The sequence below is a fragment of the Dipteris shenzhenensis genome, chromosome 17 (genome assembly GCF_047967505.1).
Source record: "Dipteris shenzhenensis isolate YYH24624 ecotype China chromosome 17, Dip_SZ_1.0, whole genome shotgun sequence".
Taxonomy (NCBI): domain Eukaryota; kingdom Viridiplantae; phylum Streptophyta; class Polypodiopsida; order Gleicheniales; family Dipteridaceae; genus Dipteris; species Dipteris shenzhenensis.
In genome coordinates this window covers 9,776,742-9,848,830 of record NC_141612.1, presented here as the reverse complement: position 1 = coordinate 9,848,830, position 72,089 = coordinate 9,776,742, and the positions used below count along the sequence as shown (strand labels likewise).

The window sequence follows — 72,089 nt, the reverse complement described above, 5'->3', positions numbered from 1 at the left end:
GGGATGTAAATGTAGAATTTGAGGCACAGATTGTTGATGATGATGAATGGTCATTTTTGTCTCGAAAGATGTTTTTTTTGTGGGAGGGGAATCACTGTACTGTTGCATGAATGTCTCTAATTGAAGAGAAATTCAAGACATCAAAGGCATGGCATATTCAAGCTTTAGCAAGTTTTATTACTCCAGAGAAAGAAACAAAAATGAAGCTAATAGCTGCTCTTCAAAGGTTCAATCTATAAGTGCGAGTTCTTGCTTATATGTGTTACCTTTTTTCGAGCTTTTAAGGGTTTTGTGAACAATTCTTAATATGTTTGAAGCTATATATTTTTTATTTTTTAGCCTTAATGAAACAACAATTATTAAAACAAATCTCAAGGATTATTTGTACAACACGAAGACAATGTGTTCGTGTGATGAAAATGAGTACTTATCACTATTTTTTGAGGAAGAAAAAAAGACACTTGAAAAGAATAGGGCAAATGAAAGCAATAAAGGATCAAGTACTTGGTATCCTTTGACATCTCTGATGCTAGGGAGAATGGTATTTGGAGTAAGTTTCATACCATTTGTCATGGATGTCTTTTGAATTATAACTAACTAATTCATTGTACTCATTCATTTCTTTGGAATATATTTTAGCCACTATACAAGCAAGATTATGAGGCAAAGCTAAAGGAACTTCAGCTAAATTTGAGTGTTGCTGATGTGGAGAAAGCACTTAAAAGTATTCGAAAGGATGTGAATCTCAAGTATGGTCGAAAAATGATCAAGGTATGGTTAATTTAATGATTCTTAACATAAAGTTGACTTTTTAAAGTGTTCAAGTGTTTTTTGAGATTGATCATATGATGTTTATAAAATGATTAAGGTATGGGATATGCATGTATTGTATGATTAAAAAATACAGTTGAGTGTGACGATTGCATGTATTGTTTATATGTAGATTCTATCTATTGTCAAACCAACAAATGGTGAAGATTGGTTTAATATCTTGTGGAGCCTCCCATTTGACGATAAATCATCCATTGTCACATTGGAAAAGTTGTATAACATCTCCATTGCAAAAGTCTCAAAGGAGACACAACTAGCAACCCTCAAAATCTTAGGGTTAGATTCAAATTTGAGAACAAGTTATGGGATGCCAAAAGCTGATAGAGAATTCATAAAGTGGATGGCGAAAGAGGAATGGATGGATCAGTTGCTTTGTGAATCTGAGAGGTTACTCTCTCAGGTCTTGGTTGCTAGTCAACAAGCTAGCTTTGTGCTTCCTCAAGATCCTATGTTGAGAGAGTATTTTGGGGAAATACAAGCAATGAACAGACTTGAAATTTATGAAGATTTAAAGGATTCAATGACTGTTGCTATAGCTGCAACATGACAAATGGAGATGACGAGGGCATCTCGACGATTGGTATTTAGGTAAGCAATACATGTTTTTTCCTTTTCAATTAAAAATCCATCCTTAAGTATTTTGCTTTTGTACTAAGACTCTTATTGTATGCAGATTCTTGCAATCCTTAAAAGCTATTGGTAAGATTGGAAAATTGTTGCCCATATGTCGACTATGGACAAAAATTCAGGACTTAAAATTCTGTATGTACTCTCCAAACATGATAGAAAAAGAAGGGAAGCAAGTGCTCTCTGAGTGGGAGAGAAAGAACTGCCCGTGGTGGCTCGATATGAAAAAAGGATGTTGCATTGAGGAGGAGGTAGAGCTGTACACACAGCATAAAAAGGGAGAGATGGGTTCATCAAGCTCAAATTCAGTCTACGAGGATGATGCAGCCATTGAGGTTCAAAAAACACTTGAGAAGATGACTAAAAAGGACAAAGATTCAAGTATGGAACTAAAGAAGGGTGGTAGGGCACCAAAAAATCCTGGTACTAATAATGGCAAGTTCTCTTGATCTTTTTTCAAGCTGTTATTTGTTTGTGTAACATATGTTGTTATCACTTTCTGTCTTTACATATGTGGTGTGGGTATAGATGTGCAGGTACTACAGTCTACACCCATTTTGAAAGGATGTAAATGGAAAGATATGTTTGTCTGCTTTTTGTACATTCCATTGACCTCTCTAACTTTGAATTAGAGTGGCACATGTGATGCTTCACATTGCAAGGTTTGGTGCTATGATTATGTTGAGTTTGGGAAGCAATTGTCTATCTCAAACTTCAAACAAGCCTATATAGACATGAAGGAATACTTTGTGGATCTTGGAGGTGAAAGAAAAACAAGAAATGGTAAGAGTGTTGCTTGGGCTACAGATTTTGTCATTATTGATCTGCCTACACAGCTAGAAGCTCTTGGAGTAGAGGATTCCACATCTCCATCTTGGAATTTATTAACAGAGGACCATGTATGCTACTCCTTGTTAGTAGCGGCCACAATTGTTTCAGATTCTGGCTGGATCCTAGTTATGTGTGCTCCTCATGTTCTTCATTTGGTTGAGTGTTATGCTAGGATTAGTATATTGGAGTTTGCATGTCGAATGTACATGCAATGCTTGGATGCATATTGTACAATCAAAGTTGGTGGTATTGATCATAAGGTGAGACAATTGTCATACAATGACCTGTTGAAAGAATTTATGCTCTTGTATAATGAAATGGCTTGTACTAAGTATACGTTTAATTCTTTTCTTGTCTTTAGGTGGATGTTGTGGTTTTATGCCTTCTTCATCGGGCTGGTATGTCTTGTGTTTGTAATCTTGGAAATGTTTCTGTGGTTGGCACCAAATTGGGCATTGCTTTTGGAAGTAGTTTGTTTCATCATTATTTACTAACAAGTGAGCAGACTATAAAACATGGAGAGAGTATTCCATGGAGAGGTGCATTGGAGAAGGCTCCATGCATGATGTTGTACTTCTTGGAGTTCTTGTGTCCAATTTCTAGACATGTGGTGGACTTAGGTACTGGGATTGGTTCTATGCAAAAAGCATGCGTGCATTCTGGGAGAGCATGCTTATCTATTGAGAATGATTCTGACATTTGCAATTCTATATTGCAACCATTTTTGGATGGACAGAAAGGAAAGGGAAATGTGTTAAGCAACTATGGGACTCTAAATGATTCTGAAGATGTGAAAATGGTTGTTAATCTTCCAGATGACTAGTAAGTATGTTACTCTCGTGTTTTATCTTTTTAAACCTATTTGTTGGAGAATATTATTATCAATGAGGCATTGATATTGATTGATCTATTTTAGCTTTTTGCCTTCTTATGCAGGTGCTATGGCTGAGATGATGTGTAATGACATTGCATTCAATGCCCCCATCAAAGAGAGAAGGCATCATCAGTAAAGAAGATTGAGTCTAGTGATTTGACATGAGTTTTTCCCTTCAAGCAATTCATTTTTCTTGTGATGCCCTAGTATTGAACATGCATAACTTTTGTGGTGTCTTGCACCTATTTCATTTGCTAGAGATGTAGTAATCATATTGAAGAACTATTAGTACATCATGTGAGTACCCACCATGAATATTAATCTCAATATCGCATATTCAATTTTGAGCAAGTTGTTTTCATAAAAATTTTTCTATCTGCTAGAGATGTGACAGTCATGTCATATCTTAGTTAAGGTTTGCATGTCAAAACTATGAGTTGTGTACAAATGATCATCATGGTGAATTGAATCTTAAAGTATCTCCTTGATGCAACTAATAAATGTTTCAGCATAGATGCATGCAAATTTGCACCCTAAATCCTTCACCATGTGACTTGCAATCATTTCATCGATAAATCACTATCTATCATGATAGTATAAATGATGGATGATATAGGTGGAGGGTGTTGAAATGAAGTAGACATGAAAAGTAATTTTGTGAATAAAGGGATCTTATAAGCCCTAAATACTATTGGAAAGAAATGTAATTAAATGTATATAACATCTTTGTGGGGTAGTTTTATGACTAAAGGGTGTGTGATGTTAGCGGCATCTTTGTGGGGTAGAAATGTATATAGTATCTTCTTGGGGTAGTTTTATGACTAAATGGTGTGTGATGTTATGATAAAATTGTCTACGAAATCACAATATAGGCCATGCTCAAAAAATGTTCTCAGACCAAGACGCTCAGAGAAAAGACATACCCTCTTTAGGCAAAGGCACCAATTCCCATGTAGCATTTTCTACCAAGGCATCCATTTTTTCATCCATGGCTTTCTCCCATTTTTCTTCTCCCATGGCTTGCTCAAAAGAAGTGGGTTTTGGCTCATGTATCACTTTGACCGTATAGGCATAGTGAATGGCTATAAATCCATCATATTTCAGCCTATCCACAGGATACCTAGCTTTGGTAGACCTGTGCAAAATAGGCTCACTACTAGGTGCTCTCAAAACATTCCTTGTCTTCCTTACTCCAGGTGTAACAACAAAAGGAATACCCAACTCATCATCAAGGCTCTGTTCTAAGCCACTGGATTCACCATCCACATAAGAGTGACCTGCATTCACATCAACCATGGGCTGATCTACTTTCTCTATTCCTTTTCGTGATACTTGCATACTTGCATACTTGCATACCACTATGTGCATTGCTTTGAGGAGATCCTCCTGATCTCAATCTGCCTATCCATGGCAAAGTATGTGAACCACTACTAGAGGACACTATAGGTCCACTAATATTTTGTGATTGCTGCTGTGAATTCTGTGTAGCATTACCATTTTGTGCATCTACATCATCAATCACATTTACTGGTTTATACCACCTGCTCATCTCATAAAAAACAACATCTCTCCTCATTGTAAACTTACGAGTAGAAGGGTTATAGCATCTATACCCTTTCTGCTATAGAGAATAACCAATAAAGATGCACTTCTCAGCCTTTGGATCCAACTTGGATCTCAACTTATCATGTGCTAATGCGACCAAAAACTTTCAAATGAGAAATATCTGGTTTCCTACCAGTATACCTCTCCTCTGGCATCATGCCATGTATTGCTATAGTGGGAGTCCTATTCATTATGTAGACTGCTATAGCAACTGCTTTAGCCCAATAATAATATGGCAGGTCTTTTTCATTGAGCATGGTATGAGATACCTCTCCAATATGCCTGCTTTTCCTTTCTGCAAGTCCATTTTGCTACAGGGTATGACTGCATGAATATTGCTACTTTATGCCATGCTCCTGCAAGAACCTTGCAAACTCATTTGAGAGGTACTCTCCCCCTCCATCTGACCTTAGGCATTTTATTTGTAGGCCTGTTTCTTTTTCAACCATAGCTTTAAAAGCTTTGAAATGCCCAAACTCTTCACTTTTCTTTTTCATAAAATACACCCAAACTTTTTTGCTATAGTCATCAATAAAAGTGACAAAATAATGACAGCCTCCAATAGATGCAGCTTTAGTAGTCCACACATCAGAGTGGATTAATTTGAATGGCCTCTTACTCTCTTGAACATGTCTAGGAAATGGTTTCCTTGCCTGTTTTCCAAATTGACAGGCTTCACATAGCTTATGCATTTCTGCAACCTTGAACTTAGGCAATCCTGCAACAATATTTTGGGCCTGCATTAATTTAAGTCGCTGTACATTAACATGACCAATGCGTTTATGCCAGATGTCAATATTTGCAACTACACCGATCACATGTGCAAACATTGCTGCACTCAAATCAGGCATGTCTGCATCCAACGTAAACATCCTACCCTTCTTCTTCCCTTTTGCTATCAAGCGACCTTTATTTTTCATATCCTCAACAAAGCATCCATGAGGATTAAATCTAACTTGCAAGCCTTGCTCAACCATTTGACCAATAGAAACCAGGTTCTTGGTGATATTCAGGACATGAAATACATCAAATAGGTATTTCTTTTTCCCATCCTACATAGACAAAGGAATTTTACCAATCTGCACAAGAGGATGTGCAGTATCATCACCAGTCTCCACAAATCCTGGTCTTTCCATTTTCCTTGCATCCTGCATCCATTCTGCATGACCTGTCATGTGGTTTGATGCACCTGAGTCAACATACCACACATCATTGCTTTCTTCTGCACTTGTCACAAAATTGGTCATGTGTTGCACCATAAACAAATGCTCATTTCTGTCATCACCCTGTCTACTAGAGGATGCATAATTGCCTTGCTGCAATTTTCCAGTCATGATGTCATTTTTCTTTTTAAAGGCACTTCTATTCTAGTGTTATCAGGTGCAAATACTTGCTAGCACACTTTCTTGGAGGATTTTTCATTTTGTATGGCTACCTGTTGAGCATGCCATGAGTCTTGGAACAACTTTTGATGCTTGCCATGAGAGAGAGAGAGAGAGAGAGAGAGAGAGAGAGAGAGAGATTTGCAAGTGAGGAAGAACAAGAACTACTAATAGGCGGATAATATCTAGATAGTATTTTAGAAGTATTTATGCATACTTAAGTGCTTTATAGAATGCAAAGGGTCACCACATGTTGGGTGCACCTCTTCAATCTCGTGCTTGGAAATGTATGAGAGCTGGAATGTGATGTTCTGGAATTATTTGTATGAGAGATTTTGCTCTAGTAGGAAGCACTTTACATTTCTAAATGACTATTCCTTTTTTATATCTATTGATCTTCTCTTTGCAATTCAAATAGTGTTGTGATTTTTTGAATTATATTGCATTGATGTTTCTCTACACAATCCGTAATGTTATGCCTACATTTCACACATGGTGTAGCATTACACTCTGAGTTTTTGTTTAGTCTGGGATATTTTTGCACGTTCTAGATGAACCCCAAAACATTGATGATATTGCTGTTCATGTACCTTGCCAACTCCGAGAACGAGGCTGCCAAAGAAATGAATGTTCTGAGTGGAAGATGAAGGATAACAAGTGCAGTTCTATGGAGGAATAATTTCGATTACGAGATTGATGAAGATTTGACACTATGTAAAGGAGAAGCATCCGTGAAGAGAATTTGATAATACGGGTGGGATGGAAAGTAGTCGGTGACAGTCTGCATGTCAGATTCCATGGATCAATCTCGAGACCCATCATTTTGAGTATGCGATTGCAATGTCAGCATAACAAGACAATCATTCATAAAAACCTAAAAGGAAATGAATTACCAAACCTAGTCAATGGCAAGAAGATCAAGGTTCCTTGGCCCAAAGAATAATGAGTGGAAGAGGGACCCATGGTAATAAATCAAGCGAGAAAACTTGGAAATTGGCCACAAATCAATAAAAATAGCACTTTGGGACATCCATAAGTTTAAGTGGAGTGAGTTTTGTGAGAGGAACAATCATTCATGGAGGTGTAATCTAAACTCACCACATCCTTTTTAACAATAAAAGAGAAGCTTTGTCTTGCAGAGTCAATGCTCCCTTTTCACAACCTAGCAAACTATTACCTATCTATTTTGTGTTATGACCTACTCAAGCTCTCTTAGCATCACAAAAGCTAACCTTGCATGGAGTAGAAGAAGAAAACTCTAGAATCATGGCAAATACCCCATCCAAAGGAAAGATACCTGAGCAAAGAGAAGGAGAAATCAACAACTTTGCAAAGACTATAGAGAAATAAATGTGAACTGATATTCAAACCCTCTAGGCTGAAGCTCCCCCTAGGTCCTCTATTCCCATTATTTCTCTCATTTCTTTCTCTCAAAACTCTTGCTATTTGTCTTTGAGAGTCTCTCCAACTCTTTATCTATCCTTTTTTTTACAAGGTCTTTCCAAAGTTCAAAGATCATACAAGGCTCCATAGAGCATGAACCATAAATATGGGTATGACTTCTTCTAAATCACTCTAAAGAGAAATTCCCAACTAGTTTTTAGAGAGAACCTCTACATTATCATCATAAAATCTCTAGAAATGGAAAAGTGCATGATGGATGGAGTGCAAACACAAGCTCTATTGGAAAGGATAAGTATATACACACACAAGGATAAGTATATATACACACAATGGAATGTACTTTGCTCACCTCTCAATTAAACTCACATTTCCTTCTCAAAATCTTAAATCCTTAACAAGATAAGGATAAGAGACTGTGGGAGGTAACTCTATAACTCTTAGAGAGGCCTAGCCATAGCTCTAATACCATGTTAAATTGGAAGGAGCAATGGAAGAGTGAGGGAGAGACTACACCATGGAAGCCTATAATGTACAACCCTATTGGCGAATGAAAAAAAATGATGTTATATACATCTCATTCCTTAGGACAATATCCCCTCCAATTCAACAATGGATGGTGTCTTTCCCACTTTTTTTGCCTTAGGATCCATTTTCAACTAGTTTGGATAAAATGGGTGGGAAAGTCCTTTGACTTGTCATTACGAAAAGTATCTTTAAGAATTCGAACCTTTTGCTCCTCTAATTAAACCATGGATGGTCTTTTCTCACACATTATATGCCTTTGGAGCCCTTTTTTATTGTTTTGGCTAAAATGGGTGGGTAAAGGTTTTCGACTCAAACAATATGAGGCCCTTATGCTTGAAGATATTGAGCTTGTGGTGATGCTATTTAAGAATTAAAATCCCTTTTCCTCTTTGGTTCAACAATGGATTTCCTTATGCACACTTTTTATGCCTTTAGAGCTATTTTTCACTAGTTTTGGTATAGGTAAAGGCCCATGAGTCAAGCAACAAATGTGAAAGGCTTGTACAATTGATAGAATTAATCTTGTCTCAAGGCCACATAGCAATTGGAATCCTCCATTGGTTTAGCTAGACGGGGTATATAAATGTAGCCAAGTGGGGCAAAAAGTGTGCAAGGTCATGGGGTTTGATGAGATGGAGCTATTGGAAAGCACATTGAAGCATTGTAATCTATTTGAACCTCTTAAAAAATAATTAAAACGTATGGTTTTAACTTGATATTGAAAAGTAATGATGGATTAGCAAATTCTTGATGCTTATGCTACTAGTGCAAGTATATTCGAAAGTTGTATCACTTTATTTTATTATCTTTACTTCATTTCACTTCATGTATTGTCAAACCTACACCTTCCAAAACCTCTCCTACAATCTTCTCAGTTGATAGCACAAGGATAATATTTCCATCTAGGTGCCCTTATAGGCCTCGAGAGAGTTTTTTAAGAAGAAGTTAAGCCCCAATCCATGTCTAGGTTGAGAATTTCCTTCACTATCCATGTGCTTGAAAGTTTGTATGCTAACAATTCAATGTCAAAAACCCCCAACCCCCCTTCCTCCCTTGGTGTTGTGAAGAAGGGCTGGCTAACTTTGGATTTTTTTTTTTGTTACTACCCTCATCCCAAAATTAGGATCTACAATCTCTAGTAAACTTCTCTAAGCAAAATTTTAGAGGGAGACCAGGTGGAGAGATAGAAAATGGCCACCAAGTAGATGTACTGGTTTAGATCTGTCCTTCTCCTTGCCAGATTTTCTTGGAATATTCTCCACTTTTCAATCTTTATCTTGAACCTCCAGTCCCATCTAAGCTTTATAGAAAACTCAAAACCCATTGGAATACCCAACCAAAATGTAAAGACATTAGCCTTTGGGATCCTATGACACCCCATTTGTCTCAAGACTTCTTGGCCATCCTCCATGAGAGTGGCATAATATGTTTTTTATTGATTTATAGTAGCCTCAAAAGCCTTAGAAAAAATGCTCAAACAATCTACGATACCCTTAACATCATGTGTAGTGTTTCTTGGAGTTAAGTTGGTATCATCAACAAACTATTATTTTACAATCCGCTTCCTTAAGAGTAGCTCAATCCCCTCTACATTTCCCTTCTCAACTTGCTCTTAAAGAAGCCATCCAAGAGCTATGGCAAAAATGAGAGGAGCTAGAGGGAATCCTTGTCTGATGGATCTCTTAGGGCTAAAAGGTTGGATCATCTCACCATTATCAACACCTTTGTTGAGGCATTAGTAAGCAATAGCTTAACATAAGATACATATGGTTGTCTTGTTTGATGTCCTAAAGAGATTGTATTAAAAAATTCCACTCCAACCTATCATGTGCTTTATCAAAGTAGACTTGGAGTAAACATATGTCTGTTGTCTTTTGCATATTCATACCCCTCCTAGACGTTGACTATGGCTTCCAACAATTGTCTACCATTTATTAAACCTTTCTTTTCTTGCAAAATCCATTTGTCCATTATCCTTTGTATACATAAAGTTGAGGCTCTGATAAAAATCTTATAACTATAGTTCAACATGGTGAATGGCCTTTTAAGGGAACTATTGTGCCTACAGGCACAAAAATAGAATTGATCTTCGATTTATTTCCATAGGCACAAAAATAGATTTATCAAGACAAATTCAAAAGAAGATGGAAGAACATGATAAAGCGTCCATGAAATGCTACACTATCAATAAAGAGTTGTAGTTTAATATACCAATAGGTTGCTTTAAAGTAAAGGAGGAGGAGCATTGACTCCATCAAAGTCTATGTTTTTTAACACTAGCGGTTGTCTCAAAAAAGTTACATCTATGATGGTTTTGCATGCCCTCATGAAAGGAGAAAGATTTATTGGACAAAATTGTAATACCTTTTGTTATTAATATTATAGTAATCAGTACATCATGAATAGAGGAGGGGGGAAATGATAATGATTAATAGGAAACTATAGCCTCAATAATCATGGAGAGATAGTTTGAGTGAGGCACTTGGAGTAGAGATGTAGTCAAATGGAATGGGTTATCGCGTTTTATTAGTTTATGCCCCTAATGTCTCAAGAAATCAAGCTAGATTATGGACTCAATTGAGGGATGCAATGCATGGAGAAAGGTAGTTTCTTGCAAGAGATTGGATCATGATGTGGTTGCCAAAGGATAGATGTGATCCCAAAAGAGAAAAATGTGCTATTGAGATTAATGGCTAGGTTGAGTTGCTAGCTCACTTTGAGCTAGTGGATTGCATTGAGCTCAATACGGTTGAGATACGTTCTTGGAATATATGTGACTGCTACAATATATATCACATCCCAAAAGAGAAAAATGTGCTATTGAGATTGATTCTTGGGTTGAGCTTATAAATAGCTTAGAGCTAGTGGATTGCATCGACCTCAATGCAGACAGCTTATAATCCTTTCAAGATGTTCACTTGCAACACTAAGTGAAAAAGAGAAGGTTTCAAAGTTGCATGCATAGATAGTGCGGGGATCGTGAATGAAACCACCAATGAAGAAAAAAGTACTCTAAAATACATCAATTTTCAATCATATGCAGTGTTTGTGAATGATTGCATAAAGACATCTCAGAGACATACTATATAGTTTGATTAGGCAAATTTTCCATCAAATTTGTTAAGGCATTAATAGTATATGGGGTTATCATGGAGTTAGCGTGGATTCCTAGAGGTACAAGTACCCACAACCCTTCAATTAGCAGTTGCAATTGCATGTTATATATCCATGAGACCAAGTGTCTTTGATCATTCTATGCATATTCACGTATTTGGATTACGTAGAGTTGTCTCTTTTTGCATTATTATGTCTCTGTATGTGTCCATGTGCATGTAACTATGTACATAGTGTATCTTGTAGCACATTCCACTTAGGGCGTTACACATTGGCAACCACAATCAACACAAATTTTCACATATGTAGGGTGCATGTCGAGCTTCATGATGCATCAATCGTGTCCACATTCTCGAGCGGGACTACATTTGACTCGACCATGACCTACAATTACGGTTGCTGATCTGCAAGCGACAATAGATTCCTAGTGTGCTCAAATAATTATTCGCAGTGAATACCCAGCCACAACACGCTCGATTTGGTGATTGATGTTTTGCAAGCGAGCTAATTAGGTAGATTTGGCATCTACATGTGAAAAGAAAACATACATCCATCCGAATCACAAAATTAACCAACAGCATGAATGTAAATGAGGTCACAAGGACCTCCTTACCCGTTAGTTCCAACAATGAGGTTGCCTTGTCAGCCTAGGCGATTTCTCTCTACTAACGGTGACCCTTTGTGGGAGAGAGATGTGCAAAAGAATCCACAAGATGTTACAGGAGGCAATTTGGAACATAATGAGGCCTAGTTTGGTGAACTGGAGCACAACACAGGACCAGGCAAGGGTACTCTACTCTTTGCAAGGCAACATTTGAGTGTGGATGCTATTGTTTATCCTTTTTCTCATGTAGGGTCAGCATGTAGGGTCAGCATGTGCTAAGTGCACCAATTGTGGGACACATGTCGTCAGTGGTATGAGGCCTGTTCGTTACTCTCACCATCTTTTCCGACAAGAGAAGGATGGTTCCATTGGTACTTATTATTTCAATTGCTCCGATCAATCCAATTTTGATGGTGGCAAGTAACGTGAAGTATGCCAAGTTTCAAGGGAAAGTCCACGATGATCCGGACGCACATGTTTGACAGTTTGATAAAATCTATGCACTCAACATGCCCGATGTGGTGGATCTAGTGCAAAATGAAGCTATGTTTGAGTCCACTATAGAGGGGAACGAGTCAAGATGGTTGGCGGAATACCATTTGGACCACTTCCCCACTTACAATGAAATCAAAGTTGCATTCTTGAGGTGGTTTTGCAAGGAAAAGACAATTCGACAGACTTAGGAGGGATTGTGGATCTTGAAGCAAGGTGAGCAGGACGTGGAGGATTATGCGGCTCAGTTTAGCAACTTTTGCACAACGGGTTCTAACCAATCAGCGATCGAAAGTTGAGGTGCTAAATGAGTACTTTTTAAATGAAGTAGCCAAGGATGTGCGGATGTCTGTGGCAACGGTGGACAAGGCAACCATACCTTTGAATTATTTGATCAGTCAGGGGATCCATGAGAGGCACTACAGGGTGGAATGGCTACACATCATAAGCCATCCAAGGAAAAATGTAAATCTAAGAAGTCTTCTTTGAAAAAAATCACCGAGACAATGACGATGAGTCGAATGAAGACAGTTCGGATGCAAGTTCATCTGATGAGAGTAATAATGAGTCGGAAACAGAAGAGGAGAAAAAGCCCAAGAAGACCTCAAAAGGAGGAAAAGGGGGGTTTGTGGCTTCCGGTAGTTACTCAATGGGGCACGGAAAGATGGGAACTCTAGTGTGTTTATTGCCGAAATCCGGGTCATTCTTCTGTAATGGAGTGTGCACGGAACCAAAAGTGGTGTGCTATATGCATGACCAATACACTTATAATAGAGTAGTGTCACTACAATGGACAAGGCCCGTGATCACAGGGGCAGAACCAGTGGACGACACCCTCTAGTGAGCTCAGAGCTTCTTATGTACAACAAGCTGGGATGGCATAGACCTAGGAACAAACCTCCCTCCAAAGGTAGCGGGGCAGAGGAGGCCATGGCCGTGGGATGTGGAGGTGGAGAACGAGGTGGTTCTTGGACAAAGACTTGTATTTTTTGCTTAGGGTAAGGCCACTAGTAGAACAAATGTCCAAGGGCTCAAGAGTGGGATCAACAAAAAATGGAATGACAAACGATGGTGGGAATTATGCCCAGTACGTCGATGGTGCAAATTGTCGAAGATGACCAAGCCGCCTCACTTGCAGTTAACATGGTGACTTGTTTGGGAAAAGTCATGCAGGGCAAATCTGAAAAGATGCCAGCACTACTCTAGTGGCCTATTCCTTGATGGCTGGAAGCCTTCCATGTAGCATCAGTTTTGGTTCCGACCATGCATCTCACTGATATGCGGGTTCCCATGAGTTTTGCAAGAGCACACAGTCAAAGCTTTTCACATGTGCTTGTCGATGGAGGTTCTGGGGTGAACATTGTGACACTGAAGATGTGTAAGGAGATGGGATGAACACAATGGGATCTGACACCATTCTTGGTTTGGATGGTAGATCAAAAATGGCGAGTGCACGCACTTGGAATATTGAAAGGCATGTGCATGGAGGTTGTAGGTATCTACTTCAGCATGTCATTCATTCTTCTTAGTATGGAGGCACCTGGTCGAGAGTACAATTTTCTATTGGGATGCCCTTGGCTGCGGCAAGCTAAGGTTAAACAAAATTGGGAGCTAAACACCTTGTTGGTGCAAAGGGGCAAAAAGAAATTCTGTGTGCTGATGGATGCGGTGAGTGTGCTCGAAGGTGCAGTACAGCCACTATTGGCAAAGACAATCAACATGGCATATGGACTAGAAGATGATGAAGAGGAGGAGTTCTTGTGCAATAACCCAGACCTAGTGCCATTGTTCACTGTCGATGTCAAGGAAATCTCTACACAGTATCTCTTGCCTTCGACCTTTTGCTGCTCTAGTGAGTCTGCAACCATAGGGCGAGTCATTGTATGATACACTTGCGATGGATTTGGACATGAATGATGTCTTGGAGCAGGAGCAGGAATTTGAAGAGTGCATGACATGACACAAGTGTAGGAGGATGCGCTCAACATAGTATTCTTGGTAGCCGATGGGAGCTCCAAGCTAGTGAAGATCAATACCTTCCTAGAGGAGGATTTTTGGACAGAGTTGGTGGCATTGTTGACAAAGTTTGTAGATTTTTTCACTTGGGATTACTCTTTTACCAGCACCATGTGAATTTGAAGAAGGATGCGATGCCAACTAAAATGCAATAGTACCGCATGAATTCGCACTTTGCAGAGCAGGTGAAGACTAAATTAGATTGGCTACTATAGGTGGGATTGATCGCACCCATTGAAAAACCAGAGTGGATTTCTCCACTAGTGATTGTGCCGAAGAAGAACAAAAAGCTACGGATCTATGTGGATTACTGCAAACTCAATGCAGCTATTGTACTAGGCCCATTCCTGCTCCCATATATGGATTCTTATGCTTGACGAGGTGGTGAGGCATGAAGTCTATTCCTTTTTGGATGGATACAATGGCATCAAAATGGCCTCAAAAGATCATCCAAAGATCGTGTTTATCACTGCATGGGGGGTGTATGTTGCACAGTGATGTGGTTTTGATTGCAAAACGTACCATCCACTTTCCAGTGCCCCATGCAGAAGATCTTCGGAGAATACTTGATGGACTTCATGAGAACATTTTTAGATGATCTTAGTCTGTTCGTGAGAAGGTGAAGCATTTGAAACACCTGAGGCCCTATTTCCAACGTTGCCCATGAGACATTGTTTAGCCTCAACCCGATGAAGTGTGCATTCGCGGTCCGTAGTGGTCATTTGCTGAGGAATGTTATCAGTGCAAAGGGCATTGTGATCGACCTTGACAAAGTGGCAGTAGCGATCATGCAGGCACTCGCACCCACCAATCTAAAAGAGTGCTTGTGCTTCTTTGAGAAGATCCGATGGCATGGTTGACACCTACGATTTTTGGCACACATGGCCATACTGCTAAATGCACTAGGTCATGTTGAGCCCAAAGTCTTTATTTGGTCCGCAGATTGTGAGAAGGCTTATCGGTAGCTTAAAGTTCAACTTTCTCGGGCACCCATTTTGATCCCTCTGGATTGGGAAAAGACATCTCATATATTTGTAGATGCCTTTGACCGCACATTGGGAAGCATGCTGATGCAAGAGGATGAGATGGGGTGGTTTTGGCTAGTGTATTATGCTAGCCGTAGGCTATCCGTAGTGGAACGAAACTATTTGATGATGAAGCAAGAAGGCTTAGGAATGGTCTTTTTCATAAAGAAGTTCTAGCACTATCTTCTGGGTCGACGCTTTGTGTTCCACGTCGACCACTCCACACTGCTATACTTGGTGAGGCAGCAAAATTTGATAGGTCGACTAGCACATTGGACACTACTCCTTCAGGAGTTTGATTTTGAGGTGGTTCATCGATCAAGGTCACAACATGCAGTGGTAGATTGCCTGTCTTGCCTAGAATTAGGGGAGCCCACAACCGATATCGAGGATGAATTCTTGAATGTGCTCAATGTAGTATTTATGGCGATCGGTAGCAATAGCATAGACTATTGCAGAGGAGGTGAGTTAAGGAACCCCATGGTCTTGGTATGATGAAATTCTCTACTTCATGACATCCTAGCAAATGCCGAAGTACATAACCAGATACCAATGGAAACATTTGGCATTGAGAAGCCGCGGGTTTGAAATGGTGGTTGGGCAACTTTACTGTAGGCATTTGACAGATGTCCTGCTCTCATGTGTGTTGCCACACAAACAGGAAGTCGTGCTCACGGAGGCACACTATGGAGTGGTAGTAGGCAGCCACCTTGCGAGATCTATCATGGCTAAAAAGGTGTTGTAGGTTGGGTTTTGGTGGCCCACACTATAGAAATATGCCCGCTGATTTGTGATGTGGTGCAACTTATGTCGACGACTTGGTTAGCCTTCGGATTGGGACCGCATGCCAATGCAACCAGTGCTCCCGTTGGGACCATTTCAGAAATGGGGACTAGACTTCATGGGTCCTTTCATGCCTGTAGCCGCATGGAACCAAAATTGTTATTGCTTGCGGCCACGGATTACTATACCAAGTGGGTGGAAGCATGGGCACTGCGGGATAACACCACATGCTCCACAGCCAAGTGCCTATATTTAAGGATGTCTTCTATCAGTTTGGCTCCCCGATCGAGTTGTTCAATGATTGAGGAAAGCATTTTGTAGCTCAGATGATGTTGTTCTATATGGTAATCCATAAAAAGTCCTCTTCTTATTACCCGAAAGCAAATGGTCAGGTGGAATCCTCCAATATACAATTCAAGAGCATCTCCACATTGCTGGGGCGAACAGTCATCGCACGGATTGGGACGAGAAGCTACTATCTGCATTATGGGCATACCGCACATCTTTCAAAATTGCCACAAGCCTGACACCATTCAAGTTGGCATTTGTTATGGAGGCTACTATGCCCATGGAGTATGTGGTGCCAAGCCTCCGCTTTATGGTTGAAGATAGGCTACTTCTGTAGGAGTCGATGGAGTTCTAGCTAGACATGCTGGAGCAGCTAGAGGAGGACCAGATGGAGAGTTATTACTTGACACATTTCGTTCAGGCACAAGGAAAGTGGGAGAGTGGACTTGGCATCCAAGAAGAAGTTTTTTAAGAAGGGGCAATTGGTGCTACTCTTCAATAGCCACATGGGATGGATGTCGGGGAAGCTGAAGATGTGGTGGTTGGGACCTTTCTAAATGTTTGAATATTGCATCTCGATCTCCTTCTATCTGGCAGATCTATAGGGTTAGGCGCTACCTCTTCTGGTGAATGGGTTCCAATTGCGGAGATATTATCACAAAGGTTGCCTTAAATGCCCATTCCCCATGACACGTGAGGTACTTATTCCTTGGATCGGAGTGGGAGCAGAGAATCGTAGTCCTTGTTATGATGGCCACTTAACTACTAGTGAGATCTTGAGTTCAGCATTAGCCACCATGCAAACCATTGCTCCCTGGAAATAGTTACGTCCAGTTTCACCAATTGTTCACTCACAGTGCCTCACTCTTATGCTCTTTCATCTACTCTCTCAGGCCCTTAGCTTTCTGGTCATTTCTCCCTCAGCTTTGCCCTCCCATCTTCTGCCTACCGTTCCCTTAGATCTTTCCCTCATGGGTATGGCGCCAATCTAGCTCAACATAGTGACGCTACAATTAGCCATCAGTGATGAGATTATTGATCGATGGTTGAACCGGATTCATCTCTACCTCTTTTCTAGCATCGAGTGGTCTCACATCATCGTCCATCTAGAGACAATTCAAGTATGCATACAACTTGCTAAAGGGGATAGGGTGCAAATGTTGGATGGGTTGTGTACGCTGGCGGTGGAGCTAATTTATTAGCAATCATTTTTCCCCATGGATGGAGAGTTAGAGTACTTCCCCACACTAGGTTCAGTAGCAATGGAGGTACAGTTTGGGGTACCATCTCGACAAGCGCATCGCCTCAACAACCATAGCTACACACAACTTTGCAAAGGCTATCAATGGATTTTGGAAGCTCTATTTCTATAGGCGAAGGCATATACAATATCCATGCGCATTGGAGGGGTGTTGTAGAGACTCAGTGGGTGGCATGGTCATTTATTTTGAAGGATGGACTTCAAGAAGAGGCTTCTTGGGTGACAAAGGAGCCTTCTCTGTCTGATCTCATGACTTTGATATTTCTGCCTGTTTGGTTTTCTACCATGGCTTTGAATTCTTGAAATCTAGAAAAGACTTTAGATTTTTCTTTTAGAAAGTAGACCCAACAATATTTGCTATAGTCATTGATGAAAGTCTAGTAGAGTGAACCATTAATGCTGCGGGTCTGGGCATAACCATATACATCTATCTGTATGTATCAAATCAAGAATACCTCGTGCTCAAGAGGTGCTTCTACCAAAGCTGGTTCAGTTTTGTTTACCGAAGTAGCATGCTTCACCAACTTTTCCAAGAAACTGTAGCTTAGGATCTCTCACCCTCTTCTGTTTTGCTTCTATTGAGAGCACTCTCATGAATAATAGTAGCATCCAAAGTAGAGACCTTCTCTCCCCATCACAGGTGACACAGAGGTCCCCTACGCCTTGGAGCAGTGATCAAAGTGTTGGTACTGGATGGCCCACACATTGTGTTACTAGCAGAGAAAAGGAAGAGGAAGAGAAACCACAAGGGCGGCAACTCATCGTAGCAGCCACAAATGCCAGTTCGAGTGCAATCTCAATAGCTCTCATACCTCCATTACCCACATCTAGTTCAACACCGCTAGTTATTATAGAGGCAGCCACCACTTCGCTGACAATCTTAGAGGTATCCACATGTTCCACCAGTCAGTTCAACAGGAGTAATTCAAAGTGTAGCATTGGTGGCTAGCATTGCGGAGTTGTCGCGAACTGCAAGAGACACAAGTATCGGTAGTGATGGGGTACTACATCAAATGTGGGATGCATTCGAAAGGGGGATGGAGCTTGTAAATACTCAAGGAGGTACTTTTCTTTGAGCATTTTTTGTCTTTGCAGTGCAAGTTGTGGCTCCAATTTGTTGATTATGTCTGGAGTGATTTGTGCTCGACAATTGTGCATGGAAACCCTAGAGAGATCCCATTCTCCTCTTGACTGCATGTCTGGGTACTGCCTCCAAAAGGCACCTATGGGATTACTAGGCATGGAAATCCTGCTTGTATCCTTATTCAACTCCCATGTGGGTGTTCACTTCGGATTATCCAATTCATGAAGCTCATTTTTGGAATCATTGATGGTGCTTTCCATTGGAAATTCAATTGAGATCTGAGGAATATGTGGTCTTGGGGGAGAGGAAGAGGTTATGGGGGACAAACATGAAGTGGAAGTAAGTAGTGAATTAGAGAAGGGGTAAGTAGGGATGTTGGTGTAAAGTGGAGGGAAGAGCAAGGAAAATGGATTTAGCGACTTGACAATCCTCAAGAGAAGGGCTTTCAAGTGGTCGAAAAAAGTTAGGTGTTATAGGATGGTAGGAGTTAGTCTCTTGGCTTAGGAGGTAGTGTTGATGGACATGGGCAAAGAGGCATGGCAAGGAATATGGGTTAGCATGAATTCCAAGAAAGGTATGGAGGATGTTACTAGAGTTAGGGAATGAAGTGAGAAGACAAAAAAAGAGAGTGGTAAGATAGGGGAGATTATAAGACCACATATTCCGCAGGCAGCAGTCTTTGTCACTTTTGGGAGGCATTGTCAATTTCAATGTAGGATTTGGCTTGGAATTATACCCTAGGGAGATTGATGGTGATTATTGCAATAAGGGTAGGAGTCTGGCTACTACCTAAAGAGGAGGACTATGAGGCATTCATATAGAAGTATTGCATCAGGGGACTCTCTCCGACAATGGCAAGAGAGAATTTTGCAGGCCAGTGGCACCTCGAATATGGTGATTTCCACATCAGCAGGACAGTAGGAATCTCGGGTGTGTCCACACAGTTGGTTTGTTCACTGCCAATCACACCGTCTCTGTTCATCACAACTGGGTCCCCCTCGACGACCTTGACAATAGTGTCACCTTCGGTCCAATTGGAGGCACGTGGCTGCTATTTGGTGCAATTGTCAAGATAGTGGGAAGCACAACAAGCCAATACAGCACAACTGGCAGAGTTGCAGAGTGAAAATGAGGCCTTGCAGGCATAGAACACTGAGCTCTAGAGCCAGTTGGCGTGGATGTAGTAGAATGACATCAAACTTTGCACTCTGGAAGAACAGGTATGCAATGAGTATGCAATGAAGAGCAGACAGTAGATTACACTCTCCATGGAGAGAGTCTTCAGAGTACGTTTATGGAACTGCATAGTAGACTGACGTCGAATGCACTAGCCCATTTCCTATCGACGACAGTGCTAATTAATGTGGACCAGTTGTTTGATTTGCTGGCCACTCTATAGGATGAAATGAGGTGAGAGTGGGACACCCAGATTGTGTGCTGGCAGTGTGCCCTTATTATGGAGACTTGCTATCTAGAGCATCATCTGCAAACCCCCAAATCCAAATACAGGTGGTAGAGTAGGTGGTCTCTTAGGTGCAGGTGTAGATACTATTGCAGAAGGAACAATGGTGAGCCGCACTCTAACCACTGCTGTCATCATCGGATCGCATCAAGGTACCACGGAAGGAGGTAGTCGTGGCATGGATAAAGGCAAGGTGGTAGCGGATGAGTTTGCGAAATCATGGGAAGACTGCTACAACGCTCTTGCAGAGACAGGAGCCTGTGCTCTCAAGGGGCGGACAACCCAAGTCAATCGGCTCAAAGAGAAGATGCAGAGGTTGTGCTTCTGGTTGGAGTGCACCGCGCATTCTTTTGCACTTACTTTGCCGCCTTGACCCCCTTGGTGGAAGGCTGTTGGTCAATTCATGGAGGTGCACTATGTTGATCACCACACTCCCTTCCTTACACTTCCAAAGACCCCCTCTCTTTGGCCACAAGAATTCGAGCATCCAGCATTGTTGCAAGAGTAGCAAGACCTCAACCTACCACTAGGGGCGACAATTTGTGAGTAGCTACCACGTGAACAGTGGTCTGAGCCAGTAAGTGTGGAGCCATCGCATAGGAACTAGATGCAGTGGCTAGTAGATGTGGAGGTGACACATAAGCAGAGCGATGTCAGTGGAGGTGGGATCGACGAGGAGGTGACATGGAGTGGATATGCAAGACCAAGCTATACCGATGGTGCTTCTTTAAGTCAAAGGTAGTGGCATCGCTAAAGCAGCAAAAGCCCAAAGGTTGCATCTACAAGAGAATAGGCCATGCATACAAGGGAATAGGGCATGCTTACAAGCGAATAGCTGCTTTACGGCAGCGGTGGTGTGTTGGAATCGATCTTGATGCAATCATTACGTGAATGTACTTTCTTATTTGGTTGTAGATCAAGTGAATGTACTTTCTTATTTGGTGTGGTGGATCAAGCGAATGTACTTTCATAAGTTGTTTCATGGATATTTCAGAATTCTACTTGCACAAGTCCTCTACCCCAACCTCTAGGTCTCTGTGGCTAAGTGTATGCCTATGCATCTACTTTTTAAGCGTTTGTGCCTTTGCCATGATGCTATGGTCTCTCTTTGAGTAGAGGTTGAGCATGTTTGCCATGCTATTCTCTCTCTCTCTCTCTCTTTCTCTCTCTCTCTCCTTGCATGCCCGTGGTCATTCCCTTAGCTTGCTCCACTAGGCTACAGCCAATGGCACCTTGGCATTCCCCCTTATTCCTCTTCCCAAATGCCAGTCGCTAACCACCCACCCACTAGCTCTATCGGTAAATCCCCTGCCCTTTTTTGTGTAGCCCAAAAATGAGTGTAATGCACTTTGCACTGCACTAATTAGATTTCTTATTAGGCTGTAGTAATCAGTGTGGATCAGCACACTCCACCGTGAGTTCCATGTGTTAAGGCATTAATAGTCTATAGGATTATCGTGGAGTTAGCACGGATTCCTAGAGGCACAAGTACCCGCAATCCTTTAGTCAGCAGCGGTTGCAACTGCACATTTTAGCCTTGTAAAGCCTCTTGGCTATTCTCGGCATCATTTGCCACAAGTCTTGTAATTCAGATCGGATTATACATATTGTAGCTCTACCTTCACTGACAGTTTAGATTTCACTTGCCATAGTCAGTGTTTTGCAGTTGCTTCAGTCAATGATCTTCACGACTATTTGAGTACATTTCTTGCACCATGTCTACGACTAGCAGCCTCAATCTAGAGGCATCTACTAAGCTAAACAACTCCAATTACAGCACATGGAAATACCGAATGGAGACCATTCTTGTACTTCAGGACAAATGGGAGTATGTCGATGGATCTACACCTAGACCATTGGACGATCCAGCCAATAGTACCTCTACTCCACCTGTTGTCACAGCACCAGCAGTGGGATCTCCAGCTACACTAGCCAAATCCTGCCATTGCTCGAGTGCAAGCAGAATGGGATAAGAAAGATAAGTATGCATATCATCTGATTAAGCAGAATGTGCAAGATGTCATGCTAGGATAGCTCAACACCGTCAAGACTGAGAAACCAAATCAACTAGAGTTTTCGCAATAGCAACAAAATCGGTCATGCTTACGTACTCAAAATCAAAGACTACAACAATCAACTCGCAGTAGAGTAAGAGAGACCATGAATCCAACAGAAATGGTTGAAGTCATCCTGAATGGACAAGGAGAGGGATACAAGAATCTAGTCTAGAGCATTGTCATTCAACGGCAAATTCTAACACTGGAAGAACTCTAGTCAATCTTACTTGGTGAAGAACTTAGGACACAAGCCATTCATGCACACAAAGGTCATTCTAATGATCAGGCATTCACAGCTTTAGACAGAAGCAAAGGTAGATCATTCCAGCGAAGTGGTCATGATCAGCAACAACAAAGTCATCAGCAAAGTCAGTCTCAGCATCATCATCATCCTCAGCAACATCAGCATTAGCAAAGAGAAAATCACTCCAATCGAGGAAGATTCCAAGGACGAGGGAATGCATCCACTAACTTGTCAAACATCTAGTGCAACTATTCTCATAAGTTTGGACACTATGAAAAAGATTGCCACAAGAAGTAGTACGACCAAGGCGGTTAATCTAGCAGTAATCGAGAGAATTTCTGTGGCAGAGGAAATCATTGTGGACATTCTAGTCACAGTCATTTTGCAAATGAACAAGGGAATATGTTGCTTGCATACGAGAAAATGCAGAAGACTGATATAGTGTACCTAGACACTGATTGCAATCTGAAAGAGGATTTTAGCTATCAAGTCGACCAAGTAGATCAAGATCCTTGGTACATTGATAGCGGTGCATCATCTCACATGACAAATCATTAGGAATGGTTCACAGAGTTGAAACCATTTAGAAGGCCAAAAGAATGCCATCTACACAACTGACAATACACCGAATCCAGTTCAAGGGACAGGCATTATCCCTATGAACAATTTCACTGGTATGAAAGGATTGGTAAAGATGTACTCTATGTTTCGAAGCTCAGCAAGAACCTCGTGTTAGTAGGTCAAATGACGGAACACAACTACCGAGTCATCTTTGACGGAGATGAATTCACTATCAGAGACAAATCCAAAAGATTTCAGCTAGTAGGAAAAGGTGTCAAGGAAGGACATTTGTATAGAATGCTAGCTACAGGACCAAATTTGCATGCCATGTCAGCTCAACTGCAATAGATGCCACTATCCGCAAAATGGCATAAGAGATATGGTCATGCCAATTTCAAGAGCTTCCTAGATCTCAGGAATCAGAATATGGCAATCGAGATTCCTAAGTTACAATTTCTTGGAAAAGTTTGCGAAGCATGCTGCTTCGGCAAACAAAAGTAAACCAACTTTAGGAGAAGCACCTCTCAAGCATGGGGTATTCTTGATTTGATACATACAAATGTATGGGGTTATGCCCAGACCCCCAACATCAATGGTTCACTTATTTACTCGATTTTCATCGACGATTATAGCAGATATTGTTGGGTCTACTTTCTGAAAGAGAAATCTAAAGTGTTTTCCAGATTTCAAGAATTCAAAGCCATGGTAGAAAACCAAACAAGCAGAAAGATCAAAGTCAGGAGATCAGACAGAGGAGGTGAATACATGTCTTCAACATACCTGAATTTTTACAGAAGTCACGGCATTCGAAGACAATTCACTTGTGCAGATACTCCTTAGTAGAATGCAAGAGTTGAAAGGAAGAATGGTACTTTAGCAGACATAGTGCTAGAGCAATGCTTAGTGAGAAGCATCTTCCAAATCAGTATTAGGCAGAAGCAATAGCCACTGCAAACTATTTGCTTAATCGGCTTCCTACTGAACCGATACAGGGTATGGCACCTTATGAAGCATTCATTAGACATAAGCCACACATTGGGCATCTCCGCATATTTGGTTGCATAGCATATGCCCACGTACATGATGAGGAAATTGGATGCGAAGTCACGCAAATGCATCATAGTTGGCTACAGTGAAGAAAGCAAAGCATACAAGTTGTATGATCCCATCAACCGCAAGGTCCGATATCTCCAAAGATGTAATCTTTGATGAGGAATCAGACTGTAAGACCTCAAACGCATAAGAAATAGACACACAGATTCCACAGTCATCTACAAAAAAGGTTGATGAAGAAGAGCAAGAATTGCTAGAGCCACCCCAAGCAGAGCCACAGCAACTCAGACGGTCTACTAGGGAAAGCAGACCTCCAACCAGGTTGACATATGCTCAGAAAGGCAAAGCAATTCCTGGTGAGTTTTGGCGAGGTTTTGAGTGGAGGATTCCGAGTTTTAGGTGGTCAGAGATGGACGGTCAGGATTCAATCCTGGCCAACCAACGACCTTGACGGGTGGGGGTATATAACCTGAGAAGATAAAGTCTACTCTAGTCTTAGCCATTATAGCCGATAGAAAATTCACAAGAGTGCTTTGGAGAAGGGAAACATGTAATAAGTGGATAGACGAAGAGTGAACGATGATGATGGGTTTCCGGATAAGGATTGTGGAGATTCGCTTGCAAACTTTACATCTTTCGAAGCTCTCATGCACCTGGAATTTGCTGCCGCTGCAGGCAGCGCAGCATCGCGATTTGGGGTCTGCTATTTGATTGATAATCCGATATTCATAAGTCGGAAGCATTGCTTGGGTCACGAAAATATGACATCACATAAACCGTTGATGATGGCTGTGTTGGGGTCTGCTATTTGATCGATAATCCGATATTCAGAAGTCGGAAGCATTGCTTGGGTCAAGAAAATATGACATCACATAAACCGTTGATGATGGCTGTCTATCCGGGTGCAAATGTCACCAAAGCCTGATTTCTCTGGGTTGTGTTGATGATGTATGATTTGAAAGAGAGAAGGTCGGCATGCATGGCTATACGTGAAGGAAAAGTGATGAAGATGGATGGTGATGAAGATTGCTTGCAACTTGCAAGGTGTAATTAAGGTAATATTTTAGAGTACGCCACTTGCTCCTGCTCAAATTTTCACGTGGGTTAACTACTGTGAATGATCTATGATGTGAAAGAAGAAAGGAGGCATTGGGACAGTGGGAAGGCAAGGTGACAATCATCCTATTGAAATGTGAAAGGAAGGAGACAGTGGGAAGGCAAGGTGACGGGATTGAGGGATTCTAATTAATTATGAGCTCAGGATTGATGCTTCTAGTTGCCAAGCTTGGAACATCATTTGGATCTGATTCATCTTCCAAAATCCACCTCCCCATGTTTACTACTTTCTTGCACCTGGATCTTGCTGCTGCTGCTGCTGCTGCATGGTGACTGATAAATCTTTTGGTTGGAGGGAGCACTAGAGCTTTTAGAACTTAGAAGTATGCTTGGTTGCACGTGATTTAAGGATACTGATGAGCACGACAGGAATTCTGAGATATATGATGAATGATGGATCAATTCCCCACCTGAGAGAGGATTGCTTCAAAGCTAAGTCCTTCCTTACAGCTTATAGCTTGTCCATCTTGCTAGATGCAGGTACTTGCAAGCTTCACGAATCATCATGTCCTTTCATGTCTTCCGGCCTCTTGCATCCTTGGATTTTGCTGCCGTTTGGAGACTGACAAAAGGACGGAGTTTGAAGCATGCTTGGTTTTACGTGAAGATAAGGTGACAGATATTGATGAGATGATCGAGGAGGTTGCTTGCAAACTTCACCATAGCTGATCCCATATTTGCTGCGTTCTCGCACCTACATTTTGCTGGTGCGTCTCGATTTGAGTACCGTGACGATCCATGATCCGGAGTGGATAACTATACTCCGGAATTGTGATTGGATGATGATCGATACTATCGCTACCAGTTGTTGGATTCGAATTTCGGCGAAGTCTGCTCTGTGGACTCTGGAGACTTGATTGTATTTATTGCGGCCTGTTGATGGTGCATTCTCTCTTTCTTCCGGTGGCCGAGACTGAAGAGGGCAGGCCACTCCCATAATTGAGCTCAAACTTAAGCGGTTAGCTGACGAAATTGGGAGCCGTCGCCTCGGAAGAGATCTCTCAGAGAGCCTCGCTACGAGCCCAGTGGAGGAGCAATGGGGTTCAGGACACGACCGCGCGGAGGTCTCCTTATGTCTTGAAAACCACTAAGGATGATCCAGAGCTGTCCGCGAATTAGAATAGGATTGCGATCCCGCAGTCTTGGACTTCGAGCGCAGAGATTCATGGATTTCGTGCATGTGAATGCGCCTCGTACATGCCTACCACGTGCTCCTTCAGCCTTGCTCACCTAGCACGCAGTGTTGTTGACAATGCATTTAGCGTTGCCCTTCTTTTGTCGCCTAGAACCCCGTTGATGTGGACACTAGAATCATAGGGGACATATCGTTTGCGCAAGTGTCCGGTAGCGCTTTTCGTGCCTTTAAGCTGTCACGACCGCATGCTGAACCGAGTATTCAGATAGCATTCGTCTTAGCTGAAAGATTACAATCAGCTTCCCCCCTTCTACCGATTTCTATCTACATCCTCCTGCATTGCTACGTCCTCTGCTCCACACTCCGCAAAAGCCAATAACTACATTTTTTAATGATTGTGAAGGATTTGGGGAGTTGACGATTCACGACTTTCTAAAATTCCTCTTTCATCTTCAAAATCTGGAGCGATCGAAATGGTTTGGATATGGCTAGCTAGGGCATTCAGATTGTTCACAAAGATGGCTTCTATGCGCACGTCTTCGTTACCGGCGGCGGTTTATCGGACAAGTTTCTAACAGCATATAATTTCTACCTGAAGACTCAGATGGGGGAACCCGTTAAAGAAGAACGCTTTTACGAACACAGGCGAAGAAAGAGAAGGCTAACAGCATGCAGGCTAGGATGCTTAGGTTGCCTAGCTTACAAAAGCACTGAAAAGGAAGTACCCGAGTCGTCGGACGAAGAGGACAGTCCTAAAAAAGAGAGGTTGATAGTAGATATCTATAGGGACAGTCCATGCATGCGCATTGAATATGGAAAGAAGAAGACTACCAATCTGGCAAAAAGCCGCTACGATGAGTTACTTTGCAACATTTGCAGTCAAGGTGACGGAGAGCAGGAAATGCTCATTTGCGATGGTTGTGACAAGGGATTTCACATGTACTGCCTGTGTCCCATGCTTATCAAGGTTCCCCGGGGCAAATGGTTCTGCCCACATTGTTCAAAAAAGGATAGAGTAGCAGGTCCTTCTTTCTACCCTATTGTTGCTATAAAGTCTGCTATGTGATGCGTTTTAGTTTAATTCTGTGAGAGAGAGAGAGAGAGAGAGAGAGAGAGAGAGAGAGAGAGAGAGATTCACGTCAGAAATAGGCAAGTATGAACCTCCTCGCATTTTCTAAGCATACAGTATGCACTAAGCTTTAATGGCAATGGGTGTTTAAGGGATAATTTGTTAAGTAGCTGAAAATTATAAAAAATATTGGAAGTTTGTATATTTGGGGAGGGGGAAGTGGCTCTGACGTGACACTTTATTTCTTGCTGCTTGACATTGAGAAATGCAGATTTTCCACTTGTTCAGACGAAAATAGTCGACTTTTTCCACATCCAAAAGCCACTTGCAAGCAGCTCAAGAACCGGTAAACACTTCGCTGGATTTGTTTTCATTTTGACTTATGCCTCAGTTCAAACCTTGCATCACATAAACCCTCATGAGTCATAATATGGAAGAGTCAATTCAAAGCACTCACTTTTGAAAGAACATGACAAAAACACGAAAACAAAGCCAGTACGACAAAAACCTGTACAGATCTTGGGCTTTGCTGATGGAATCAGAATTAGGTTCACACGCAGCAATCCCATCTCATATCGTTTCTAATTTTTTCATCTTCATTAAATGTATTCACTTAAAAAATTTACGCACGTCGATGGAAGACAATGGATGTCCAAAATCTGGTGCTGCTTGATTCACTTGAACCACGAAAAGTTAAGATGAATAATGTAGCGGATTTTCTTTCAATTTTCAAGAATCTAGGTGGTGCAATCCAGAACACCATAGATCAACACCGAAAAGAGTTTACCTGCCTTCGAAATCATCACATTCTCTCCTTGTTAGATCCCTAGTGTAGGCTGCAGTGATGCCTCTTTTCAAGCGGGTTTAAAAAGGCCGTGAAGTGCTACAACTGTGTGCAAGCTGTTGTGGGTCTTGCACTGGGGTGTGATTGTGTCCTTACCACAACTTTTGTTCAGAAATCAGTGCAATCTAAAATCAGAGTTGTAGCTCGCCCTCAAGATGTGGTATTAATCTTGTGGCTAAGGCTGCACAGGTGTGTGGTTGCATAGGTAAGAATGATTTGATGTGCAGGTGTTGGAGTATTGTACCCTTGCTAGGAGGAAAACAAAGCCAAGGGCCAAAGGGAACGCCATTGTTTGCATCACCATTGGAAACCGAAACTCGATACAAATCTTTATCGAATAAATAAAAACAAAAATCAAGCATGCCCATTCACAAGCACACAAATCAAGCAAAGCACATGGGTAGAAACAACGGTGAATGTGAGCTATGGAAGATTTGGACACCTGACAAGAAGATTGAAGACAAAATAATTCACCGTTTTCAATTAAAGCTCACTTTGTTACATGGCTGCCACTATCTAGGGCATAAAAGAAAGCTTTCTCAAAACATTCTTGCATATCAACAAAGCATCGATACTAGCACACGTTCCATGGAGTGGCATCACTCCTATATGCACCCATTTTTTGTCTCTCCCTTGTCCAAGGTAGACCTGCTCAAAATTACATGCATCAAGATTTCAATCATCGGCTACACAATTCCACCACATTGAAACTTGTCCTTGTGGTCATGTTAGTGCAATGATTTATCTAGTTTGTTTCACCTAACAAAACAAGTAGCTAGCATAAGGCAAGTTCCACTTGTTCTTGTATAAGAGGTACCTCGTGAGGGAGCCAATGTTGGGCTTAGACTCCATCTTCAATGAAAATCCTTCCATGAAATTACAAGCTAGATCGTGGGAGATATGCATTTAGCACCGAAGGTAGCTAAGTTTGGGATGTTGGCGCTAAGTAGTAATGAAGCACGACATGGGGGCTTCCTTTGTTGATAAGTAATTGGATGAACCTTCATACATAGAGATTATCATCTAATGCATACATAAATATGCCCACGTTATGTTGCACAACCACTAGCGTTGCATAATATAAAGATTTGATGATGGCACATGGATTGGAGTTATGCATCTTTGAAAATGGCACAAGGATTGAAACTTGCATGAAGAAGCTCCACATTTTGTTTTAAGGATGACACAACGATTGAAGCCAGACATGGTAATTAGCCTTGAGAGTGATTTGTTTCAAAAGTATCATGAATTTTTTTGTAAAGGAATGTTAAGGGGTTTGATAGCCAATTCAAGAGGGTTTATGATCATTTTGGCATGCATTTATTGGAGACTCAACCATTCTTAATGCATGGATTTTAGACCTAAGGCCAACGTCAAAGCATCAATTTACATAGTGTGAGTGGGGAGCTTTATAAGCCATATAACTTAATGCATTGTTACAAGAAGATCTTTTCAACTTATTTGAGGAATTTTGAACATTTGGAAAAGGGAACCAGCTCCGTTAGTAAGTCATAGATGGGCAGAAAGCTCAAAGATAAATAGAGGTCTTTAAGCTTATTGGGCTATGCCAATTGATGTTTGGAAACTCATTGGACTGGAAAGGCCAATTTCTCTCAGTTTGGAAGTTCATTAAGAAGTACATACATGAGATTTACATGTGATAGGATTGTCCTTCACAAAGCATAGGGGTAGTGGAACATCTTAACTCGGATGAAGTAATGGCCACACTGTGCAATGATTATGTAAGGGTCTATGCTTGTAGTTTGATATGAGGCTTCATGCTTCATTGACTAGTCCAATTAGTAGCGGTATTAATGACGCCATGGGGGAAACTAGCAATGATGATTTAGGCAATGACAATTGCATTCCATAAGAAATGAGCTTAGACATGCCCATTTCCATGTATCAAGGACACATGATAGGCAGGAAGTTTTTCAAAGAAGCTCATGCCCTCAAGATAAAGGCAACATGAAGCCCAGAGGTCCCGCATTGGGGGTTTAACGACTGATCCGAGAGGTGAAAGCATGATCGTTAATGCTAACACGCCAGTTCTCACCAGTTAATGATGCTTGTAGTGATTTGTAGAGTTGCAACTTGAAATCTTTGATACACGACCATGGTTGTCCCATAGACATTGTTGGATCTCTAGTGGCCTTCATCAAAGGCTGAACAACAATGATAATAGATGTACACGAGGGACCTGGCCATAGGGACTCGAGGAAAAGAAATGTAGAAGGTTAGTCTTTGGATAACGTTTTTGTAGTAGGAGGATGCTTGTAGAAATTGATGTTGCCTCTAGAAACATAGGAAGAGTATTAAGTGAAGGCATTTAGTCATCCAAACTCATGGTTTGTAATCCACGATTGAGTGAACTGTAGTGAGTAATTGTATGTAACTAGTGTGTTGCTAAGATTGTATATGATTTGACAAGGATTGAAGTTATGTCATCCACATGAGGTGCCAACCAAGTGGCCTACTATCATGGTTACTGAAGACAATCTAGTCTAATGAAAAATAACTTCTTTGTGGGTACAATCTCCTGGCCACCATGAGAGTCGCATGTCTTCGTCGCTGAAGTTCTATAGATAAGCCCTCTCTCACCCTAAGTGTATTCTCTTCCACTTCGGTGCGTTAGATTAGAGGCATTATTGGGACAAGCAAGTGCATACTTTCCTTCTAATCAACCAGACTAGGCTATGTAATATAGTATAGTGGAATGATAAGTGTAAGTGACAATTATCAAGACTCTTTAAAGAAGCATAGAAAGTATATGGGAGCTATCAATATTTCCGCAACATTTGCTATTAGAGCCAGATATGATATGTTTCTTGAGCATCTAGATATAGTAGTTACAGTCTAGATATAGTAGTTACGGCTTCATGTGCATACCACTCGTCTTCTCCCTAGCTTTCTCCTCTTTTCCAGCTCTCTATGCAATATTTCCCTTTATGCTTAAGTTTTATAGATGAAGCTTGCTCTCTCCCTAAGCTAGTCCTCTTCTCTATCATGCTCTCTATCTACAAATTATTGTACGTGTGCCTCTTCTTTCTTCCTCGTCTACGAAGCATTCTAGTTGATCTCGATTTGCCCAACAAAAAGACCCTAGATATGCATAGTTTCACAAAGTTCTCAATTTGGAACATGGAGGCATTGCATATTATGTCAAAGAGGGTAGGACAAAAATATACAAGTGTGAAGAATGGCCCAAAAAAAAAAAAATCCTTTGCAGCTTGCTCCCAACCCCCATCCACAAAAACAACAAGAATATCTCTAACCTTTTTGCGTTTCGTTAAACTACGAGAATACCTCTTGTGGAAAGTAAAATTCCCCTTTGAATGGAAGAAATGAATCTTGATCATGAAGAGGCAAACGGATGGCATAGAATGTCAACAGGAAAGCACTTACTCCTTTTGCTGGATGCTTCAGCCTATAGATATGCAAAAGTGCTCTTCCTCTTTGCAAGCAACATAATGGTCTACACATGCATGACTCCAAAGGAACCTATTGTTGTTTACTATGCACATGCAGCCCTTGATGTAAAAGGGTTCATTCATGCCAAAACATTTGTACATGATGTCTCTGCCTCAATAAATCGTGTAACATGGGAGTAGATAGCTAATAAATACAAAGCACCCCCATCCATCCCACGTGTAAACAAAAGTTGGGACAAGCTTGGAGCATATGTGACTGGGAAGGCAAGTGCATGGAGATGAATAGTCAGCTAGCAAATCTATTATTAGCAACAACTGTAACTTGTTTTAGAGGACAGTGGTGGAAACCAGCAAATGAAAAGACATGCGACATAACGGTTAAGAAAAGGAAGAGATCCAAAGCAGATGAAAAGGTATAAACAGCTCAAGAGAGACCATTTTTTTAAAAAGAAATCTCCATTGAAAGAAATCTTACATAGGGGAAGCAAGATGGAGGACATGGTAGCATTTATGAAGGGCTAACAAGGGAAAACAAACATGTCCCATCAGAGTGACATATGAAAATCATAACGGTAGATCGGTAGATGACACTGAGAGCGGGGCGAGGAACTTAGCTAATGGGACAGCATTGAATCCACAAAGTCTCCCGGCAAAGACATTGAAATGGGGAGGGCAGCAAACAAAAGAAACTGTCACAATAATAATAAATGAGAGAATAGGTGGACGTTTCCTAAGGGAGTGGTAAACTAACAATATAGTTTGCATATTCGAAGTAGGAGATAGCAAAGATTGGGTATAAACATCACTCAATTGTTGTTTCCTAGACTTCGAGAAGATATTCACTATAGTATCTATGAAGAAGTGGTACCACAAATAGCAAGACGACATAAGGGAAGCTACCTTTAGGTTATATAAGAGAGTAGTGGCTAGTCTACTCAAAAGCCCACCAATAGATGACTCAAATTCAATGAAAAGCCACTAGACATGGCGTTAGACAATTATGCCCCCTCTCTCGACTTATTTGGTTTGTTTATTGACCAAATAGATGAGTAGCTGATGCGACACAATGAGGCGGAGGAATTGTATGTTACACCCTTCTCGTGTTGCATGTCCATGATAGAGGTTAATTTGCAAGAAACTAGCTCATAGAGACACATGCCTTGGCAATCCTTTCACATGCAACTAGACATTGCCAAGTCTACACCATGATCACTTGGGCATGGCACAAACAAGCTGCATTCGCATTTTAGGGGGAAGATTTGGAGATGGTTCAATCATACAAATATTTGAGTCTAGATAACTACAAATGGATCGCATGTGTAGGAGGAGTTTCAGGAGGAATGAAAGCACTCTTTAATCTTGAGGGAAATGAAAAGAACTACAAAGTGAGGTTCTTGACACATATGCTTGGGATTTAGAATTGGCTAGGGAATATTGGAACAAAGTGGAGAGGGTCTATTTGTTGGGGGAGAGAGAGAGAGAGAGAGAGAGAGAGAGATGGATGCAATTCCTTTTTCCTTGATGAAGGCACTCTTTATAGAAGAAAACAATAGCACAAGTTATTTGAACTCTTGCACGAAATGCAGTTTTTATGTGTAGTTTTATAGGATAAATTTCATTTGATAACAAAACCTGGATCATCCACTATCAAATTTCAAAGGTTGATAGAGAAAGGTACAAGTGGATTCATGCAAATAGATGGAGTCTTGCATCAAACAAGTAAAGATAAGCTCTATACTCTAGAAACACAATGCTGTAAAAAGATAAGATGAATTTTCTGTCATGTTTGGTGGTCTAATCCATAGTTACTATAAGAATCTTTAGCTATCTGTACTTGTTCTTCTTAAGGCGTAAGGCAATTGGCGATCTAGGCTGGTATCCATACATAAGTGTAGATGGACTAAATCTTGTAGCCAAATGCTTAGCACCGATTTTGCTGCCTTTATGTTTGTCCTTGTAGATATAAATCACACAACTTGACAAAATCCATAGATATACTTCCACATTTAGCATTGAGAATTTGTAGAGGATGCAATATACCTCTAATATTAAAGCGTTCCATCTTATCAATTTGGCATTGTTACTCACATAATCGTAGACATATACTTTCATTTTCATCCAATAAAAGTTTTGCTTGACCGAATCATAGGTCTTTGTATACTAGGTTGACCTACACTAGGGCTATCATGGCATTCATATACAATATTTTGGCTTATGTCATCCCTATCATGTATACATACCTTTCCTTTTGCTGTATAACAATCCATTATAGATTGTATACTGATTTTTAACCACATTCTAGAAGTAAAATTATCACTATATTAAGAATCCTTATCCTCTCTACCATTTTGGACTTCTTGCTAGATCTGGCTGAAATGCCTATTTGTCTAAAATTAGAATTTTAAAGAATAACAGAAATCGATTCCTATCTCAACAAAGTTCAGCACATTTACTTATCCAATTCTACTTAAGGCTTCTGCTACTTGATTCTAACTGCCTTTATGATTACCTAATCTGAAAATCAAACTCTTTCATAAATCGATTCATCTAGCCTTTCTTTCTCTCAAGTTAGGTTGTTCACAAAAATACTTAAGGGTTTCGTGTTCAATTTTAACCTCAAAAGTCAAGCCAATAGATAATGTCTCCATGTCTTCTAGTTATATTTCATCGCATATAGGTTTCTCTATTGCAGGTAATACTTCAGTTGAGCATCATTCAACTTTTTACTTCGAAGGAAATAAGTCTTTCATCTTGGAATAGAGTGGAACCTACTGCAAAATCACTAGCATCCGTTTCAATCACAAGCGGCTTGTTAGGATTTACAATGGCTAACATAGGTGCAGTGGTAACCTGATAGTTTCAAAGTCTCAAAACTATCATTTAATTCTTTATTAAACTTACAATCTTATTGCTCTTCTTTGTCACCCCCTTCAGAAGGTTTGTCAATGGGAGAGCTATCTAAGCATGATTTCGAATATGATTTCAAAAGAATACCATAAAGCCTAGAAAAGACTGAACGTGTCTAACCTACTGTAGACCAAGACATCATTCAAAAACCCCACCACAAATCAGCCTTGCTATCTCGTCTTTTTCTTTTTGACTCAGTCATTAAGGATTCATAAAGTCAGGTTGAGTACCAAGAAGAAGATAAATTTTGTGGTCAACATCTCAAGCAGGTGGTAACCCATGGGCCATAAGCAATTCCTTGGGAAATACATAAATGTAATCATTCTTTATTATTTAATTAATAATTTCTTAAAAGATTTGTGTATATAGTAGGCCATTCAAAAGAAAAAGGAATGGTTATACATTGAAAATTTTCATAATCTGTATCATGTGATTAAATATTCTCAAAAATTTATAATTTTCAAAGAGTACCCACAATCGTATCATCATATATTTTTCCAAACCATATTGCATCTTATAATGATGAAGTCTTGTTCCTCCAAACTTCATTCTAATAGTCTTTTTGAAGTTCTCTTATAAACAAGTTACGAATTGTTAATCGGATCCGTATTATGAACTTAGCATGCAAGTCTCGAAGGTGTTGCATATAGTGATCCAAACCTTGAGAGTTTATTTGCAAGCTTGCTAACTTATTGAAGTAATCAAACTCATTGCCTTCTTGAAGCTTGCTAACTTATTGAAGTAATCAAAGATCTCTGAAAAGCAGATGAAGTGGGAAAATTTCTTATCCATGTTTCATTTCCAGATTGTTTATACTCCAAGAGCCAGGAACAAGGTCGTAGATGCAGAAGGCTTCGTGTGAACAATGTTACCATAGCTCATCATAGGGACCTAGAGGCCATGAAAGAACTCTATCTTCAAGATCCAGATTTCGGAGAAATTATGAACAATATTCAGCAAGGGCAATCCTCTAGTTAGTACTCATTGAAAGATGGTTTCCTCATGAAGGATGGTCACCTTTGTGTGACTCAAGATATGAGAGCGAAAGTATTGGAAGAATGTCATGCCCCTCCCTATGTAGGACATCGAGGTATCTCTTCTACTACGCAAGTCATTGAAAGATATTTCCTTTGGCCAAGAATACGGAAGGATATACACAAGTCTTTAACAGAATGTTTCACATGCCAAAAGGTGAAGTATAATCGGCACAAGACCCCGGGACTTCTTATGCCATTGCCCATACCACTGGGACCATGGGAGAGTATTGCTATGGACTTCATCTTTGATCTTTTCAGATATGGGAATGTGGGATATGGACCATAATTGATAGCTTCAGTAAGCAGGACCACTTCATTCTAGTAAGAAAAACCATTAAGGCAAACCACATGGCAAGATTGTTTCTAGCACAGATCTTCAAGCATCATGGGACGCCTAAGTCGATTGTCAACGATCGAGACCCCAGATGACTAGTTAATTATGGCGAGCATTGTTTGATAACATGGGTACGAAGTTGGATTTCTCATCTTCTTTTCACCCTCGGACGGATGGACAAAGTGAAAATGCCAATTCTACGGTATCAAATCTTCTAAAGTGTTATGTTTCCAAACAGAAAGCCGAATGGAAAAGGTATCTTCCTCTTGTGGAATTTGCATACAACAATACTATACACAGGTCCACAAGAAAAGCTCCATTCAAAGTCATTTATGGAAATGTGATTTTGCCACCTATCTTGAGAACAAAGGACGAGATATTTGCAGCTGATTAGTATGCTCGAGACTTGGACACAATCTTTTCCCAAGTTCAGATAGCAATTGAAAGATCTCAACAAAAGCAAAAGAAGGCTGCAGGTAAGCATTGGAGAGATATAAATCTTCAAGAAGGAGACTGGGTGTTACTCAAGTTTGAAAAAACACGTTTAAGAAAGATGAAAGGGAAGGAAAAAGTATACCCAAAGCTGTCTCCTAGATATTATGGGCCTTTCCAGGTTACTGAGCCCATAAATGAAGTCGCGTATCGACTAGAATTACCTGAGACTTGGAAGATTCACAGTGCTTTTCATGTGAGTCTTCTCAAGAAGTACCAAGGACCAGAGCCCATAGAACCAGTACAAGAAGAGCCACCAAAGGTGGAAGAGATGGAGGATATCCTCCAACCAGAGAACAAATTGTATCCACACAAAAAAGAAAGGGCCCAAAGGCAAGGTCATCTGCAAATATCTTGTCAAGTTTAAGAACTATTCGGCACTCGATGCCAAGTGGGTAGATGAGGGCTTCTTTTTAGAATATCCTCAAGTTTTGCAGTTGCATTAGGAAGCTTTTCAGTTGAGGGCAATGGAGTAGTGTTTTTTGACTTCATGATGGAATCTAGATTCTAATCTAGATCACATTCCCCTGGGTCCATGAAGGATTTGGCTCTATTGATGTATCCACATAAAGCTGTGTTGCACGAAACGTTTCGATGCAGGAAACGTGAAACGTTTTTGAAATGCCAATTTGAGTTAATAGGAAACGGCAGGGGTAGGTTGAATAAAGTATATTTTTGCTCACATACAGAAACTAGCAATCAAACAAAACATGCACCATATAAGCTAGACGTGTGCGCAAGGCGAGCAATTCGATTCTTGGAGGGCATGGAGCAGATGATTCTTGAAGATGCGATTCGTATAGTGCATTGACGAATTAGTCATGACCCATGTAGATCGTCTACCCCGAGTCTTGTGTTACTTCTAAAGCCCTCGCTATGCACCCACCATGATAATGCAAGAGCCTGCCATCATCTCTTGTCAATACCTACCCTTGTTGGCTTTCTTCTGGCACACTTGTAGATTAGGCGTTTCCGAAACGTTTCCAAGTTTCGGAAATGCCGCAATTTTGGAAACGTTAGGAAACGGGGTTTCCTAAATTTTTTGGACATTTCCTGCAACTAAGACATAAAGTGCTTGCCATGGGACCCCTAGGGTGTGGAAGTGGATTGATGCACGGATTCGAGAGAAGAGCCTCTTCTTCTTTCGGTACATGGTTAGTAATGCTAGAAAGTTACAGCTCAGCCTTTAGGGTTGGAAGCCCACCTCATAGGGAGACTTTTCAGGTTTCTGATGACTTGCAGAAATCCTTTTGGAAGAGACTCTGGAAATCCCATAGGAATCGAAAAATCACTCTTTTCATTTGGCTTTCTATTGATGGAGAAATTGCAGTGAATCATTGGAGGTCTAGGTTCAAGGCAGCACCTACTTGTCCCTGTTTCCTTTCTACTAAGTAGTCCATTCAACATTGCCTATGGGATTGTAGACAGGCAAGGATTATTTTAAAGGGATTCGAGTACTTTTGTACCTTCCCTCTTCTTCTCGACCTAGTGCTTGGTGGCTTAGCTCTCTCTTTCAAGGCCTCAAGTCTTGTATGAGAGGCACGACTCTTCTTCGGCTCTTTTGGTTCGGCGACATTTAGTTGAGTCATGCTCTGTGGATGATGTGCCACACTCTTACAGAGTTGCATATGCCTCAGTGGATACTTTGGGAGATTTGCCGCTCTCTTGTATCTCTTGCATCCCTTGCTGCGCCCTTACTTCCCAAACCCTGTATTCTCATCCAAGAGGCCCCTACCTAGTAGGAGTAGTTTGGGATTGTTTTGAACCTGGCCAAACTTGCAAACCAAGTTTCTATAACAAAGAGGGCATTGGAAATCAATCTGCTCCAACAAGACTACCTCTGTGGTCAATTGCGATTGGATTCCCTTCACTTGTGGCCTAATTCTAACATTGTGGAGTCTATTCTACATGCAAATTCAGCTCTAAATCTGTTCCTAGTTCTTCTAATTTGACAATTTGCTGCAATCTCCCTCACATTCTGCTTCAGCTTAGTGTTTTCCTACTTTTTAGGCCATGGACAAGCCATGGGAGCTTAAGAGACATGTTCGTGCCAATATAGTGATTCTTTTTTCTTTGCAAAGAAAAAGACTTCTATCAAATATGAAAGAAACTCTAAGAGCAAAGATCAAGGGAAAAGTACATCATGCGAGGCATGAGAAAATAAATACAAAATCAAACTCCTATAATAGATCTCGAGAAAATCTAGGGTTGATGCTAGAAATGCCACCTAAACCTTGTGGGGGACTCCAAATGGTCACCAAGATGTGTACCATATGTGTCTAAATAGTGTGCCAATGTGTGTGCAGGGTGGACTTGGGAACCACCCAAATCGTCTAGGCATTTGGATCTCCAAATATGCCACATTGATATGCTCACCAAAATCTCCCATGAAGCATACATAAAGGCATCTGCAAGTCTATATTAAGAGCCAGGAACATTATTTAGAGAGCATGACTCAACGAAATGTCATTGAACTGAAAGAGCGCAAGAAGAGTCATGTCTCTCATAAAACACCTAAGGCCTGAAAAGAGAGAGCAAGCTACTGAGCCCCAAGTCATGAAAAAAGGAGAGCGCATAAAGGTGCTAAATAACCAAGCAATCCTCTTCCAAATGATCCTCATCTGACTACAGTACCATAAGCAATGTCGAATAGACTCCTCAACAGAAAGGCAAAGAATACACGTGGAATCTGCCTCGAACATGGACCCCATTGGTTCACTGCAATCCCTCCATGAATAGAAAGCCAAAACAAAAGATTTAATCTTTTTATTTCCAAAGTCTCTTCCAAAAGGATTTCTGCAACTCATGAGAAATCTGAAAATTCTCCCAATTGGTGGGCCTCCAGCTTCTCAAGCGCTATAACTCTTTGGCATTACTAACCGTGCATCAAAAGAAGGGGATCCTCTTTTCTTGGTGCCTTGCATCAATCCTTCCCACGATCCCACTACCAATACTTTATAGGGATCACCTCCATAGAGCTACAACCTCCATGAACCCAAGGGAATGTGATTTGGGTTAGGGTATAGATACTATCTTGAAGCCATGAAACACTACTCTTATAGGCTGAAATGGAAAATGCATGAGTATATCTTCCATAGACATGGACAGCTTGCCCTAGAATGGACATCGAAGACGAAGGCATCCCTATCTGATCCTTGAATTCTTATGACCTGAAGTGGGATCATTGATCTCGTAAAGTTTCCTAGTCATGTAAACATAAAAAGAGACCTGTCACCCGGAAGAACCCAACCCAAGGGTATGATTGCATCAATCTATTGGATTCTCCCTGCTAATTGGAGTTTGCAGTCATATGGAATCTTGTTGAAGACCTTCCAAGAACCCACAAAGGAAGCAGGACCTCGTTAGCTAGACCACTACATAGAGTGTGAAGTACCAAGTGGTATGCCATGCTCATCTAGCATACTATCATTCCACATGATAGGCTATCTATCAATCCCTTCCAGAGAGAAAGGGGAAACTCTCCAAAGAGTACTCTTGAAACTGGCCCAAGCTTTCAAGATAGCAACCACTAAGAAAAATGCTTCCAAGGTTCCCGTCCTAGCAAGAGTCCTCTAACCACAATCTTGCATAATAAATCTTTGCTATGCAAGTCTGGATCTATTATATTGGGGCCTCCCACGTGGCTAGGATCGAATCTCCCAAGCCACCCAAGCTCTGGTGTCTGTTGAACCATCTAGACAGCTCCAAACAAAACTATTTATCAGTTTTTTGAGCTAAGTGATGCAGTCCTGAGAATGGCACCAACAAGAACAAAGAAAGCATGTTGTTGGCGAGCAGTACTTGGTTAGCCACCACCACCTTGGAAGCAAGGTCAAGGTTGGCTGAGCTCCAAAAAAGGAGTTTCCTTTTGGTACTCTCCAACACTGGTGCAAATTGCTATGAAGGAGAGATGCCCATACCAACTTGGCAGCCCAAATATCTGATAAAACACCCCTCTGGATTCAAGTGAAGCAAAGTCAGCCCCCCAACCTAGAGTGTCCTAGTCACAAATCCAAAAGCCATTGGATTTATTCCAATTGATATATGCACCTACTGCCAAACAAAATAAATGAGGTTTCCCAGAAACAAGTAAGCTTTTTTGGATTGGCATCCAAAGAATAGCAATATCATCAGTCAGCTCACTATCCATGAGCTCGACCTCTCGTCTTAGATACATCTACCTGAGATCTCAAAATATACCAGTGCTTCAACCACAAATAAATACAGGAAAGGGGCAAGAGGGCATCCCTGGTGGACTGCTCTCTCTTCCCTTTCTCCTCCAATAAGCACCTGGATGTGGATGACCTATACAATTAGGAAACCCCTCTAATCCAAGCATCCGAGAATCCAAAACGTAGAAGAGTACCCTCTGAAAAACCCCAATCTACTGTGTCATAAGCTTTCTTTAAATCCAAGAGTAGAATGGCAAGCCTTTGCCCACTTTGCACAGCCCAATGTGAAGCCTCCCAAAATGAGAATATATTATCAAAGATGCGTTCAGCCATGAACAAAGCCCATATGTGTATCATGCATGAGGTCTGGAAGGATGGGCTGCAAATGCAATATTTAGTGATTCTAAGGAATTCAGCTCTGATACTTTGCTGAGATTGGGCTCTACTTAGAGGGATTTTGGGCCTTTCTTCACCCGATATCTCCAAAAGCTGCTGGTGATTACTTTCTATAGTTTAACGTCACTTTGGATTCTCATCTCTCATTTTCTTACAGTGAGGAGATCATTGTAATACATCAGAATGAATATATATATATATAATTTTTTTAAATTATTATTATTATTATTTCCTTTCCTTTTTTTAGACTTCTAGGTTTCTGCTTCTATTATAATCAAAGTGTTGCATCTTCATAATAAAGAAATGTACTTGGGATCAGCCCAGGTAGGGGGTGTACCTCATTCACACCAGAGCCCTTTCTTTCCCTCACTCTGCCCCATCTCTTGTGTGGAAGGAACTTTGAATGGTGTGTGTGTGACTATAATTCTAAGTAATGGCAATTTGAGATTCTAAGTTTAATGAGTAATTTAAGTAGAAATTGCAATTCCACATAAGCACAACTTTGGCAGATTTTATCTTGACATGCTGAAAGTAAGGCTTGGCAGTATTGTCCCTCTATTCTGGTCAATGATGCCTGGTCAAATGGGCCGGTGTAGGTTTCATGCTAAATTTAGGTCGTGTGTAAAAACGCCTAAAGTGCATATAGAAACACTTATTTATATAAATTTTATTCTAATTGAACATTCCGACTATTTGTGAGGAGTTTGTGAAGGTTTTTTCTTATTTTATTATTGATTATGCAGTGCTATGACTTTTTGCTGTTTAGGTCTTGCTGGACCTGAAAACAAAACTTCTTGACATTTGTTGCCCTTCTTGCATTCTGTGGACAGATGTGGAATTAATATCAGATGGGAGAAGGCGAAGAAGACACAGTTTGTGTATTTATAAAAGAAAGAGAAGGCTGCTTGCCCACATGCCTTCCAAAGATCCAGCTCGCAGATTACTGCAAATGGCTTCCCTCGCTACTGCTCTAACTAGTTCAAATGTGGAGTTCAGTGATAATCTGACTTATTTCCCTGGACTTGCACCTGAATCAGCAAACCAAGCTGCATTTGAAAGGGGAGGCATGCAGGTCTCTTTTCTCTTTCTACGTCCGTCCTTATGTCTGTCCAGTATTTGGCTACATTGCATTCTTGTGCTTGTTTGAACGCCTAGACTATATTACTTTCAAGCGAAGTGTGAATAAATATACATTTTTGGTTATTCTTCCTTGTCTCCCTCACTCTACCAGCCTGACGGTGGAATGCATGTATTGTATGCGGTTCATAAAATTGGAAAGAACATGTGTCTCCCTCTTTTATTTTATTTTTTCAAGAAAGAGACTTCTATTAAGTAAGAGAAAAAACCTGCGAGAGCAAGCTCAAAGCGGAATACATCATGAAATCATGAGGATAAATAATACCCCCTCAGAGTGAGGTGGAAAACAACCAAGGCTGAGGCTGAAAGTGCCACCTCAACCCTATAGTAGTCTCAGAGAAGAAAGGAGAATCCTTCCATTCCCTGAAGAAAGAAGCCCTCCTAGTTGAGGCTGCACGGGAGTCTCCCTGCATACTCGTCCATATGGCCATCAAAGTATGTACGGTGTCTGTCCAGATATGTCTGTCCAGATACTAGCCAATGTGTGCAAGGGATGAACTTGAGTAGTCTCCCTCTTTTATCGTAGAGGCCCTCCTAGAAAAGTCAGTGTGAAGATTGTTTTTCTCTTGCTGCTGCTCCTCCCCGACTACCTTGCTGCCCCCCTCTCAGCCTCCTCCTGCCTCCCTCCCCGCCCCTCTCCTACCTCCTCTCAGCCCCCTCCCCGCCTCTCCTCTTCCTCCTTCCTCAGCCCCTCTCCCCCCCTCTCCCCCACCCTCTACCCCCGCCCCCTACCCCTGCTTTTCAGCCCCTCTCCCCCGCCCTCTTCCCCCGCCATCCAGCTCCTCTCCCCCGACCTCTACCCCCGCCCCCTCCCCCACTTCTCAGCCCCTACCCCGCTCTCTACCCCCTCTATCCCCGCCCTCTCCCCCATCCTCTACCCCCTCTCCTCAGCCCCCCCTCCACCGCTCTCTACCCCCGTCCCCCTCCCCCGCCTCCTCCCCTCGCCCCTGCAGCTCCCCTTCCCCCGCACCCCCCCAACCCCCGCCTCCCTCACTTCTTCTCCCCCCCTTCAGCTTGCCTCTCCCCTCCCCTCCTCACTGCATCCTCACCTTGGCCTCCATTCATCCTCACCCTCCCTCTACCTTCACCCTCAATTCAGACCCTCTTCACCTTCTTCCTAAGCAGCTTGTCGGGCAGTGCCCAACAGTGTTTGAATCGGCCTTTCCACTCTGATTGATGATGGCTCTGCCTTCAACCAATCCTCGTTCGCTTCCACCGGCCACCTTACGATTCCTACACGCGAGTTCTACATGCAACTTCTACATGTAAGTCCTACATGCAATTCCAACATGAATGTTCTACTTGCAACTCCTACATGCAAGTTCTACATGCAACTCCTACATGAAATATGCAATATGCGAGTTCTACATGCAACTCCTACATGCAACTTCTATGTGTGAGCTCTACATGTAGGCAAAGAAGCGAATGCCATCGACATCAAGCATTGAGAAGCAACAACCTTGTCACCTTTAGCCCACTTGTTTGTAAATCAAACCTGACCACCTGAGAGTAGCTATGAAAGCATTCAGGGGAGATATTGACATGCAAAAGCCACACTTGGCCACCTTAAGTAGTAATGTATGCACTAAGGGGAGGTGATGGATTCGTAAACTCACATCTGACCACCTTGCGGTAGCCAATGGATCATGCACCAAGGGAAAGTGTTGAGATATGGTGCCATGTGCACATAGATTAAAGGCAAAGGTATGGTATAGGAAAGAATTAAAGTAGCCACCCTAGGATGTGGACTACATGATGTGGAGATGTGGATTGAGGATATCCACAAGGAAAGATGTGGATCAGAGGATCCCACAAGTGTTGACTATTCTAACGGCACTCTCTATATATTTGTTGAAAGAGGAGAATTGACTTGAGGTACATGTCTTGAGCATTCTTTTCATCATGTCTTCACATAGGTTCCATCCACCTTAGAGCGCTCCATGGATCTTGAGGCACGCATGTTCTCACAAGAAGGCTGTTACACTACAATCTAACTATCATCATATTACCATGAATATGTTTTGTAATTGATTCTAACAGTTGAAATGGTTATAACTACCCATATGATTGTTTTCCCCATTACTACTATGACTAATGTTGATTACAAAAGTGTGTTTCACTTGGTGCTGGGTTATCTCCTAGCATGAGTCAACAAATAAAACACTAAAGCTGAAAATCATCACATTCTCAAAAGACGAGTTGCAGAGCAGCTCAAAAAAGATACAGAGCAGGAGAGCTCAACATTGCTCTTTGCTTGCATCCATGGGTCCTACCCTTCTAGATTATAGGGATTGCATGCTCACCACTCTACCTAGAGACCTCACAACACACCTCACAAATGTTTGTCTGCTTGGTCGAGGTTTCTTTCAGGTTGTTTTTTATTCCCCGGATGCAGTTTGTACAATGCTTCAAGCTAGTCCTTTGGCAGTGAGCTCCGGGAGGATCTTCTTGACACCTTTCTCATTGGGCTTTGACCTTGTCGAGGAGGATGGCCAGACATTCTCACTCTTCCTCGGATTCCCGGCCTCCCCCAGGTGTACCATCGACTCTTATCTTCCATTGGAGCCGCTTTCGGGATGGTCACCGAGATCCCCCCCTTCCTGGAATGCCTTCTTCGGCAACAGAGGTAGTCTAATCGGACGGGGTGCCACGTGTTAGGATCGTCGTCATTGACCCTAACCTTACTGATGACCACATCATGCTCCAGCGTCTAGATGGCTCCTTCAGGTAGAGAGTTGAGATCGCTAGGAGACAGGATAAGTGTAGGATTTGCAGGACCCCTAGGCACTTTTCCAGAGATTGCCCAAGGAGGAAAAAAAGAAAAAGGCCTAAAAGGTCCACGGGTGTTGCGCCTCCCAGCACCACCTCAGCTGGACCTACTTCATGTTCTATCTCACATCCTACCACTTCTCGCACTGCTAGACCTTCCACCTCTCGTCCAAGACCATCGGCTACAACCCCTCATCTTGGACCTTCGATAGCGCACACAGGACCTTCAGCACGTCTTGTTCCAGTCATCTCCCATTGGGTGCTAGTCAGAGTTGTTGAGCTAGCTCCACTTTTGGAGGCTACTGATGGCGCCATGGACCCTCCCTTACAAGCGTGAGATATACCTATTTTAGCTCCTTGTGCTGATGAGGTTGCTCCTATCTCTTCAGATGTTCATGGAAAGAAGCTTTCTCCTAGGGAGCAAGCCTTTGCTGAAACTTGTGCTGTACTTAAGGCTAATGCTGCTATTCTGGCCAAGATCCATGCAGCAGCCCCCCTTCCCTCTTGTTCCTACTTTTTCACCTCTTGACAAAGGCAAGGGGATTATTAATTTTACTCCTTCATCCACCGGGATCCTCCGCACACCTATGCCAAGAGCATCCTTTAGGAACTCTTTTGCAGTTCTGGCAGACATGGCATAGTTTGATTTAGAGGAGGAGTTTGTACCCTCTACCCTTGGGGAGCACTTCGTTTAGAGCACCATGGATAGAGCTTCCCCCTCTGCAGGTGTGGGAATACTTTCCCCAGTTGACTTCCCTCCTCTCGATAGAAGGAACTTTTCCCAGGAGAGGGATATCTCCGCTACCAGGTTGAGTAGAGTTTTTCCTCCGGCCTCTTCCTCTCATCGATGAGGATTGTCAGTTGGAACGTTCAGGTCCTTGGATGTGTACCTCACCGCTGCGGTAGGCAGCTGATTCGTAACTAACTTCATCCAGGTGTTACTGGGGGCTCCATTGATGTCCTCATGATTCAGGAACACAAACTGGATGTCAGGGATTGTGCCAAGTCAGATAAGCTTCTTTCAAGGCATACTTTTTTGTCACCCACCTTGGGCACCAAGGGAGGTACTTGTATTTTTGTTTCTTCTTCTATGCTACCCTTGGTGATTGGACATGGGATCATAGTTGCCTCTAGAGCTCAGTGTGTCATTCTTTTGATTGGTGGGCGTGAGGTTGGTCTATTAAACCTTTATGCCCCCCATTCAAGAGGGGACCGTGTCCTTTTCTAGAAGGAGCTGCTTTCTTGGTCATGCATTGCAGAGTCTTGGATCATTAGGGGTGATTTCAACATGGTTGAAATGCCCACAGACAAAAGAGGTGGTAAGGAAGGTGGCTTATACTCCCTAGAGAGAGCAGCTTGGGTTCAATACAATAGTAGAGATGCTTGGCATGATGATGCTTTTCACACTCAGCCGCATTCATTCCCGTTTTTTTGGTCGAATAAGAGGATGCAAATGTGTATCCATGCACGGATTGACAGATTTTATGTTGATGACTGGGCTCTTGATAGAGGTGGGACAATATGCATTACACCTAGGGTGTCCACTTCAGATCATTTTCCAGTTGTTCTGAATGTTTCAAATCCTCAGGTGAGGAGGCGCTCTGCGAGTGTCAGGATTCCGGATGCTTTCTACGCAGAGGAGGGCCTCATAGAGGCAGTTCTGCAGACTTGGGTTTCTCACATGCACAATGGGCTGCTTTCCCCATCAGATATAGCAGCAGCCCTCTTAGATATTAGCAAATTTTATCACTTAGTTGCTCGGTTCAGGAGAAGTGAGATTCTCAGACAAGAGAGAGGTATCCGCCAGCAGGTGGCTGCTCTTGAGAGGGAAGAGCAAAAGAGGCCTATAGATGCTTGGGTTCAGGAGCGCCTTGCTGTAGCAAGGGCTTAGCAGCAGTCTTGTTGGATCAGAGAGCAGAGTATGTCTTTCATGCCAGGGAGTCATTTTGGACCCAAATGGGAGATAGGGTCAACAAGCAGTTCTTCTCTACTCTTGGCCCTAGACATAGTAGGGAGAGCATTTCATAGCTTGTTGACTCAGACGGAGTTTTATAGCATCCAGATACCATCTTGTAGGTAGCTAAAGATTTCTATGCCTCCCTTCTTACAGCAAATCCTGACACTCAGGCCAGAGATGATGCTCGAGATATTATTTGGCAGCATTTACCTATGTTGGTGACTGGAGATATGATAGTCTCACTTGATGCACCATTCACCAACATAGAGTTCAGGACTACTCTCTCTGCCCTTCACAAGGGCAAGTGTCCAGGTTCAGATGGCCTTCATTTTGGGATCAAATTGGGGATCACATCACCTCAGCCCTGCAGGGGGAACGAATCCATTTTGGATGAGCATGGCAGGTCACTGGACGTGTCACATTATATGCAGTGGTCTAGATGGGAGAGAGGACTTGCTTCCACTGTAGGTGCCTGGAAGGCTTTTAGACAGTTTCTAGAAGATCAGAGACTCTTATCAGTTGGCCATACCAGTAGAGTGGATAGATACAGATGACTTACCGATCACAGAGTCCACTTGGTTGAGAGTCTTTTCGGGGACGGGTGTCCCTTTACAGGTCATTGCCTTGTGGGATGCACATGAGAGGAGACCCTTGTCTTTGATGTTCAGTCTAGAGGCAGACTTCTCAGATCCTCAGATGATATTCTTTTGGAGGTTGCCTTCCAACCTGTTAGGAATCAGGATTGCAGGATACATGGAGTGGGGCACAGATTCATAGTAGTATCTTGATCCTGACCCCGTTCTCTTGGCACTTGGGTCTTGGAGACTCTAGTTATATGGTGGTTCTCCCATCAGGTTCTTGCAGTGGGACCCAAGGGAGTGGGAATGGATTGATGAAGGGCACCGAGAGAAGAGCATCCCCTTCTTTCGTTACACAGTTAGAAATGCCAGGAGATTTCAACTTAGCAGTAGAGGTTGGAGGCCCTCCAGAGCTCGTCATTGGGATAGTATTCATATTTCTGTAGAGGTGCAGAAGAACTTTTGGAGGAGGCTCTGGAAATCTCTTAGAAATAGAAAGATCACTGTCTTCTTTTGGCTTTCTATTCATGGGGGGATTGCAGTGAACCCGTGGATATCTAGGTTCGGGGCTGACCCTAGTTGTCCTTGATGCCACGCAGCAGTCGAGTCAGTTCAGCATTGCCTTTGGGAGTGTAGATAGGCGAGGACGATCCGGAAGGGTGTTGCCAGGATTCTTTGCATATTTCATAGAGCACCCTTCTTCATGACTTGGGGATCAGTGGCATGGTTATCTCTTACTAGACCTCAAGTGTTTTTCGAGGGACAGGACTCAGACTCATCCTTCATTATACGATGACACTCTGTGGAGTCATGCTCTCTCCAAGATGTTCCTTTCACTCCTTTCAAAGCTGCTCATGCCTCGGTAGACACATCTTGGGAGATTTTGGCTAGCATTGCAGCATGGCATATTTCGAGGGCTAGATGTACGGAGGCGATGGAGGGTTCAGAGGTCCACCCGTCCCAGTCTATGGCCAATATATTTTTCAGAGTTTGGAGAGGATCTCCTTCTTCTCTGATACTATTTCAGGGTTGAGGTGGCATTTTCAGCCTCCACCTTGGATTTTTGTTAGCTCTTTTTGAGCTGTTTTTTCTTTCATGCATATCATGATGTACTCCCGCATTTGAGCTTGCTCTTGCGGCTTTCATTCTGAAGTCATCTTTTTTGCAAAAAGAAAAAGAAAAGTCAGTGTGTCCCTAACTTTCTTCTTAATCACCCTTGTGCCTAGAAATGTTTGTACCATAACTCCCCTTTTCTACAGGCATGCTCCCCCCCCCCCCCCCCAAAACCCCCCTTCCCATATGGTTTAGTTGTTCAAAGGATGAAAGGCACAATTTACTAAGCCTTAGAATCCTGTAGGCCTCCATTTCTCTTCTATGGTGAAATAAAAAATGCCACTCATTGTGAAAATCACCATTGGTCAATTATCTTTTGCATTGAATTCAATAAAACTTGAGCAACAAATTTTCACATTCTTGCTTTTCACAAGAAAACTTTGGGTGTCCAAGGTGATTTGAAAGCTCTCCCAATGATGAACTCTAGAAGGTCTCCAAACTCTGGCCGTATCTGAAATCTCCTAGCATTACCATGATTTCCTACTACAATCCACTCCCACTCACCTGGATCCCATTGAAGATACTTTATGGTGACTGTAATAATGGAGAGAGAAAGAGGTGAGATCAGGAGAGCAAGAGTGAGAGAGCAAGAGAGCAACACACAGTTGAATAGAAAAGGATAAGAAAGCTTACAAGATTGGGGTTTTTGTCTTAGTGACAAAACCTAACCAACCCACTAACTGTGGTTGGGAAAAAAAACCTCTAAATGAGGGAAAAGTGCCCCTAACCCACTTATTAGTCATACATTGGTCAATGCCATGAATTATGGCTATAATTCCAACACCCCCCTGAAGTGCCAATGTGATGATGTACAAGGAAATGATCAATCACCAAAAGGAGATAATTTTAGGGCACTGCGAAATGCCTCAAACTTCTCATGAGGAACTGCTTTGGTGATAATGTCTGCAACATTGTCATATGTGGACACGTAGATCATACTGATCTCCCTTGCATGCAACTTTTCTTTGACATAGTGATAGTGAACTTGAATGTGCTTCATGCGACATGAAACACAAGATTCTTGGCCACTGCTATAGCACTCTGACTATCAGTGAGAATCGGAGAAGGACCCTCCAATGAGAGATGAAGATCAGCAAACAAACGGTGCAGCCAAACACACTCAACTGTTGCTGTGAAAGCTGCCCTATACTCAGCTTCACATGAGGAGGTAGCCACAGTAGTTTGTTTCTTGCTCAACCAAGAAATGCAAGCATGACCCAAAAAGAAACAATTGCCACTTGTGCACTATCTTGTATCATAATCTCCATCCCAATCGGAGTCACTCGAAACACACATTTACAAGTCACCCCCCCTAGAAAACATCATGCCATAAGACTCAGTGCCTTGCAAGTAATGGAAAATGCATTTTACAGCCTGCCAATGCGAAGTCTTTGGGCTATGCATATGTCTGCTCACTTGTGAAACTGCAATTTGAATGTCAGGCCGAGTATTGCACAAGTAAACGAGGCATCCAACAGCCTAGTTGTAAAGTGTGGCATCAACCGGTTCACCTATACCATACATGGTAAGCTTCAGCCCTGGCTCCATGGGAGTGGCATGATTCATTGAAGGCTTCTTTCCATACCAAGCTTCATATGGTGTCATAATTTTCAAATCCTTCGTGGGAGCACGACAAGACATAATTCGCACACATGAGACCTTCAAGCCAAAATTTGTAAGGCAATCTCTGTTGAGACTCGTGATATGCCAAGGTGACCGTTGTGCATTTATGTCACCGACTTGTTAGCTGCAGATGCGGTTGGTACACCGCCCATGAATAATAGCTGGATGACAGCTATCTTTATGTACTCTAGTTAGTGGCTCAATTAGTATTCCACCTTAGTTAGCTGAGTTTGGTTTGGGACCCACATATAGGATTCACCTATTCTTTTGTACTTAGAGTTCTTTTGGCTTTCACAACTAAGAAGAAAAAAAATGTTTTCAGCCTCCACCTTTGTGTATATATGTAAGAAAGCTGCAAGTGAGACTCCTTCCTTCTCTCCCACTCTCTTCACATGGTATCAGAGCTCGGTTCGTCATAAGAAGCTCAAGAAAGCAAACCAAGTTCACGGTGTCCTAGTAAGAGGATTAGTGTTGCTTTTCTTTTTTTTCGAGTTTGGGAGCAAATCTCTGCAGGTAGCACAACCGAAAAGTGCAAGAGTGCACTGTCTCAGATTGGGACGTTCTTCGCGGTGTGGCGAGAGGGCAGTATATGCCACGGGCAATGGCTAAGCCCTCAGTGAAATTATTTTTTTGATTCGAGGCCATTTCAGGGCCCGTTTTGGTGGCAGAAGTTTTTCGCAGGCACTCAGGAAAGTGTCCTGTTTTTGCTGTGCGACCACTGTTCTGCAGGTCGGTGAAAAGTTATCACAGAAATTACATCGTATGCCTGTGCGCAGAGATGTTGACATAATCATTCTTATTGCCTGTTGATGAATAATCGTCATTAGGAAGTGACTGTGGTCAAATACCACTCTCGTCAGTTTTACAGATTTGGCCTTGTGAGACAGAAGTTGTGTTTTTTTGCAGTGACAGAATATTTTGCAGTGTTCTGTAATGGCGTTTGATGCTCTTTCATAGATTGTCACTGAAAAGCTTGACAAGAACAACTTCCAAGCATGGAAGTTTAAAATGATAAATTTTCTTAAGGGAAAAGGCTATTGGGAGTTCATTACTGGAGCTGAACAAGAACCAGTTATTCCTAATGTTCCCAATCAACAAGAGTTGCAAGCATTTAAAGGCTGGCATGCGAGAGCTAGAAAAGTTGTGTACTGGCTGTCTATCAGTATTTCAGATTCTATGATTGTGCATATTCAGGATGCAAGCATGCCGAAGGAGGTGTGGGATACTTTGACAAAAATATATAGCACAAATACGCAAGCTAAGAAAATGCAGCTCAAGGAGGAGTTGCATAATGTGCAGAGAGAAAATATGAGCATCAATGACTACCACATAAAGGTGAAGAAGATTGCAGATGCACTTGCTTCTATTGGGTTGCCAGTGGAAGATGATGATTTAGTTTCTGTGACCTTGAATGTTCTAGGAAAGGATTATGCACAATTCCGGACATCCATTGCCATTTGTGAGAATTTTTCTGATTTTGAGGAGTTGATTGCTCTTTTAATTTCTGAAGAGTAGAGAAATGGTGGTGTATCTTCTTTAGGAGGAACTTCAAAAGAAGCTGTCTTCTACTTAAATGCTGGAAGAGGTAAAGGCAGAGGTAGAGTAGGCCGATTTGGAGGCCGTGGCGGAAATCAGAATATGCAGCAAATTCAAGAAAACCAGTCCTATGGAGGAGGACGTGGTAACTTTAGAGGCAGGGGGAGCCAAAGAGGTCGTGGTGGATGGCAGAGAGGCCAAAATGTAAACAATAATGTTGAATGCTACTACTGTGGTAAAATGGGTCATATGGTTAAAGACTGCTATAAAAAGCAGAATGACATCATGACTGAAAAATTGCAGCAAGGTAATTATGCATCCTCTAGTAGACAGGGTGATGACAGAAATGAGCATTTGTTTATGGTGCAGCACATGACCAATTCTGTGACAAGTGCAGAAGAAAGCAATGGTGTGTGGTATGTTGACTCAGGTGCGTCAAACCACATGACAGGTCATGCAGAATGGATCCAGGATGCAAGGAAAATGGAAAGACCAGGATTTGTGGAGACTGGTGATGATACTGCACATCCTATTGTGCAGATTTGTAAAATTTCTTTGTTTATGCACTATGAAAAAAAGAAATACCTATCTGATGTATTTCATGTCCCGAATATCACCAAGAACCTGGTTTCTATTGGTCAAATGGTTGAGCACGGCTTGTAGGTCAGATTTAATCCTCATGGATGTTTTATTGAGGATATGAAAATAAAGGTCACTTGATAGCAAAAGGGAAGAAGAAGGATAGGATGCTTACGTTGGATGCGGACATGCTTGAATTGAGTGCAGCAATGTTTGCACATGGGACCAGTGTAGTTACAGATATTGATATCTGGCATAAACGCATTGGTCACGTTAATGTACAGTGACTTAAATTAATGCAAGTCCAAAATATTGTTGCAGGATTGCCTAAGTTCAAGATTGCAAAAATGCATAAGGTATGTGAAGGCTGTCAATTTGAAAAACAGGCAAGGAAACCATTTCCTAGACATGTTCAAGAGAGTAAGAGGCCATTGGAATTAATCCACTTTGATGTGTGGACTACTAAAGTTGCATCTATTGGAGGATGTCATTATTTTGTTACTTTTATTGATGACTACAGCAAAAAAGTTTAGGTGTATTTTATGAAAAAGAAAAGTGAAGTGTTTGGGCATTTCAAAGCTTATAAAGCTATGGTTGAAAAAGAAATAGGCCTGCAAATAAAATGCCTAAGGTTAAATGTGTAGGATCGCTTGAGAGAGAGAGAGAGACTGCAGGTAGCAAAAGAGTCGATGGATTGAACGTCGTCACGTCTAACTTGGATAATGAAAAATAGAAGTACAAGGTACTTGTACCTAGACCTAGGACTAAGTGTCCTAGGTGTCACATAGGACTAAGTGTCCTATGTGGCCTAAAAGGCACTAACACTACAAGTGCCTACATTTATGCCTACAAGGCACATACCATGGCCTATAGGGCATCACTAGAACCACTAGAAGATGGCCTACAAACCCCTCTTCATGGGATGGGCTGAAGTATTCTGGAAATGTCTCAGAATACCTGGTATTTTCTGGTCATGGTGGCACATGTTCATCCAAAAGGATATAGCCACCTATGAATGTACAAGGGATGTCAGATCATGTAACAAAGGGAACCAAGTGTAAAGCCTGTCGGAAGACTTCGAACTTGGGATGAGGAAGTGCCTTTGTAAACATATCTACTATGTTGTCCTTTGTGGGAAGATAGGACAACTCTATGTCTCCTACTGACAACCGCTCCCGAACATAATCATAGTGAACTTCAATATGCTTGGTACGCGCATGAAACACTAGGTTACGCGCAATGGCCAAAGCACTCTGGCTGTCAATGTAGACAATAATGGAGGATGTCTGGCAAATACCAAGATCTGTAAGTAACTGTTGAAGCCAAACACACTCTACTGTAGCGGTGAAAGCTGCCGTGTACTCAGCCTCACAACTAGACGTGGCAACTGTTGGTTGCTTCTTGCTGAGCCAAGAGATACATGAATTGCCAAGCAAAAAACAATTGCCAGTATGTGACACTCTGGTGTCGGAACATCCTGCCCAGTCACTATCCATGTAAGCATGCATGGTAAGTGAACCCTGATCACCATAGAAGAGGGCTAAATCTTGAGTGCTTCTAAATATCTGAAGACTCTCTTCACTGCCTGCCAATGTTGTGAACTGGGCATGTGCATGAATCTGCTAAGCTGAGATACTGCATACTGCAAGTCAGGTCTGGTGTGACATAAATAAATAAGGCATCCAACAGCCTGCTGATAAAGAGTGATATCACATGGTGGGCTCCCATCATGAGCTGAGAATTTGAAGCCAGGGTCCACTCGAGTAGAGATTGGCTTGCAATCCTCAAACTAAAAACGATCAAGGAGCTGTCCAATATACTTGGACTGAGACATCATGATACCCCTCTCAACATGAGCAAACTGAATGCCCAATAATAATAAAGCCGTCCCATGTCTGACATGTCAAAAATCTGCTGCAAATCAGCCTTGAGAGCTGCAATTTGCTGAGTATCTGGGCCCGTGATGAGCATATCATCCACATATAAAATCAGCACTAAAAAATCAGATCCACTCCCACGGACATAAAGAGTGGGTTCTATGGGACTATTCTAAAAACCAAGGGATAGTAAGTGTGCATGAATTTTGGCATGCCATGCCCTGGGTGCCTGCTTCAAACCATAAAGGGCTTTTCTAAGCCGGCATACCTTATTTTCAGAATTAACAACCTCAAAGCCAGGAGGTTGTGTGACATAGACTTCTCTTTGCAGATCCCCATGAAGAAAAGCAGTCTTGATGTCAAGTTGGTGCACTTGCCAATGATGATGGGCTGCAATGGCAATGACACATCTAATGGTAGCAATCCTGGATGTGGGAGCAAATGTCTCCTCAAAGTCAATGCCTTGTTGTTGGGCATACCCTTTTGCAACAAGACGGGCTTTGTATCGATCTATGCTGCCATCAGATTTCCTTTTTAATTTGTAGACCCACTGCGTTCCAATGGCATTATGCTTGCCGGGAGGGAGATCTACTAATTCCCATGTGTCATTTTTGGCAATAGATTGTAACTCAGCTCTCATTGCATCCATCCACTCTTTGCTGTCAAAAGCATCTTTATGGCACAGAGGCTCTTCATTGCAAGCTGTAGCAAGGAGTGCAAACTTAAGAAAGTGACCATGCTGTCTATTCCCTGATCTTGTCCGGGCAGCAAAAGGCTGATCTTGTTTGCTGTCCCTCAATGTATCAAGAAGCCATCTGGGAACTTGCCTTTGCTGTCTATTGACAGCTCTTTCTTCAATGACTGCATCATGAGTAGTGGGATCATTTTGTGCCGAAAGAGAAACCTGCAAATCAGCATGAGGTTGTGGCTGATTATTGCTTAGTGGAGGGCCTGCAAGAGGCTCATGTTGCTGGTCAAAATCCTCTTCTGATGATGGCAGAGGTAACCAAGATTCAAAGGCATCAAACATGTCAACATCTGGCTTTGCTTTGCAGTCCACAAGAGGAGAAGCTGAATGTTCAGCAAAGATTACATCTCTACTGACAATAATCTTCCCAGTATTTGGTTGATATAACCGATACCCTCTGCTCTCCTGATTGTAACCAATAAATATGCATTTAATTGCCTTGTCATCAAGCTTATGTCTCAGCTGAGATGGTACATGAACATATGCAAGAGACCCAAAAACTCTCATGTGTGAAAGTGAAGGCTTCCTGCCTTTCCATGCTTCATAAGGTGTAATAGTCTTCAATGCCCGTGTAGGTGATCTATTCAGCACATAGTTGGCACACATTACTGCATCAAGCCAAAATTTATTGGGCAAAGACTTGGGCTTAAGCATGCGTATGGCCATCTCCATTGTGGACCTGTTTTTCCTTTCAGAAACAGGATTCTGCTGAGGAGTGTAAGGAGTAGTGCAGGAGTGAATGCAGGAGTGAATAATGCCCTGTGAAGACAGAAATGCATCAAGCTGCTTTGACATATAGTGTTGAGAATGAATCAGGATGCAAGCTTGTCACCCTCAACACAGATAGGGGGTCAGAGTATATGTCAAAGGAGTATGATGCATTTCTGTCTTCACGGGGCATTATTCACTCCTTTGACATATACTCTCCCCCCCTATCTGTGTTGAGGGTGACAAGCTTGCATCTTGATTCACAACCATATTCAGCCATCTCTGAAAGCATAAGAAAACTTCAGATTTAGCCTGTAAAGGATATACCCAGCAATATCTTGTGAAATCATCAATGAGAGTCATGAAATACTTATACCCCCCAATGGCATTTGTCCTCATTGGGCCACAGACATCACTGTCCTCACACACATGTTTCGAAACTGTGCGAGTCTGAGGTACATCATTTGCCATCTGCTGTGAATGTAGCTTTGCAAGAGCTCTATAATTGAGATGGCCCATTCTCTCATACCAAAGATGAGTTTCAGCAAGCTGTGAATCTGAAATAGCCAATGCTTCAATAGAAAGTGCAGCTAAATGATGATCAAGGTGATAAAGCCCTTTTTGCAAAGTGCTAGTGAGAACTATGGCATTGTCATCACGAAGATCATAAACTAGACAACTGTAGCCATAAAAAATTACTCTGAAACCTGAAGTAGCAATTGCTGAAATTGAAATCAAGTTGACTTCAATGCCAGGCACAAAAAGAACATTTGTCAGAGTGACAGGATGGCTTGAAATGGATGTGAGCTGCACATCTCCAACTCCTTTTACAGCATATGAAGCATTATTAGCACATGTAACAGTCCCCCCTCGAGGTGCATCAGCTAAAGAATGAAACAATTGTCTGCAAGAAGGGACATGCTTGGAAGCACCACTATCAAAGTACCAGGACTGAGCATCGTTAGCAGTAAAGAATGCATCAGCTTTGGATGGATCAAATGAGCAATGGACAGCCCATGCCCAATCATCCTGAAGAGCATGTGCATGTGAAGCATCTTCTGGCTCATGGGATCAATAGCATGAGAGGCATTAACTGTCAATCCTGCTTTCTTTTTCTCTGAAGCAATGCGCTTCCTGCATTCTGAAATGTCATGTTCAGGCTTGCGACAATAGTTGCATCTTTTCTTCTTTGCCTTATCTGCTGTATTTTTAGATGCATGGGAGGAATTGCAGCTGCTATGCGCAGATTTTGGCTTGCCCATAGGCTTGGAAGCCTTGCCTCTTCTTGTTTGCTGTGAAGCAAATGCATGATCGGGAATAATGGCTTGTCTGTTAGCTCTACTTTGCTCTTCCTGCAAAAGCAAAGTAACTAGCTGATCAAAAGAATAGCGGTCTAGATTACCCATGGCCACTAATCGAAGGGTTGTAGCAAACCCTTGATATGTATCTGGCAGTACATTCAATGTGGTACTGACAAGCTGTGAATTTGGCACCACCTCATCAATGTTGGCAAGCTGCTCCATGAGGTCCTTGACCTTTGTTAGGTATGCATCCATAGAGTCACCTTCATTCATACTGACTTCTTGTAATTGCCTTCTCAAATATGCAACATGAGCTTTATTGCGAATCTGATAGAGAGAAGCCAATTTATCCCAAGCATCCTTTGCTGTCCTGCAAGACCAGATGTGTGGAATAATGATTCTCTTGCATGATAAAGCAATGCATGAATGTGCATTTGCATCTCTTGCATCCCATCTTGACTGTTCTTGAGTTGGAAGAGCAGCAGCAGGAGTGCTAGAGGAAGAGGCATCTAGAGGAAGAGGCATCAGGAGGAGTACCCCCTTGTAGAAGGACCAGCAGTAGAGGCAACCACTGTAGCATTGGTTGGCTCAGATCAGCCCCAGAAACAATATTCCACAAATGCTTTGCAACAAGAATATGTTTCATGAGATAAGACCACATCGGATAGTTGGTGCCATCCAACTTATCATCTTCACGAAGAACTCCAAATAAATCTTGATTGTTCCCAGCCATAGCAAATGTGATACCCTGAAAAAGACCTGAAAACCCAAAAGCCTCAAGGCTATCACTGCAAAAAGCTGGCTGTCCAAAAATGACAGCAAATATCTGCAAATTTCAGACCCAAATCAAAGGGCAAATGCAGATCTGACCCAAATGTGACTGTGACAGGAAATGTTCACTTCAAAAACAGCAAATCTGGCAAAAGCCCCAAATTTATTGAGGGCAAATAGGCCAAAAAGAGGGCAAATGCAGAAAAGCCCCAAATTTTGCTGAATTTTTTTGCAAATGTGACCAAATGTATGCAAATCTGACTCAATGTCTTGTAGAAAAGACTCAATGTCTGAAAATCTGACTCAATGTCTAGCAAATGTGACTCAGTGTTCTCCAATCTGTCCCAATGTATTGCAAATAACAAGAGATTGCAGACCAAATCCCAAAGCCCCAGTGTTCTTGCAAGAAATCGCAACCAAAGAAGGTGAAATGAACTGAAATCCCCAAAAAATACTAGTGTCCTGAATGTGACCTTGTACATGCAACACCTGTACAGAGACCTCGAGAGAAGTACTAGCTGTATGGACATCTCAAGTACCATATCAAGTACGCCGTACGGAATAGGTACTGTGTACGTTGTACATAGCAATACGTGGTTGTATAATGTACGACACGCAAGTACGGTGGCTGTACGGTGTACGATGCAAGTACGTGGTGTACGAATCAATACACTAGTACGTGGTTTTACTATGTACGGCAGCACAGGTATGCAATGGGTACGGACGTAGTACTGAGCAGGTTGTATGGCGGCGCAAGTATTGAAGGAACTGTACGGTGACTGAAGTACGGAACTGTACGGCGAAGCACAGTACAATACCCCTGTATGGACAGGTATGGAGAGCAGTACAGATGTATAGCGGGTGTATTGATCGCAGGTACGGAAATGTACAGTGGGTGTACTGATCGCAGGTACGTCGGATGTACGGACATCTGATACAAAAATTTACAGACAGTTGGTACGGACTGTACGGGGATAGGGAGCAGACCTGTGGCTCTGATACCACTGTAGGATCGCTTGAGAGAGAGAGAATGTAGATAGCAAAAGAGTCGATGGATTGAACGCCGTCACGTCTAACTTGGGTAATGAAAAATAGGAGTACAAGGTACTTGTACCTAGACCTAGGACGAAGTGTCCTAGGTGTCACATAGGACTAAGTGTCCTATGTGGCCTAAAAGGCACTAACACTACAAGTGCCTACATTTATGCCTACAAGGCACATACTATGGCCTATAGGGCATCACTAGAACCACCAGAAGATGGCCTATAAAATGGAGGGGGAGAGTACGTCTCAAATGAGTTTGCAAGTTTCCTGCAGGAGCATGACATAAAGCAACAATATTCATGCAGTCATATCCCACAGCAAAATGGACTTACAGAAAGAAAAAACAAGCATATTGGAGAGGTATCTCGTGCCATGCTCAACGAAAAAGACTTGCCAGATTATTATTGGACTGAAGTAGTTGCTACAGCAATCTACATAATGAACAGGACTCCCACTACAATAATACATGGCATGACGCCAGAGGAGAGGTATACTGGTAGGAAATCAGATATTTCTCATTTGAAAGTTTTTTGTTGCATTATCTATGTTCATGTGCCAGATGAGTTGAGATCCAAGTTGGATCTAAAAGCTGAGAAGTGCATATTTATTGGTTATTCTCTGCAGTAGAAAGGGTACAAATGCTATAACTCTTCTACTCGTAAGTTTACAGTGAGCAAAGGTGTTTTTGATGAGATGAGCAGCTGGTATAAACCAGTAAATGTGATTGATGATGTAGATGCACAAAATGGTAATGTTGCACAGAATTTACAGCGGCAATCACAAAATATTAGTGGACCTATAGTGTCCTCTAGCAGTGAGCCTTGATGATGAGTTGGGTATTCCTTCTGTTGTTACACGTGGAGTAAGGAAGACAAGGGATGTTTTGAGAGCACTTGGTAGTGAGCCTATTTTGTGCAGGTCTACCAGAGCTAGGTATCCTGTGGATAGGCTGAAATATGATGGATTTACAGCCATTCACTATGCCTATATGATCAAAGTGATACATGAACCAGAACCCACTTCTTTTGAGCAAGCCATGGGAAAAGAAAAATGGGAGAAAGCCATGGATGAAGAAATGGATGCCTTGGAAGCAAATGCTACATGGGAATTGGTGCCTTTGCCTAAAGAGAAGAATGCAATTGGCTACAAGTGGGTTTATAAGGTGAAGCACAATGCAGATGGTTCTGTGAACAGATACAAGGAAATATTAGTTATCAAGGGGTATGCACAGACATATGGCATTAATTATGAAGAAACATTCAGTCCGGTTGCAAGGATGGCAACTGTAAGAGCAGTCATTGCTATGGTTGCATCAAAGAGATAGTATTTACATCAGATGGATGTAAATAATGCTTTCTTGCATGGTGATTTGCAAGCAGAGGTCTATGTGGAGCAGCTACGAGGTATGTTGATGCTATTCATCCTAAGTTTGTTTGCAGGTTGAAGAAAGCTTTGTATGGCTTGAAGCAAGTATCCAGAGCATGGTCTGACAAGATAGGAGAGTATCTTGTCACTATTAGCTTTCAAATTCTCAAGGCAAATTTCTCACTTTATGTGAGAGAAACAGAGAAAGACATTATGCTGCTTGTCATTTATGTCGATGATTTAATCATCACATGTGATAGTGATGAAGATATCCTTCATGTGAAAATGCTATTAAAGCAGAAGTTTGAGATAAAGGATTTGGGAAAGCTGCGTTACTTCTTGAGCATTGAGGTGATTAGATCCACAAGTGGGATATGGCTCTTGCAGAAGCAGTATGGATTGGACATGCTATCCAAATATGGGATGACAGGCTGTAAGCCTATTTTAGTTCCTTTGGAGCAGAATGTGAAGTTGAGCACAGATGCAGGTGAGCTTCTAGAAGACCCTACTATATACAGACACATAGGAGGAAGTTTGATTTATATGACTATTATCAGGTCAAATTTAAGCTATGATATTGGGTTGGTAAGCCAATTTATGCAGGCTCCAAGGAAACCGCATTTGGATGCGGCTAGACACATACTGAGGTATCTGAAGTCCACATTGCAGTATGAACTATTTTATGAGACTGGGATTCAGATACAGTTGCATGGATACACTGATGCTGATTGGGCTGGTAGTATTTTTGATAGACGATCTACAAGTGGATATATGTTCTCTTTTAAGAGTGTTACAGTCACTTAGAGCAGCAAGAAACAGCATACAGTTGCTTTGTTGAGCACAGAGGCTGAGTACAGGGATGCAGCAATGGCTACATGTGAGGTAGCTTGGTTGCATAAGCTACTTTATGATATGCATCAGTCTACAGATGGGCCAGTTATCATATATTGTGACAACATGAGCAGTATACACTTGGCAAATAACCCAGTCTATCATGCTAGAACAATGCACATTGAGGTGCATTATCACTATGTGTGGGAGAAGGTTCTAGTAGGTTTTATTGATCTAGTTTATGTCAGCACAGAGGATCAGGTAGCTAACATATTCACGAAGGCATTGGGTGCAGAGAAGCTGCGCAAGTTTAGAGACCTGCTTGGTGCGTAGAAATTGGGATTAAGCTCGAGGGGGAGTCAGATGGGCCAGTTGTCATATATTGTGACAACATGAGCAGTATACACTTGGCAAATAACCCAGTCTAAGGTTCTAGTAGGTTTTATTGATCTAGTTTATGTCAGCACAGAGGATCAGGTAGCTGACATATTCACGAAGGCATTGGGTGCAGAGAAGCTGCATAAGTTCAGAGACCTGCTTGGTGCGTAGAAATTGGGATTGAGCTCGAGGGGGAGTGTTGAGATATCGAGCTCCACTCGTGATATGCCAGGGTGACCGTTGTGCATTTATATCACTGATTTGTTAGCTGCAGATGCGGTTGGTACAGTGCCCATAAATAATAGCTGGATGACAGCTATCTTTATGTACTCTAGTTAGTGGCTCAGTTAGTATGCCACCTTAGTTAGCTGAGTTTGGTTTGAAACCCACATATAGGGTTCACCTATTCTTTTGTTCTTTTAGCTTTCACAACTAAGAAGAAAAAAACTGTTTTCAGCCTCCACCTTTGTGTATATTCCCCATTGTGTATGTGAGAAAGTTGCAAGTGAGACTCCTTCCTTCTCTCCCACTCTCTTCACAATCTCTTGCTCGTAAGCATGCATCTATCCATCTCTATGAGAGTGTAAATTTTCCTCTCAGTTGAAGGATTCTGCTGAGGAGTAAGCCTCACTGTAAGCTGATGATGAATGCCCTTTTTCAGCAAATAAGCCTTAAATGCTTGAGAAATATACTCCCTCCCTCTATCTATAAGGAGTGTTTGTACCTTGAGCTGTCTCATTTTCAACTTCGGCAACAAAATGTCGAAAATGGAGAAACATATCAGATTTTGCCTTAAGACCATATGCCCAAGTGTCTCGAATAGTCATCAATAAAGGTGACAAAATATAAGTAACCACTGAAGGCAGGACTCCTCAAGGGACCACAAACATGACTGTGAATGAGTTGTAACTTAGAGGGCAGCTCTTACTGCACCATCTTTCTTGAAGGGAAACCTATCCATCTTGCCAAGTATGCATCCTTCACATGTATGAGTTGGAGGTGACTCCAAAGGAGGTAAAGCATCAACCATTTGAAACCTTTGAAGTGTCATCAAACTACCAAAATTCATATGCCCATATCTAGCATGCCATAACCCCACATTCTGCATAGCAACAGTGGGAGTAGAAACTGCAAGTGCATGATCTGGTCTTTTCTAAAAAACATCATGCTGAAAAAGACCACGAAATAGTGTACTAGATAGTCTCAAGGCATAATCATCTTCTCTGTCTCAAACTGCACACTTGTCATCCTCAAAGACAACCTGAAATCCACTTTTATTGAGAGAGGACACTGAAACCAAATTTTTCTTGATTCCAAGCACATAAAGCACATCATGAATTCTGAAATCTGTGCCATTTGTGGCTGTAAGCACAATCTCACCAATACCACGAACTGAATACGAAGAATCATTGGCACAAGACACCCTTTTTCCAGCGGGTGGTGGATGCAGAGAATCAAACAAACACTTCCTGGGAGTGATATGTTTGGTGGCACCACTATCAAAATACCAATTATTCAATGTCTCATTGACATTGAGAGTGCATGCATCCTTAGAAGGGTCATAACTGCAAGTCAAAAAAGCATAATCCTCCTCAAAGGTGGCTGTAACTTCAGGGACAGCCACACTACTATCATGACTGCAAGTCAAAAAGGCAACTTCCTCTTCCACCACATTGGTTGTAGCATTACCTTCATGTGCATGAGAGGCTGATGTATCCGAGACAACCATACCGGAATCTTTCTTCTTCTCCTTGGCAAGCCTTTTCCTGCATTCATCAATGTAATGACCGGGCTTTTTGCAGTAATTACATTTTCCCTTTTTCTTGGGCTTCTGTGCTTCACTCTTAGCCTTTTGTGAAGGCTGTCCAGAATCAGCCTTAGGCTGATTTGCAGGCTGATTTGTATGCTGCTTCCCTTATATCCTTGGCTTGAACTTGGAAAACATGGCATGTTCACTTGCACGTGTGGCCATATTTTTCCGTGTCTGCTCTTTCTACAACAAAAGCCCTATCAACTCATGAAAGGTGAGAGGGTTGCCACCCCCCCTCAAAGACAAGTTCAATGAGGTGTGAAAACCAAGATAAGACTCAGGAAGAGAATTCAAATTGGTAGTAACCATCTCTGAATCTGTAATGATCTCATCAATATTCAACAATTGCTCTCACAAATCCTGCAGTTTGGTGAGGTGCTCAGACATAGAGTCACCCTCATCCACATGAGTATGAATCAACTCTCTCTTCAGGAATGAAACTCTTGCATCATTGTGGGCTGCAAACATCCTCTCAAGAATATCCCAAGCTGCCTTAGAGGACGTGCATGACCGAATACTCGGAAAAATAAACCTCTTAACAGAAAGAGAAATCATAGATAGTGCTTGTGCATCACGAGAATCCCATCTCTTCTGCTCCTGTGTGGCAGCAACAACTGCAGCACTCACTATAGATCTCCATCGGACAGTTTCGGGTATCATCACACCGCCTTCGCATAGAGAGCGGCAGAGCAGAGGGAATTCCTAGGGAGCATCGCTTATGCATATTGTGCGACTATCAGGAGGTTGAGTTGAAGGAGCATTTTATTTTCATGCCCATTGTACTACGAGATCCGAGGTCGTTACCACTGTCTCTTCAGAGATGGCTCCGAGCTCTTTTCCAGATTCGTCGCTCCCAGATCAGAGATGCCTCGCGGCCTTCATTCACGAGGGGGTCCGATACAAAGAGTACTTACTCAAGCGACAGGGCTTGGCCACATCATTAGACACCTCTCAGAGCAGGATCACAGAGTTCTTTCCATCGAGTGACATTGATCGTCCAGTCTCTAGCCGTAGACGTGACAGAGACCCCGACCCGATGATCGCAGCAGGACACACGAGACATCGAGGGGATACACAGATCACTCTGGGGGACCTCCCGTCATTGTTTAGATCCGGGATACATCCCACGAGAGTCACGGTGGCTCTAGTCTTGCGTCGAGCCTCGTCCAAGAGACCGAGATGCACGACGCCCCTTGATAGGCACCAGCGTCCCATCACTGGCTATGCACTAGCCAGGGCGACATGACATACGGAGGATTCCGCTCCGCTTCAATCTTTTTCTTTTCATTGTTACATCCAGATGTATTTGATTATGTATGATCAGACTTAGGATTGAGTAGGGTGATGATGCTCGTTTCAGTAGCTCCACCCTTACTGTGATTTGTATCAGGTTTTCTTTCAATCTCATAGACCCATCGGTCTTCCGAAGACTAATAAAATTTCTTTCTTTCTCTTTCTGGTATCAAATGTAAGAACGGAGAGAGGAAGAGGTGAGAGCAGGAGAGCAAGAGTGAGAGAGCAAGAGAGCAACACATAGTTGAATAGAAAAGGATGAGAAAGCTTACAAGATTGGGGGTTTTGTCTTAGTGACAAAACCTAACCAATCTACTAACTGTGGTTAGGGGGGGAAACCTCTAAATGAGGGAAAAGTGCCCCTAACCCACTTATTAGTCATACATTGGTCATTGCCATGAATTATGGCTATAATTTCAACAGTGACACGCCCAAAAAGTAAAAGCCTCCAAGTACGAAGAGGGATATCCTCCAAACAAGGGTCTATAAACCAAGCAGAAGTGAAATAACATTGCTCAACAAATCCCACAACTCTGACTTGATCCAAGTACGCATCAAACTCCATATCAGAATTCGTGGATCTGTTGCACACTAAAGACCAAAGTGTCCTCTCTACTGTCGCACAAGAGACCTATAACCTGACGAGGGATGCCTATGCATGAGATCGATTTGATACGCCTATGCTGTCCCCTATCTATAGACACCTACTCTAGAGAGCTAGTTGCATGTATTTTAGCAATTCTCCTAGGATTCCCTCTGAGGTAGCCAGTTACTTGAGTGCCTGATCTTTAGGAAGATCCTTGAAAGCCTTTTGGGACCCAAAGAAGAATCAAGACCTTGCTCCCACATGGACTATTGCATGTATTTTGAAGCACTAAGAAGTTTGTCGCTTTTATCTTGAATAGAGTCATTAGACATATTTGGCTATCCGTCAACCTCATCCTACATGTTATGTCGTCTCCATATCATCCACTGTGAAACCATGGTACCAAGTGATAAAGAAAACTAGATGTGATCTAAGGTAAACAGGATTCCACTACTGCCTAAGTGGTATCAGGGAGCTAAGCTAGAGGAGAAAGAGCCCCCTTCAATAGAGGTTGACATCTTGAATGTACTCACCATCTAAGGCCAAGCTTGCTTGGACCCAATCTCAAACTTCTCGTCACGTGGGGCTAAGGCCAACAATGCACCCAATCACTACTAGGTCTTGAAGAGAAAGAAGGGCTGCACCCAATGCTTCTCCTTTGGGGAAAGGGAAATCCAAATGGCTGCAAGTGTGAGCCCCTTTGGCCAGACGAGAAAGTCACCTTTTGGAAATCTCTCTTTTATTAAACAGAAGACATCATCTGCTAGCGTGAGTAATGGGAAGGAAGAAGAAGAGGAAAAATCAAAGGAGACAAGGGGAAAGGAGAAAGAAAGAAAGAAATAAAGTTTATTAAAGTCTTTGGAAGACCGATGGGTCTATGAGACTATGAAAAACCTGGTACAAATGAGCCATGGTGGTGGAGCTACTAGACGAGCATCCACACCAATGCAAAATGCAAAAAATCAAAATGGTAGTACTAAGTCCTAAGTACAACATAGTCAAGTCGGTGGTCGACTATATATCAATCTCATCATCATCATCATCATCATCCTCAATATATCAGGGTCTACTCTAGGCCTGCTTAAAGCCAGCCCTCGGGCTGGTAAAGGGAGGAAAGGCGAGGTGAGAGAGGGGAAGTGACGAGGGAAGGAGGGGCAGCTCGTAGGAGGTGGGGTGAGAGGGGGAAATATGAGTCGAGAGGGGGGAAGCGAGGAGGCAAGGAGGGGGAGAGCTGGGGGCTGTTGGAGCAACTCACAGGGCCAGGAGGACCCTTTGGCCAGCGAGGGGGTGAGCAGGCCCAAGGTGCAAAACGGGGGAAGCAAGGCCTTCATTAGGCCTTGCACAAGCACAAGATGGTATAGATAGATAGATAGATACATAGACACATATGTGTATATTTATATGCTTATTATATGGGTCCATACTTTTTTTGGTTGAAAATTTTGTTACTTTATATTATAGAATCACTATCCCAAAATGGGATGTGGGAAAAATAAAGACTATTATATGTGTCCACACACACACACACATGTATGTATGTATAATTTGTGTGTGTGTGTGTGTGTGAGAGAGAGAGAGAGAGAGAGAGAGAGAGAGAGTCGCTTCTCTTGGGTCTTATGCATATCTAATCTGACCTGCAGTTGTCTTCTTTGCATTTTGTAACTGCAAAATGCGGATACCCTTAGATTTTAAGATTGTGATATTGCAGATCATTATGTCTAAGCATGTACTACATTTTGCAATCTCTCGTCGATGTAAAGGTAGGCATCCAAGTGATTAGAGTAGCGAAGAATGATTATGACATAAATAGAATATATGTTTATCTTCCTTCTCAGCTGAACTTTTCATTTGTGGACAAAATGATCCTGAGATAACACAAATTCTTGCGCCTGCCTTTATCTTTTGTTATGGCAGGTTATAGGAAATGAAGACCTAGAAACACTGAATCTCTGCAAGGTGATGTGTTCAAAAGGGGAATGGTCTCCTTTAATGGTGACTCATGATCCTCGCCAAGGGTATGATGGAGTCTGTTTCTAATGTCTTGTAATCTCCTGAATAGTTGCTGAGAGCATCTCTTAAGGAACCATCTGCTGATATACAGCAGCCGCCGGTAATGTCTTTGCAGGTTTGTTGTTGAAGCAGACAGCCATATCAAAGATATGACTCTTATTGCTGAATATACAGGAGATGTAGACTACATGCAGAACAGGTTGCACGATGAAAGCGACAATCTCATGGGCCTTCTTTTCTCAGAGGACTCTTCAAAAGAACTGGTTATTTGCCCTGATAAAAGAGGCAACGTTGCACGGTTCATCTCAGGAATCAATAACCATACCTCGTAAATCTCTTCTACTCCGTCATGTCTGCTCATCAGATGCATTTGAATGCTACTCTGTACTGTCTGATTGTCAGATGCATTTGAATGCTAGTTCTAATAGTGCTAAGAAACCCAATGGTTATTGGGTTTTGGCCTGTGATTAGTAGGTAATCGATTTTAAGGATTTTTCTCTGTGTATGACAGGGAAGGAAAAAAGAAGCAGAATTTGAGGTGTGTACGCTACAATATCAACGGCCAGGCAAGGGCTCTTCTAGTTGCTATTAGAGATATCTCTAAAGGGGAGCGTTTATATTATGATTATAATGCTTTTCGTAAGGACTATCCCACCCAGCATTTTGTATAGCTTTGAAAGCAAACTATCATAGAAATGGGATGTTGAAACTTAATTTGAAAGCCCCTATGCACTTAATGGTCAGTATTGAAACAAATCATTTTTTGCAGAAGAAGAGATTCTACACAGAATCAGAAGCCAAATGAATTTGTAAAAGTGATGTTAATCATTGTTATGGTTTCACTGCTTTAATAACACTTTTAAGCTTCAATAGACATTTTGGTTCAAGGCGTTCTTTATTATTTTTCCCTTGTTTAGCGCTTTCCATGTATTCTTATGATTGTTCACAACTCAAATCCCAATTTTATTATATTCAAGTTTGCTTTGGATTATTTCATTTGCATGTTTGAGGTAGATTGCTCTTGAATGCAACACTTGACTCATTAGGGCTCATGTTGGGATTTATAATTAAAGCTTGGATTATTTCCGCAATTGTTTGTGTCATAGCATGACAACTTCTCTACCAGACGGGTAGTGAACTCTTTTGCCATTGGGCTTCAGCAATTCCAAAGTAGAGATTAAGGTGATGTGTTTGTTAGATGATAATTACCATGCCAATGTGTTTGGAGACAACATGCTTTTCTTTGTGGAGATTTTAATAATGCCCGTCAGCAGGGAGATAATACATCTGGTCGTACTCATATGTTGGCCTTTGAGAGGAATCATTGGTCTCAATTAATGCTTCAGCTCAGTTCTTCTGATCTTTGGAAGGAATTGCAACCTTCATTGCCAGGCTACACTTTCTACCATAATGCACAGTCTTCTTATCAGGCTCGCCTGGATCGGTGGTATAGCGTCAACCCGCAACATTATGATAATCTCACTACCAAAATGTGGGTGGATTATGCTTTTACACATTCCGATCACGCCTGAGGATTTCCTTTCATGAAATGCCAGATGATTGGCTGTCCCAAAGACGGTTGCTTATTGTAAATAACAGCTATTTGGAACATGATGCATACAAGGCAATAATTTATGATTCCTGTCAGCCACTTTCGCATCAGAGTCTTATTTGATATGGATTAAGACCTTGAGGTTTGCTATTGCTCGGGCCAAAAATACCTGCCAATCTTTGACTGAGCTCAGTCATTTTTTGCCTTTGTCTAGTGAAGAAAGCACATCTTTATGTCAGGCTAGACACTGTCCTACAAAGTAATGATCATAGAAAAATCACTAAATGGGAGACAAGAGCAAGACAAAGGGCTTTCTTAGATAAAGGTTGTTCATCCAAAGATTTTTTCAAAAGTCTACATTACAAGAGACAAGCTGCAAGTATTTGTCGAGCTCTTATGCTTGATGGTGTTTGGACTTCCTCTCGAGCTCGACTTGCTGCAGCCTATGTCGCTCATTTTTCTAGATAATTTGGGATTGAAGATCTCCCGTCACAAGAAGTTCTTGCAGCATGGCACCAATTGTTACAGCATGTCTTTCCCGTTGTCTCTTCTGCACAAGCTCGGAAGCTAGAAAGTCCTTTCATTGAAAGAGAATTATCTAATGCAGTAAAATGCTATCGCAGATGGAAATATTCAGGATGGGATGGTCTCACTATTGAATTCTTTCTTGCATATTGGGGTATCCCTAAATCAACTTTGCTGTGTATGATTAATTCTGCTTTGAAAAATCAGCACATGCCAGACTCCTGGAAAAAAGGGTTTGTAAAACTTCTTCCTAAGAAGCAAATATGTGAATCCTTGGTTGATTGGAGGCTTATCACTCTCATGCCTGTTATATATAAGATCATCACTAAAATGGTGGTTGATCGTATCAAAGGGTATTTACATGATGGCCTTCATCCCGCACAATATGGGTTTGTTCCTCACAAGCATATCACTGATAATATTGCAAAATGCCTATGTTAGAATAGAATATGCCAAATACATAGAGCAGGATGTCCTATCATTGCAAGTTGATATTGCCGAGGCATTTGACACAATCCAATGGAATTTTATATCACAGACTATGCATGCATTGGGTTTTGGATAGAAATTGCAGTATGTTATTTATTGGCTCTACAGTGACAGTTAAGTTGCTTGCATGCTATCTGGGGATATTTTTGAAGCTTGGACTCTTCGTTGTTCGGTTCATCAGGGCTGTCCACTTAGTACACTTCTATATGTCATAGCCACGCATCCTATGCTTCAATATATGGATCATATGGTGGCAATAGACATGCTGCATGGGTTGGAGATTAATGGAAGCCATACTTTGGTTGCTTAAGCTTATGCTGATGATTCATTTTTTACTCCTCAGGATACTGAGCGGGATCTCTCCTCCTTGATGCCGACATACTCTTTAATGGCCGGGGGAAATTGTCCAACTCACTCAGCTGGTTTGCCATCTTGGTTACTCCTTGGGTTGGATGATTACTCGTTGCCAACAGTTTGACTAGATACTTGCGAAACTGAAGAAAAATATTGAATACTGAAAATTAGCAACTTGGCCATTGCATGTTAGGCTACGAATTGTTCAATCTATTTTGGTGGCATATATTCAGTTCTACTTGCCTTTGATTATGTTTAGCAAGGGCGATCTTACATCTTTTATGTCCACTATTATGGAAACCTTCTGGCACTCAAAACATGGCAAAAAAAGTTTGAGATTGCTTTCAGTGCAACATCTCTATTTGCTAAAGATGCATGGGAGTCTGAATATTCTTAACATTCATGTGCATATTCTTGCCCATAGGGGAAAAATGATGTTGCAATTCATGTAGGGTTCTCAACCTTGGGTTGCCATGATGTGTCATTTGCTCTTACAACTCACCACCCTTGCTTTTGGACACTGGCAACCCACTTAGTGGGATTTTCTTTTGGGTTGTATTGATGGGATGATAAAAGGTTGTTCTTTGGTCTCCAACATGTTAATGGATTGGAAACATATCCTCTCACATTTGGAATGGCATGGCCGGGATTCATTGCAGGGAAATTCTCTAAGAGCTGAGAGCATACATTGGTCAAGGGTTTTTGTCCATCCATTGGCTTTGCAGAAGCCTAGACTTCATACATATTTTCTTTGTTTTAAAGGCATCCAATCGGTTAAAAATGTCATTCATGATGATGGGACCCTCCTTTCCTTTCCTTTGGTTGCTGCAAAATATGGTCTTGACATGCATTAGCATTCTATATGGCACACTATTACTCATGCTTCAGCATTTTCAACTAATACCGCCACTAGAGCTTGATGACCGGCTTCACGCTTAGACTCTTCATTCACCAGGATTGTCATGCCATCCTTTGAGACTATCCCACATTAGTGTATCCTCTTTATATAAGGCTCTTTTGCCCCCACCCTGGGTTTCACATAAGGAAAATCAGCTTTGTTGGCAAATGAATTATCCTGCAATGTGGTAGCGAAAGAGATTGCGACAGGTTTGGAATTCTAAATTCCCCTTTGACAATAGGTTTTGTGGCGAGTTGTGTTGGGGGTTCTTCCCTCTTGGAAGCTTCTAGCGCGCAGACATATTGCTCCAACTGTTTGCCGCAGATGTTTGGTTCCAAGGGAATCCATGCCTCATCTTCTTTGGCATTACTCTCACACCCGTGATTTCTTGGGTCTGCTTGGGCAGCATTTGAGAACTAGATTTCCTAATGCTACCTTTGGAAAATTTTCCTAGATTTTTGGGATTCACCCACCCAGACAGGGATTTGATCTATTTTTCACTTGGGTTCACTACTATTGGGCACTCTAGACTCTATGAAAGGGTGAAAATCATAGTCTTTTGTGATCCTACTTTCTCTACTTTCTACTTTTGTTAGGTACTCCTTGCAACAATCTCTTTGATTGTCTGCAAACTCATTACATAGACTTTGATGTATACTTGTCATATAGTGAGATCTTCTGTTGATGTACTTTTGGCACATCCCTTTTTGGTATAGTTACTCAGTAATATAAAGTCTCAAAAATTTTCATTATAAAACAAGTATGTGTGCGCACGCTTTGTTCTCCTCCTCAGTGCAGTCTATTATACCTCTTTTTGTACCTTGGCCCCTTCTTTTCCTCCTCCCCTCTTTTGTTACTAGTTTTTTTTTTAAAGCAGAGAAAAACTTTTACTTCATATTAGATTCAAAAGTTATATCTTTGTACATAATCCAACCTTAAACCAAAAAGGTGTATAGACATGCAGAGGTACATGATCAGCAGTAGAAGCAATCGTAAAGGGGATAACAAGGGAAAGAACATTAATGCCAGGGCATCTCATGCATTTCCCATCTCCCTTGCCAATCCTCATATCTTTGACATTTGTCCAAGCAGCCTTATGTAAGATCAACCATAAAAGAGCAAGCATTTTATCAGAGACACTTTTCAACCAAATGCAGCTGAATCTTGCTTTCCATTTGAATTTTGAGTCAATGCAAATTCC

At 41.9% G+C, this 72,089-nt stretch overlaps 1 protein-coding gene and 1 pseudogene across 1 annotated transcript; both read left to right on the top strand.

Moving 5' to 3' along the window:
• Nucleotides 1–1,595: 1,595 nt before the first annotated feature.
• Nucleotides 1,596–3,112, top strand: LOC147891652 (uncharacterized; annotated as a pseudogene).
• A 23,395-nt stretch (nucleotides 3,113–26,507) lies between these two features.
• On the top strand, nucleotides 26,508–67,864 carry LOC147891651 (histone-lysine N-methyltransferase ATXR6-like). The gene is made up of 6 exons (XM_087388368.1): nucleotides 26,508–27,396; nucleotides 27,715–27,789; nucleotides 41,887–42,128; nucleotides 66,975–67,075; nucleotides 67,186–67,398; nucleotides 67,582–67,864. The coding sequence occupies exons 1-6, from the start codon at nucleotides 26,979–26,981 to the stop codon at nucleotides 67,739–67,741; spliced, it is 1,209 nt and encodes a 402-aa protein (XP_087244494.1). The 5' UTR covers nucleotides 26,508–26,978; the 3' UTR covers nucleotides 67,742–67,864.
• Nucleotides 67,865–72,089: the final 4,225 nt, after the last annotated feature.

Bases quoted from the DNA above. Each gene is read 5' to 3' on its own strand.
- LOC147891651 (XM_087388368.1), top strand. From the start codon at position 26,979: ATGGGGGAACCCGTTAAAGAAGAACGCTTTTACGAACACAGGCGAAGA. The intron at 42,129-66,974 runs GTCTCTTTTCTC...TTGTTATGGCAG, and splicing joins TTGAAAGGGGAGGCATGCAG to GTTATAGGAAATGAAGACCT. The intron at 67,399-67,581 runs GTAAATCTCTTC...TGTGTATGACAG, and splicing joins GGAATCAATAACCATACCTC to GGAAGGAAAAAAGAAGCAGA.